Consider the following 68,392-nt stretch of genomic DNA (forward strand, 5'->3'; position numbering starts at 1 on the left):
CGTTGTCATTGCATCTCAGCTATACCATTAAGCGAGTCTCTTTGCTTTGAAATGGAAAAGCTGAACTTGAGCATTGTACCACATGGCACACTGGCCCATCTAGAACTCACTCCTACTCTTCGTGATCTAATCATCACAGCACAAAAGAAAGATAAAGGAATAAAGGAAATTCAGAGGAGATTATTAGAAGGAGATTCGAAAGTAAGTTGCTTTCACCAAGATAGTGAGAATGTATTATGGTTTAAGAACCGATTAGTGGTGCCTAAGGATTTTGCACTCAGAAAGCAAATTCTTGATGAAGTTCATACCTCTCGACTATCAATTCATCCTGGTAGCAACAAAATGCATCAAGACTTGAAACAACAGTTTTGGTGGACTCGGATGAAAAGGGAGATTGCCAAGTATGTGTCAGAATGTGACATCTGTCGTAGGGTCAAAGCTAGTCATCTCAGACCAGCTGGAATGTTGCAACCTTTGAGTATTCCTGAATGGAAATGGGAAGACATCAGCATGGATTTTATTGTCGGTTTACCTCGAACTCAGAAGGGTTATGATTCGATCTGGGTCATTGTAGACCGCCTGACCAAATCCGCACATTTTCTTCCAGTTAGAACAATCTATCGAGCAAAGAAGTATGCCGAGTTGTATATGGATCGCATCCTATGTTTACATGGAGTGCCAAAGACTATCATATCAGATCGAGGGACCCAGTTTGTTGCTCGCTTCTGGGAACAATTGCATACTTGTTTAGGAACTCGATTGATCCACAGCTCAGCTTATCACCCTCAAACAGATGGCCAAACGGAGAGAATTAATCAGATTTTAGAAGATATGCTTCGCGCATGTGTTTTAGCCTACCCGCAGAAATGGGATGAATGCTTGCCATTAGCTGAATTTTCTTATAACAATAGCTATCAAGAAAGCATTAAAATGGCACCATTCGAAGCTTTATACGGTCGTCGGTGCCGTACACCACTGAATTGGTCCGAAGTTGGAGAGAGGACTATTTTTGGACCTGACATGGTTAAAGAAGCCGAAGAACAAGTTCATCTGATTCAAGAAAACTTGAAGATTGCGCAGTCCCGTTACAAGAGTTATGCGGATAAGCGGCGTGACCCACTTATTTTTGAAGTCGGCGACCATGTCTATTTAAAAGTATCACCTTGGAAAGGCGTGCAAAGATTTGGAGTAAAAGGAAAGTTAGCTCCTCGCTATATTGGTCCCTACCCAATTGTGGAAAGGTGTGGTCCAGTAGCTTACCGGTTGAATCTTCCAACAAAGTTTTCGGCAATTCATAATATCTTCCATGTGTCTCAATTAAAGAAATGTCTGAGAGTTCCAACTGAAGCTATTGAAAGTGACACCATTCAGTTAGAATCTGATCTCACTTATCCTGAGCGTCCAATCAAGATACTTGATCGCAAGGATCGAGTTACTCGTCGCACAACCAATAAATTCTACAAAGTTCAATGGAGTAATCACTCTGAAGATGAAGCTACTTGGGAGCAAAAGGAATTTCTTAAAGCCAAGTATCCTGATTTCCTAAGCTCTCAACCAGGTACTTCACCTTCCGACCTACTCTTCTTATACGTTCTATCGTACCTGAATCTCGGGACGAGATTCCTTTAAGGGGGGAAGGCTGTAACACCCCGGTGTTAATTGCTGGCGCTAATCATGGGTTAAATCGCTAATCAGGATTAACCAAGGTCATTAGCGCTAATCAAGTTGTGAAGTGAATTTGTTTTTAGCCGAGTTCGAGCACGTTTTTGTCCTTGATCCGAGCTTCAAATCAACTTTCGCCCAAAACAAAAGTTGTAGCTCTTATCGTTCTCTACAACTTTTATTTTGGCCAAATTTCATGTTCCAATGTAAAATTTGGAGTTTTGGATGGTCAAAGTCAGCGGAAAACCACTCAATCTCGGTCAATGGTGACTCCCCTGTTTTGCTCAGTGCACCGGATCTCAGGGCAGCGCCCTGAAAGCTCTTCGGTTAGGAGCACCGGAAGAACCGACGCCAGGGGCACCGGTGCATCCGACGCTTGTCGGAAGAACCGACGCTACGATGTTTGGTGCAGGAGGAAATCGAAGCCAAGTCAGCCTATAGGCACCGGTTGAACCGACGGTCAAAGAAAGGGCATCGGTGTTTTGGCCGTACTGTGTACCAGAGACGATGTCAAGTACCCAGGAGAAGATCCTTCAGCACCGGTTCAACCGATGGTGCATCGGTGCATACCATCGGTGCAATGACGTCAGCTGTCAGAAGAAGACCCTTCAGCACCGGTTGAACCGATGAGGCATCGGTGCATTGCATCGGTTCAACCGGTGGTCACTGTAGCAGCAGTCAGAAGTTCAACGGCTACTTCGTGGCTTAGAGTGACCGGATGAACCGACGCTACCCCGCCAAGAGGCATCGGTTCTTCCGGTGGTACGCAGATTTTCAGCTGACCGTTGGAGCAACGGCTACAAGACTTGGTGGCCTATATATACGCCTCACCCCGTCCATTTGAAGTGTGCTGGAGTTACTGGACATCCCATACACACCTAAGAACATCTCCAACCACCATAGAGCTTCATTGTACATCATATAGGCTTAAGCACACTTGTGAGAGTGCTTAGTGCTTGTAATAGGGATTAGTTCTTGCGAGAGCTCCCTCGAGAGAAGTCTTGCTGCGGCAAGCAACTTGTGATCCGTCGTGTGACCCTCCATTTTGGTGTGGAGTGGCAACGACACTTTGTGCGGGGGAAGAGGAGGCCCCTTCCTTGGTGGAGAAGCTCCGTAGTGGATTTCGGCCGGGTGACCGAGAGAGACGGTGGCGGTGCACGAGACTCGGTGCCTTGTGGGCACTTGCCTTTGCTTGCCGGTATCGCCATTGGTGGCGTAGTGCAAGACGGTGATCGGAAGAGTCTCGGTGTCCCGTGGACGTAGGCGTTTGTGCCGAACCACGTTACATGACCGTGTCTACTCGGGAGTTTGCATCCCTCTTGCACTTATCTCTTTACTTACCGTATTACGTTTCCGCATTTACTCTATCTTGCATGCCTTTACTTTCCTAGTTAGTTTGATTAGGATTGGCTATAGGTTGCAAGTTTTTAGGGGTAAGTAGAGAGTAGCATAGATAAATCTTAGTCATAACTAGCATGTGTAGGACGTGTTAGGTTTATCTTATGCAATTAGATTGAGCCCTAGGGTAAAAAGCGATTAGCGACCCTATTCACCCCCTCCCCCTCTAGGGTCGGACACCCCGGTGATCCTTACAGAGCTTCCTGAAGGTTACATGCAATCTTCTTCATTAACAAGGGTTCGGACCGTCGGCTTCGGACCTCGCCCTCGAGGGGCTACTGTTGGGGATTGGACCTTCGGGTCAAGCCCTTACCCTCAGAAATGCTCTCTAACCTGTTTGCAGGGTCACAACGAAATAGAGCCAAGCATATCCGAAGGTATCAGATGAACACTAAGAAGCGCAAACTCAAAAATCATGACCTTCGGGCCGAAGGATAACACCTTCTGAAGGCCGAAGGTAACGGATGGCTGCCCAGAAGCGCAAGCGCAAACACCAAGGCCTTCGGTCCGAAGGGTACCGCTTCCACCGCGCCGAAGTTGACAAACGGCCACCCGGAAGCACAAACTCGAAGATCAAGACCTTCGGGAAAAGAGCCCGCGGCCGGGAACGAGGATGACGGCTGGTCGATCGTTGATGGAACCTTCATGGCCCAAACTCTCGGAGGTACCCGAAGGTTATTGTAACCTTCGTCGGCTGAAGACAGGTGAGTAAAACGTGAATATGTAAGAAGGTCGGATTTGTACACCTCCCAAGTACGTGAGAAGGTCGGATTTGTAAACCTCTCACCTTGTAATTTTACCCCGGAACCGGCTGAGGGTAAGCTGTAAGTGAGTTGGGATGGGGCAATTTAGGAAAACATGGCCGGGGCCAGGGGTATAAATAGCCTCATCTCTCCACAGTGTAAAGGGTTGAATTTTCTAATTATTATTGGAGAGTTCGACACCTTCTTTCATTGCAGTCTTTCTTACTGTTCATGCTCCCTGTCTGGGTTTCTACAAAGCAGAGATCCCAACAGTTTCGCGAGTGACAACCCATCGATAAAAAAGATTTATAAACAAATTTATTTAATACTCTAAATGGTAAGATTCTCTTTTAAAAATTTGGATTCATGATTTCCGTCGAATTTCGACCGAAGCCCAGTGAACCTTGGTCGAGTTTTCATTTCCTAGACACAGGTAGAAAGTGCAAAGGAAACATTATCTGCATCCAAGACAAGGATATGAGAAGAAAGTGAAGTGGAGAGGAAAGCGAGCGCGCGCTCGTGCAGTCGTGCTCTGCTCTCCCGCCGCACGGCCCGAGCAAAGGTTGTAGCCAGCCAAAGCCAAGCGCCCAAGCCACACCGAGGAGCGCGCCCGGTGGTGGCCCGCACTCGATCCCGCACGCCCCGAGCCCCGGCGCCGCCTCCAATGGCGACGTGCAGTGTGACTGCGTGTCTCCGTTCCCCTCCCTCCTCTGAATATAAAAACACTCTTCCACGCCCAGCAGCCAGCACCTTTGGGAGCTCCCCTTCCCTTCCCTTGAGCAAAGGACCTCACCTGCAACCTCTCGCTCGCCGGCGCTCCTCCTCCACTTCTCCGTCGCTGCTGCTGCTGGAGCTCGGACTCAGAGCTCCCTGGGAGGAAGACAAGGAGAGGCGCTCTGAGCAGTGACCATGGGGTACGAGAGGATACACAAAGTCCAGGTAACCAACGAGCCAGCCATCCGCAGCTCACCATTGATTGGTTTGGTGTTCCATTCCAAGGTTTCATCATGTTGCCTTGCCTCTGCATGCGCATTGTAGATTTTAATAGTACACAAATTGTATTGTATGTCACTCTGGTGAAACACTGGATAGTCGGTGACACTTGTGCTCCAATCTTAAACATTCTACTTAGCCTTTTCATCGCTTATGTTCTTGCTTCAGTTAGCTTTCTTCATTGGTCTCCCTTGAAGCTTTCTTCATTGGTCTCTGCAATGATCAATTTTTGCTGTGGTTGAGGTTGGATCAAACAGCTTGTCAGTATGGACCTGATATTGACCTATCTGCAGCAGCAAGCAAGTCACAAATTTAGCAGCCATTTACAACGATATTTAGTGTACTACTACTTATATATAGTAGCAATTAAATATAGTACTACATTTACAGCTTTCCATGATTCACTCTGATCAATTGCTTCCAACGTCTCGGAAACTGCTTGTTTGACCGTATAAAGAATTGGCAGTGCTGTTACAGTGGTGGCGTGATTAGTATGGATATTATGAACGTCACCTCCGGAGTATTAAAATCCTTGTTTTTGCGCGATCGATTCTGGATGCAGATGGGGGTCATATCTCCAACCAAGCTCAGGATGAAGCTGCTGGGCTCCCATGGCGGCGGCGGCGACAAGGACGAGGCCACTCGCAAGTCGCCGCGGGCGTCGCCGTCGAGGCTTGACGACGTCGACCACCCCAAGAACAGCCTCCTGGCTCAAGAGCTCGACGAAGGTGAGGTCCTCTCATCCTGTGGCGCGTGTAAAAAATCCATCTTTTGCGAGCAACCGCATTGTGAAATTCACCCTGGTCGCCTGCAGAGTACCCCAAGGACCGGTCGGATTCGTCCCGGTCGCGCTCCGACACCAGCCACGGCAGGGCTGCGCGCGGCGGCGGCGGGAGTAGCAGCGGCTGCGACAGCGGGGCCGAGAGCGGCGGCGCCGGCGGCAACTTCGAGTTCTACAAGGAGGAGAGGACGGCCCTGCAGCCGCCGCCCGCGGCGGTGGTGGCCGTCTCCGGGCCGTTCTTCCGGCAGGTGCCGTCCAAGTGGAACGACGCGGAGAAGTGGATCGCGGGGCGGCACGTCGTGCACTCCAACCCCATCTTCTCCAAGAAACCCGCCGCCGCGTCGCCGCACACTCCCACCGCCGGCGGCCGCGTCGCGCCCGAGTCCGCGGCGTCGAAGGGCGGCGCCGGCGCTTGCTGCGACAGCCAGAGCTCCCGCGCCGGCGGCGTTGCCGCCGTCAGCGCTCTGACCGAGCTGTCGTCCAAGTCCTCGTCGCCGCCGTCGGTGAGCGGGCCGGCGAGCAAGCCGCCTCACAAGAAGCTCCGTTTCTCATCGGCGCCCGCGCCGTCGGTGTCCGTGTCGATGCGGGACGTCGGGACGGAGATGACACCGATCGCGAGCCAGGAGCAGTCGCGGAGCGGCACCCCCGCCGGCGCGGCCACGCCGTCGCTCAGCTCGCTCTGCTCGGTGCCGTCCAGCCCGAGGGGCGGCAGCGCGTCGGCCTCCTCCTCCGCGTCGGAGCGGGAGCTCCGGCTCAGGACGCGGCGGGAGATCGCCGCTCTCGGGCTGCAGCTCGGCAAGATGAGCATCGCGTCCTGGGCCAGCAAGGAGGAGGGCCTCCTCGCCGCCCATGCCGCCGCGTCGCCGGAGCATAGCGCCGGAGCCATCGATGAGGAGATCAAGAGGAAGGAGTTCGAAGCGCGCGCCAAGGTCTGGGAAGAATCCATGAAGTGCAAACTGGCCTCAAGGTATGAAAAAAAAAAAAGAAACAAAGAAGAAGGAATAGGGAATTCTTCAAGAACTGTTCGGCATATACATAATACATTTGACCTCTGAATCTTCTAACGTGCCTGATGTTGCAGATACCAGAGGAAGGAGGTGAAGATACAGGAGTGGGAGAGCTGCCAGAAATCCAAATTTGAAGCCAAATTGAGGCAGGCTGAGGTCAGTACAAACTTTCTGATTCTGAACTTTTTCTATTGTCTGAATGAGCCATATTTTGTGTTGCATATTCAACAGCCAAATGGTTAGAAAAGAAATGGAAACAAAAGAGTTGCACTGTTCATCGATGATGCTGACTGACTGACTGAATTGTGCAAACATTTTCTGAAATGTTTCAGGCGCGGGCTGAGCGGATGAAAGCCCGGGCGAAGCAGGACCTGGCCAAGAGTCTGTCCTCCCTGAGCCAAAAGGTGGAGGGCAAGCAGGCGAGGGTGGAGGCTCGCCGGAGCCGGCAGGCGACACGGCTGGCGCGGGAGGTGGAGCGCATCCGCAAGACCGGCCGTGAGCCATGCCGGCTCCGGCGGTGCTGCACCTGGTTCATGCTGTGATCGGCGCGGGGCTTGCTCTCGTTGCTGCACCTCACTGAAGCCTGGAGGTCTGAAATGCATGCTTCGGGACAGGAAAAACATCATGGCATCAGCTATGTACATGAAACCATCGCGCCCCAAATCTATCTCAGCCTGTGCTTCTGCACAATGAGCTATCAGTTGTGGTGGTGTCGATGCCATTGCCAAACTGGCTTGTGGGTTGTGACATGCTCTCACTGAACTTGGGGCTGCAGCCTGCAGCTAGCTGATCTATCTAGAACTGATGTGTTCAGGTTTCTTCGGGAAAAGAAAAAAAGAACTGATGTGTTAACATAGGATCTTGTTTTTAACCGCTCAGCATTACAGAAGCAAGAGAAACCACTGGGCCCAGTTTGTTGCCAACAAGGATGTTGGCATGCATGAGCCTAATATACGGCCGGATCCTATTTAAGTAATCATGCGTAGATGTAGAATACTGATTTGGTGTAACCCTCCGCAAGTCATGCAAACAGACATGAAACTTGGCAAATTAAAACTGGCCGATGCCAACAGCCCCAAAATTCAGAGTTCAGAGTGCACTGCAGGCTGCAGCTGGCTCTAGAGCTTCAGAGAACAGTCATTAGACGATCGATATCGTGAGCTTTACATGAACTACAAAAGGTTTATCGCAGGATGCTGCTGCAAGTCGTGAGAAATGTGGCGCGTTGTTGCCGTAGATGTTGCCTGCCTTGTGGCCTTAATGTTTTTTTTTAATCCAAGCAATAGCAGAAACATCCAATAAATTAGACTGCTTCATCAATGGCCGTGTAAGATTCTCTCTTCAGCTGTTAAGATGAGCCAATGGCCATGTAAGACCTCTAATGATTTGATTTGATTTGATATGAACTGCAAACTCTTTGAATCATCAGTATCAGGATGGTGTGGGCCAATCAATGAAAATTCTCAAGAATGTGAGCTCAATGACCCAACTTTCTTAAGATGAGTCCAACTTTCTTAATGGCACCACATGGATCTGATAAAGATGCTCAATGACTCACCTAAAAAAGGTAGCTGTCCCCTACACTACACCCTGATAAAGATGCAAATTGGTATGAATCCCGGCAGATTAACAGGTCAAAACCTACAGGTCACCAGCTAGTACTGATTTATAAGGCAAAAAAATTGACTTGGTTGACATGCAGCAAGTTCAAACAACCGCAATTTGAGGGGGAAATTAAGGAAGGAGACACGTTTGAATGGTTTAGGCTCCACATGGAACCATCAATTTTAGATATATGTATATAGCTGCAGGACTAGGTCACCTCTACAGTGAGTGCCTGCATTCATACTTCCATAGAGCAATTCTTGCCTGCCATCTAGAGCTTAGGCTAGGGCTATCACATAGCTACACCAGCTATTGTACAACATGTTCGTTACCATAGTGATACAATGGATCATCTAGCTATATTAACGACTAGGTTATTCCTCATGAATGGGACTAGAGAGAAGATCACAGGAAATGCAATGACTTGTGGATGGCAATCCTGCAGTGCTGAATTTGCTGGTTTGGTTCGGCTTCCGGTCTTCATCTCAGTAGTCTAGGGGCACCACAGGTGCAATGCTGCCGGTGAGGTTCTGCATGCTGTGGCTTGCAGAATAGTCATCGCAGGCATTGCCCTGTAGCATCGTCGCTCCAGGTGTAGACAGAAGGCCGTCCCCGCCACGGACCATCTGCTGAACGTCTTGTGGTGAGAGGATCTTTATGCACCACACGCTATTCACAAACTCCCTGGAAAACGTGCATCCAAAGATCATTGTTACTTGAACGAAAATTCAGACACAATGAATTCATGTTTCCGGACGAGGAGCATAGTTCTGGATGCACATACTGCCACGGGTCGTCGCCGACGAGAAGAATGTCATTTTCCCGGTCGACGAATACAAGCTGCCAGCCTGATCTTACAGGGTCCTCCAATTGGCCTTCAAGACCAAATAATCGCTCCAGCTCGCTACGTAACTCATAGTAGCTGCTGAATCTGGTAATATCGAGCGATCTCCCGAGGGACCCTGATTTGTAAACCTAGGGTGGAAATAAAAAGGAAACAGAAGTTGTCAAAAAGATGAGTGCTAATCCAAGCATCTAATGCTCATTCTCAAGTACAGAACTTTAACATGTAATAATTGACTGCATGGCTACCAGCTATCCACTAAAAATGATCTTCTGACTCCACAAAGTAAAGTCTATTGCAGCTACCTACTTCAGAAGCTCCCTTATCAATTTAAAGGAATATCAAGCAAGTAGGAACCACATACCTTCACAAAGGTTCCACCTTGTGATGGGTTCACGCCACAAACATCATTGAGAGAATTAAAAGTTCCTGATTCACCCAAACAACTGGAAGTTGCTAAGGAGTTTTCAGGTAGCAAATTCACATCACTATATCTCAATGAAGCTATGGTTATTGCATCAGTCCCACTGCCAACACCATCACCCCTGACAGTTGTCATGCCATCATGGATTGCAAATGATGAAGAAAGCAGGTGACTCTGAACATTTGTACTAAGTGCCTGAGCACTAGAACCGTCTCTTGCTGATAGTGGTGCCAAGGTGCCAGAAATGTGAGATACATTACTCTGGTGACTCACTTTCTCAAGCTTGTGCTGTACGGATTGAGCTTCAAGATTAGCAAGGGGTTCCACAGCCATCCTTTTTGAAGGCCATCCCTCTGATGCCATTAATTGGCTGCTTCGAGGCAGATTAAGAAGGTTTGAGGCTTCTTGGCTTGAAAAGTTATGAAAACTGTTATGAAGATGCAGACCTGGACCACTGTTCCCTTCAAATATGTTCTGCTGGTAGAACGAGGACCCAGAAAGCAAAGAAGACTGTGATTCAGAAGCAGAAACAGCCTCGGACATGCTAGAAGCTACATTGGTAATATCATGACAACTAGATGAGAGGTGCTGTTGCATGTCCTGATGAGATTGTTGTTGCAGAACTTGCGGTGTTTGCTGCTGCTGCGGTGGTGGTGGCTCCTGCTGCTTTTGCAGCTGCAGCTGCTGCAGCTGACTTTGAAGGAACCCAGAGTTTCCTGTGTTCTGACCATAGCCTTGCTGCACAGCTTGCAGGGGTGACTGCTGGGATTGGAATTGCATCTGCTGTAGAACAGGATTTCCATACAGAGGATCTAACCCACCATTCAAATTTTGAGTCTGTTGGACTGCCAGGAGAGAAGATGTCTGCTTCAAATGATCCCCACCTCTAATTTCTTCCAGTGCGGCGGCAGCCATCTGCTGGTAAGTATCTGGCTTCAGACCCAGCAATGGATAATCCATTCTTGGCTGAAGCCATGGTGACACTCCAAGTCCCTGGAAGTTCAAAGACTGGGACCCTCTGCTTCCATCTCGAAGCCACATGAGAGAAGAATAACGAGCAAACTCATCACTCCTCCCTCCTGCATATACAAAGAGAAAATGGTTAAAGGAAAAGACTGAAAGGAATTGTTACAATGAATATTAGTCTTCTGGTCAACAATCAGTCTACCATTGAACATGGGTAGTCCTGAAGCCCACGGACGCTTAAGTCTTAATGGAAAGGCAGTTGGGTACATCGGAAAGGTTGTCAATGGCTCAATCTCCCAGAGTGAAACCCTTGGTTGCTTATCACCAGCTGTAGACTCATCCCAACCAACCTAAAGTATCACACCCAAAGGGGAAGGAACCATCATTAAAATGCAAAACTGTTCTCACAAAGGGAAACATAAAGCATGCGACAGAAGATTGGCAGAGAAAGCTGAACAATTAGAAATTGAACTAAACATGATAATGACAATGCTTTCTAATGATAGTTTTCAAAAGAATTCACCTTCACAGAACGCCAGTGTGAGTTTGGCCATCGCTCCGAGTCCAGATCGCTTATTCCTGTGATCGTACCCATGTATCTGAAAAAAAAGGCAACCATAAGATGTGCATTATTTTCAACTTTTCAGGCTATGTACCCAGTTTCAACTCACCGTCTAACACTTGATTCCTCTGTCTCAAAAAGCATTCGAAATCGCATTCCAACAGACACACGGGTGTGGTAAACAGCTTTCACATACTTAGCCAGTGGAATGACAAACTCAGAAGGGCTAGCCCTGACAAAAGATGACCATGTTAATTAACTGCAGAAGCAAAGTGAGCAAGTATAATATGGTGAGATCATAGTATACATACCGAGGATTGTAGAAAATAGTGAAACGACTGTTTGTGGCCGCAGCATGAGCTGCTGCTGCAAGAAGACCAATATGCATGCTATCACTTGATAGCACAGATGAGGGCATAACAGTCTGCGGACGATTTGCACGACGAATTCCCAAAAGAAGTTGGCTATTGTCGTTCCTGGTTAAAAAAACAAAAAGGTTTTACCACATCAGCAAAATGTGCAACCTCTGAGACTTTCAGAAGTAGAAGGATGGAGTACAGTTAAAAATTAAATTTATAAAATACCAGATAAATATGATAGAATCCCCTGCAACTAGTCTTTTTGCACTTACAAATACACTCCAACCTGTCGTCAGGAGATGCCTTTTAGGCTGACCTGCACAACACATGCAAGGGCCACAGCATTGCCCAATTAAGATATAAAAAGAACCAAGGAATCCCAAAATATAAGTTGAAGTACCAACAACTTTACAAGACAGATAAAGGAGGTAATGAGATATTATCAACACAGTGTTTTCCAGATAAACTATACCTAACTACCTAAGCCAAATCGCACTAGTCTTGATTGCAAAAAGATGGACAATTTAGATGTGTAACAGTGGAAGCTACTCATGCGCAGTACACATATTCACACTTTCTTATTGATAACTAAAGTTCCCCAGACCCCGCACAGTGCGGGAAGCCTACGGCACTGGGTACGCCCTTTTAACTAAAGTTCCATTCCATTTGTTCAACAATCAGAATCAAGCATAACCATCTCTGCATCTTCTACCATAGTTTAAGTACATACCACGAAAAATGTGGCGAAATTTCCATTCATTGTCATGCAGATCTCTTGCAATCAGCTCCTGCACTGGAGGCTGCTGTGAAAAATCCTGCAGGTGCTCAAATAAATTAGTCCTTTTTTCAAGAGAACACCACAAAATCATTCTGATATATCTATCAAGCTTAAAGTAACTAAATTTCCAGTTGAAGTCTTCAAGAGACAAACCAATGGGGGGAAGACTTTCTCAGCTGCTCGGCGTGGAACAGAGAATCCACCATGGGTACTCGTATCACTTGCAGTCAATGTCTTGCAGAAGTAATTAGTTGGCTGCTTGCTGCCAGCACCCAATTCAATTGGAAGAAAATGTTCCTTTTGCTCCTCCTGCCCATGGAATCACTTGATGAATTTATAGCCATTGTAATACCTTTTGAAAGAATCTTCCAAGAGAAATCAGATTATGAGTTAAGAGCTAAGTGGACATTGGGTAAAATACCGGGCTCAATGGTTGCAGTGTCATTTGGGCATAAACTTCTTCAGTCTCCACATCAGCCTGCATTAGCAATTTAGCACAAAGAAATTAACTCTAATTCTTTGTAAAACACTACATGATGGTCCAAGTTCGAACTCACATGCATGGTGACATTATGAAGCTGGCAGATTAATTGTGGAGGTAGATTTGGGTAGTTTGGGATCTGAGCATCAACTTCTTTATTGGTTGATGCAGCAACCTGTATGAAAATAAAACAATCGAAAGAACCTCTTAAGCACAAAGGCACAAGCATAAGTGATTCTCTACAAATGATTTCACTAACCTGACAACCTGTGCAAAACTACATTTATTAAAAAAACAACTTTGAAGGGAGACAATCCTAAAAAAAAAAAGTTGATTATTGAAATAATGATATCATCAACCTGCACTGAACTAATTTTACTTGTAAAACAGCTTCAAAAGGAAATTATCTTTTAATTAAAAGTTGATTATTTGAATAATGATAATTTTTATATATAGTTGGGCAAAATAGTTTTTCCTGGAACCTTCATTGGTATTTTGTTTAGTCAATCCATTTGGTACACAATGAGAAGAACTAGAAGGCACCAACACAAGTGATTCATTTTATTCCTTGTTTGCAAAACCTGAAGTCAACAAACTCGGCCATGCCTAGTTTATTCCAAGATACTGCTGCACAAACTAAATGGCTGACCTGCTCACTATGGCCCTGAGGAAAGTAGACAACCCGGCTCCCAACCATAGGCAAGGACACAAGGGGCCCAGCGCATGCATGCCACAGCTCGGAGTTCAGACACCTTTGTTCCCCTGCAAAATGCCAAACAAACATGAGCGGAACAGCAAGCAACCAGAAAGCAGAGTTCATGTGAAGCTACTATTTGTACTTGGCTAGAAACAAGTGGAGGTCCAGTGAATGTCAATAATACTAGAACATGTGAAGCCGAGCAATGCAAGAACCTTTTCGTTTGTGCAAATCAGCAAAGAAGATGAATGGGTGTATAATGCACATACAATTTTGCTAATTTGTTTGGAAACATCAACCCACAATGCACAATAAAAACATTGCATAATCCAATAAACAATGCAGCCAGTGACACAAGATGAGAAGTTCTGAACTGAATCAGCGCTGAAATTGTGATCCGAGACATACCGTCACTCTCCGGCGATGGTTCCGCCATCTTGGATGGGGAGAGGTTCATCTCCACCACCAATACAACCCGGAATAAGAACACCAAGCACCGCCGCACCGGAGGACGACTGAATGTCCTCCTTAGCAGCTCACCATGATCCCAACAGCAATGGCAACCTGCTTCCCTCGCGCCCAGAACATCACTTCCTCTGCTGTTGGCTGCTGCCTCCTCCTCCTCCTCCTCCTCCCACTTGCCGCCCTCCCCTCGGAGCAGCAGCCACCTCCGTCTACAGAAACCACTACCCGAACCCTGGACTATCACGGCAAACACGAGCCCCTGCTGACCTCATCGCTGAGCTCCCTCGCCAACCACACCTCAAAGCTCCAACCTTTCTCCAAAGAACCGACGGAAAGCGCCGAAATGAGCAGGGCCTGATCCAAGAAGCTGGCTTTTGGACAGCCGACGGAGCAAACACGCGGAGAAACCGAGGCACGCCGCCGGCCCCGAGCTCATCAGATCAAGAAGCAGCCGCAGACCGCACCTCCTCCAGCTTAATTCCACGAACTCGCGCCACCTGGAGACCACCGCAGCTCGCCGTCGGGACCGCCTGGAATCCCCAATGCACGCGCGGGGCCCTCCAGACCAAGCCGGCGCGCCCTAAACCCCCGCCTCCAGCAGCGCCACTCCACCGCCGCAAGCCCGCAAGGCCCCCCGCGAGCACGGTAACCCGCCGCCGAGCTCAGGGGACCTCCGGCCTCGCCGGCAGCGCGCGGTCACCCCCGGCTCCGAGCACCGTGCGGGCCCCCATTCGCCACCACCAGGCCGGAGCTGAACGACGCGGCGGGATGCGCCTGGGTGCTGGCTGACGGCGAACCCTAGAGGGGCCTAGGCCGCCATGGCTGGATCGAGGAGCGGGGAGTGGAGTGGTGGGGGTGCGGTGCTTCTTCCTTTCGTTTCCCTTTTTTTCCTTTCAGTTTATGGGGAAGGTAAGAGCATTAACAGTTCCCGATATATCTTTTCTACCTTTATTGTTTTTAGCAAAAAAAGAAAAAACATCCTCCAATGTTTTCTCGTCCCACTTTCCCATCTTCTAACAATTGGCAAATTAGATGGAGGTGTGTTACGCACTCAATCATCCCTCCCGATCGCTCCTCCTTGCGATTTTTTTTCCGCCGGGTCTTCTTTCCCACGCATAGGTCCACGGCCAGAGCCGGCGCACGATGCCCCGCCACGACGGTGCTGCGCACTCGGCGACGACAGCGAGCGCCGGCTCCGGGCCTGCCACCATCCTCGCCACAGCCTTCCGGCACACCGGGTCGGCCCCGCGTACGGCCTCGATGTGGCCGGCGCGGATGTCGGCGCAGATCGCGCGCCCGTGGCCCACGAGGAACTTGACGGCGCGGAGGAAGGTTGAGGCGAAGACGGCGCCGATGCGGAGCACCTCGCCACGGCGGGCGAGGCCGCAGAGCAGCGGTGCGTACATGCTCTGCGCGCTGTCCAGGCACAAAGATCGCGCCATCGAGCTCGTGTACAGCTCATACGGGCTGTCGGGGCGCTCCCAAAAGTGGCAGCTATAGCTCGTCAGCGCCGGCCGCGCCACCAGCCCCGACGGCGTCGTGATCTACGGCTTGACGAAGAGTAGGTACATGCACCGGCCCTAGTTCAGGCTGGGCACGAACCTGTTCATGACGGGGATGAGGAGGTTGTAGAGGAAGGTCGAGCTCCTCCGTCGACAGCAGCAGCTTCGGCTGCCCACCGGAAGTGCCGGAGCTGGTGAGGAGCTCGGTGATGGTCCTGGAGGTGATGAGGGAGGAGGGGGCGCCGTTGACGATGCGATCGATGTCGGCGCCGAGGAAGCGGCGCATGTTGTCCGTGCAGGCTTTCAGGGTGAGGATATATGGTTTTTGGGAGTAAAAATAAGGAATTTTTGGAGAATTTTTTTTACCTTCTCATATCTATTTGGGGAGTTGGCAAATAATAAAATTTGGGGGGGAAATTGGGAATTATTGGAGATGCTCTAAGAATAGGAAGAGAGGAGCTTCTTGGAGACAGTAAAAAAAATATCTCAAAAAGGGTAGTTTTATATCTTGCGCTTTACCCTCTTTAAAAAAATTTGAATTTGTTATGTGGCTTCGAAGGTTTTGACTGGGTTTATACCTTAAAATACCTAGATCTATATGTTAATATTTTAGAGGTTAGAGCCAACCTGCTGCTGCAAGTGGACGTTTATATATGTTTTTCGTATATACTCCTACTATACTATGATTGCATTCTTTCTCATATTTCAGTGGTGAGATTTTTGTTTTATTTTGATTGTGATGACTGTCAAGCTCAAGCAAAATTACCACCAATTCATCAAGAGGAAAACCTAGCTGTAAAACTATATTGGAGCTTTTAAACTAGTATTCGAGAGCGATTGACACTCCAAATTCAGCATTGTTGCAAGCAACCAGCACGAATGATTTACCAGCGAAGTGTGAAAACCAGTTGAAAATTATATCATACCATTACATATACAATTTAGATGAGTTGTATATTTACTGGGATAAGCTTCAGTGAAGAGTGTCGTCATACCTACAAATAATCTTGTATGACCGACTACGTACTTGATTAACTTTACAATAATTATCTTAAAAATTGGTTATCGAACTACGTCTTGATTAACCTTACAAAATGCCGTTTCTTTTAAGCGTACTATCATTATAGTATAATTTATATTGAGTCAAAGTGCATATGGTAGTATAGTCAGAGATACGCAGGGAGGGAGGGGAGCCCGGTGTCTCGGTTCGTGGCGGCAACAGTAGTCAAGCACGGAATTACCGTCCTACCCTCACGTCTCCACCTTATTTACACCACCTGCCTCTCCCGGCCCCCCTGGAGAAAGGGACTGGAACACGTGCTGGGGAGGGCAGCGCCGTCATTTCCCCCCTGCCCGCCGTGGTCCTCGCTCGTCGTACGAGGATTCGTCGCTCCCACGCGGGCGATGGCGCGAGCCACCCGTGTGCCACGCGTGCGGGCTGATCTCGGCCGTCCGACGCGCGATGGACGGGCGACGTCGCCCTCGGCGTGTGGCAGCCGCCCCTCGAGAGAGTCGTGCTCGTGCGGACGCGCAGTACAGCGAGGAGCCAGCCATGCTGTTCAAAGCTTTTGCACTTGCATTGTACGAAGTACTACGAGTACTTCCTAGGAGTAGTAAAAAGTTTTGTACTTTTCCCTCACAATTTTTTTTGTATTTTTCTTTTTTGTTTCGGAAGTACTCCGATATGTAGCAGCTTCTTATAAAACAACAGGTGAAACAACTTTTTATAAAACGGCCGGGAAAGTGATTTCTCTGATGAAACTAAAGCTATTTCGAAAAAATTTAGAGAAACAGTTTATTCCTATTACTATTGAGTGAATAGAAAAGGTGAAGCCGATAAAACTAATGCCATTTAAGAAGTTGCGACAAATTGCTGAGGCAGAGCTGACTAGTGCCATCGGATCGCCAGAACCAATGCCATGTTTGGTTCATAACGTGAAAAAAAATTCACAAAAAGACGAATGCATGTATGGAGTTCTAAACGAAGTTTATTTGTGAAATTTTTTCACGGATGGGTGTAATTTTTCGAGACGAATCTAACGAGTCAAATTCCACCATGATTGGTTACAGTGATGCTACAGTAACCACACCTAATTATTCTCTAATCATGCGGTCAAAGATCTTATTAGCTACATCACATGCTACAGTACCATAATTGTGGAGGTTGTTTTGTAATTAGACTTTATTTAATACCTCTTGTCGGTACCCCAGGACTGGGGTACCCCTTCTTGCTGTATCTAGGCAAGAGCCTTGTAGTTATCCTTGACTACGTCCAAACAGCCGGAGCCCTGTGGTCCGGAGTCCTGATCTCTCAGCGACGATTCCGGACCTGCCTCACGGCTGGGAAAGGTCCGGGAACGACGCGTGTCCCGGAAGAGGCGGGCAGCCCAAACAGCCGGGGCTCCGGACCTCCCGAGGGGTTCGGACCCCCGCGGAAGTCCCGGACCCCTCATAGGGTCCCGGACCCCTTGTATGGTAACCGGACCACTCGTTAAGGGAAGAAGTCGACGTCCTGCCTCGGGGTGGTTCGGAGCGACACGTGTCTACAAGCACGACTTTTCAAGGCCGCTTGGTCTCCATACTAAGCCTCACCCACCACTGCATTTATTGTGGTAGGTGGACACCCGCATTGATGCGGTGGAAGCCAAGGCGATTCTTTGACCAGGAGGCACTATTGATCGCGTGTTACCAAGATAGTGGAGCCGCAGGCGCCGCCCACGCCGCGCCTGCCAAGTCTGCCATAACAGATGGATACGACGGCTCGGCTTCACCCATTATGACGCCTACATAATAGCCTCCACAGGCTACGCCGCAAGCTACGCTCCCCCAACGGACACCTTGGTGACGGGACAAGAGAAGACCACTGTAGCGCTAGCAGAGCGTATCGGAGGAAAGATCCGTAACCACTGTACCCATCTGAATACTCTGCGTAGTATGCTGCGCAGTCGCGTTGGGCCCACCTATCGGGGCCCCAACGTCCTATGTATCCGCCCCCTTGGTCTATAAAAGGGGGCGCCCGCTAGAAGGAAGAAGGAGGCTGGGTGATAGCCAAGGCCCGGCAGAGGATAGGTTCGTACACAACCAAGAACAATACTTCTCCCAGTGGACGTAGGGTATTACGCTCCGGCGGCCCGAACCACTCTAAATCGTGTGTTCTTGTGAGCTTCCTCCAAAAGCTAGATCAGCCCAATCGCCAAAGTACCTCCCCGAGTACTCCCTCACTGGGAATAGGTGGGTGCGCTCCGCCACCCGGCTGTGGGTACCCTAGAAATCCCACGACATTTGGCGCCGTCCGTGGGGAGGAACAGGCGCTGGCTGGATCTTCAGGCTTCTGAGGCCGTGTTCATCCTCTGCAACGACGAACAAGAAGATGAAGGAAGGCAGGGCGTCACCCACGCCGCATGCTGTGGCACTGGGGCGCCAGCGCCCTCGGTGCGACGGTGCACGGCAGCTGCGCCTGCTGTGCGTCGCCACGGCGACGCCTCAGAGCCGGCACGGTGGTGCGCGGGGGCGACGCCTGTCGCGTGCCGCCCCGCGCCATCCCGGTGTCGGCTCAAGGTTTTCTCTCAAGCAACGGCCATCCTTCCCCTCCGGCGGCATGACGTCGGCTCAAGGCTTCCTCTCAACATGGAGCTCGGAGCCGACGGCTATCCCGGAGGACGTTGGCCGTGTCGTCCTGCCGTCGCCAGCACCGGAGATCCGCCTCAGCGTAGCTCGGTGCTGCTGCAGACAAGGCCCCGTCGCCAGGCGCGGGGACCCCTGGTGCTAGCACCAAGGACAAGCCGGCGAACGACCGCACCTCTCCGCGCTCCACGTCCGGTCCATCTGCTGCGCAAGGGCGTCTGGTTTCCATCGGCAGACGACGACGGCGGTAGGGGGGCCTCTCCCACTCAAAGCCAAAGAATTTGTCTCATGCTACCTAAGCATATGACAGCTCTTAGGCAAGGAGTGGCCCCCCGAGCTCCCGAGGTAATACTGGATGATGCAATTCAGGCACATCTAGGGCGCCGTCGCCTCCGACGACTATGAAGAATTTAGGAGTGGCCGTACCACTTCCAACCGAAGAAAAACACGCTGTATAGCATGCAGCCGTAGGTTACTCCTAAGAAAAGATTAAGAGAGTCCTCCTTTGTAATAACGTGGCGCCTATGTGTGTGTCCAGAGCGGTCAAGGTCTGACCTTGTAAACCCGTCCTCTGGCCCTATCACACAAACAGGCAAAAAGCGGTCCGGAGCGGTGGAGGTCCGACCTCGTAATCCCGACCTCTGATGTATACCGTGATAACCACACTAATAAAGGAGAGTTATTTTCTTAGTCTTGTCTCGCCACCACTCTAATTACATTCATTCGTTCTGATTGGCTATTTCTTGGTTAACCGTCTCTTCCCCCCAAACAGAGTCTTTTCTTTTGTTGGCGATCCAAGTTAAGTTGCCGGCTTGAAGTCAGGTGAGGACGCCCCTTCTAGCTGGAAGGCAGTCCGGACCCCTAAGGACCTGCTCTGGAGAAGTGGTACTCGTATCCTGGGGTAGAGGAGCTCCGCGTAGATTAGCCTGGTAATGTACCCTAAGCTTACGTACTTCACTACCTTGTTACAAGTACTCTAGTATCCGAGACTGCTGTCTTTAGAGGTCCCGGGCTCCCTTCTAGTATAAGGCTTGGTTTCTTGCACCTTACTGTGAGGTCCGGTGACATTTTCCTTTGGTTCGTCAGCAATGATCCAAGTCCACTCCGGTGGCCCGCTCCGGCGGAGACCGCTCGCCACGGTCGCCTCAAGTCCACTCCGGTGGCTCGCTCCGGCGGAGACCGCTCGCCACGGTCGCCTCAAGTCCACTCCGGTGGCCCGCTCCGGCGGAGACCGCTCGCCACGGTCGCCTCAAGTCCACTCCGGTGGCCCGCTCCGGCGGAGACCGCTCGCCACGGTCGCCTCAAGTCCACTCCGGTGGCCCGCTCCGGCGGAGACCGCTCGCCACGGTCGCCTCAAGTCCACTCCGGTGGCCTGCTCCGGCGGAGACCGCTCGCCACGGTCGCCTCAAGTCCACTCCGGTGGACCGCTCCGGTTGAGACCGCTCGCCACGGTCGCCAAGAGCCAGGTCCAGGAGGTGGTGTTGCTCCCTGAGCGGTCCGAGGTCTGTGTAGCCGCTTAGCTTGGTTCCGTACCCTAAGCCTACACCTTCATCGCCCTGCGGAGAGCACTCTAGAGCCTGAACCTGGCAACCGGTGTACCGGCCTCAGGGGTCCGGAGCACCCGCTCTTTGTATGAGCACACCAGCGTAATCAGGTTACGTAGAAACACATCACGATAGTGGCCCCACCCGCGGGTTCGTACCTCTCCCGAGGTGGGCCCGGGGGCCACTGTCGGTACCCCAGGACCGGGGTACCCATTCTTGCTGTATCTAGGCAAGAGCCTTGTAGTTATCCTTGACTACGTCCAAACAGCCGGACCCCTGTGGTCCGGAGTCCTGATCTCTCGGCGACGGTTCCGGACTTGCCTCACGGCTGGGAAAGGTCCGGGAACGACGCGTGTCCCGGAAGAGGCGGGCAGCCCAAACAGCCGGGGCTCCGGACCTCCCGAGGGGTTCGGACCCCGCGGAAGTCCCGGACCCCTCATAGGGTCCCGGACCCCTTGTATGGTAACCGGACCACTCGCTAAGGGAAGAAGTCGACGTCCTGCCTCGGGGTGGTCCGGAGCGACACGTGTCTACAAGCACGACTTTTCAAGATCGCTTGGTCTCCATACTAAGCCTCACCCACCACTGCATTTATTGTGGTAGGTGGACACCCGCATTGATGCGGTGGAAGCCAAGGCGATTCTTTGACCAGGAGGAACTATTGATCGCGTGTTACCAAGATAGTGGAGCCGCAGGCGCTGCCCACGCCGCGCCTGCCAAGTCTGCCATAACAGATGGATACGACGGCTCGGCTTCACCCATTATGACGCCTACATAATAGCCTCCACAGGCTACGCCGCAAGCTACGCTCCCCCAATGGACACCTTGGTGACGGGACAAGAGAAGACCACTGTAGCGCTAGCAGAGCGTATCGGAGGAAAGATCCGTAACCACTGTACCCATCTGAATACTCTGCGTAGTATGCTGCGCAGTCGCGTTGGGCCCACCTGTCGGGGCCCCAACGTCCTATGTATCCGCCCCCTTGGTCTATAAAAGGGGGCGCCCGCTAGAAGGAAGAAGGAGGCTGGGTGATAGCCAAGGCCCGGCAGAGGATAGGTTCGTACACAACCAAGAACAATACTTCTCCCAGTGGACGTAGGGTATTACGCTCCGGCGGCCCGAACCACTCTAAATCGTGTGTTCTTGTGAGCTTCCTCCAAAAGCTAGATCAGCCCAATCGCCAAAGTACCTCCCCGAGTACTCCCTCACTGGGAATAGGCGGGTGCGCTCCGCCACCCGGCTGTGGGTACCCTAGAAATCCCACGACACCTCTAATTAGTGGTCAAAGAGGCAAAAAGTTTTCATGAAAACTTTTTCACCCACTAACTAAACACGGCCCAAAGAAATTTTGCAAAATTCGTGTCTTGTTTAGTTAGCCAAATTTTTTGGGGTTTGGGTATTGTAACACTTTCGTTGTTATTTGATAATTAATATCTAATCATGAACTAATTAAACTTATAAGATACGTCTCATTATTTACAGTTAAATTGTGTAATTGGTTATTTTAAATTGTATTTAATGCTCCATGCACATGTTCGAAAATTTAATATGATGTGTACTGTAGAAAAAAAATTAGAACTAAATATAGTCTCAGGTACAATACTTTTCACTAGAGCCGATCCCGATGATTTGATCGGCTGGCTTCGCCCCCTTGACAAATGGGACCTGAGTATAAGTTACTGTACGGCGGGAAGCGCTGCGGTGGAGCTCTTGCCGTCGGTATGTTCCCCGGTCGCCGCGTGCCGTGCCGGCGAGCTCCGGCCTAGTCGCTTCCGTCACGCCGGCGACCGACCAAAGCCGAGGCAGGGCCGCAGCCAGAGGAGTGCACGTCGGGCCGTTGACGGTTTTACTTTTACCCGCACCGGTTGAAACCACGCTGAAACTACGGACCGACTCGCCGGCTGGCTCCAACAAGCCTAGCCTGGTGCTGTCTCCAACAAATATTGTATTTCTATTGTTGTCTCTAGATTTGCCTAGCAAGAGAGAGGGAATCTATTTTTACCTCACATCTCTCCTCATAATGCAAAATGCCTACTCCTTTGTCTCTTCTGTTGGAGACTGATTTTGTGATGCACAGTATAAATGGAGATGAAAAAATAAGGTCTTGTTTGGTTGTGCTACAATTGTAGCGTGCTAGAAATAGTAACAATTTTGACCACAAATTACGGTGTCAAATAAAGTCAGTTTACAAAACCAACTTCAGAATCCCCGCGCTAGTGACCTTGAAAAATTTAATAAGGTCTTTGACCGCGCGATTATAAAATTATACTGTAGTATTACTGTAGCTAATTATCGATTAATTACTGCCATTAGATTCGTCGCGAAAAGTTACACCTATTCCTAATTTTTTTTTATAAATTGACTTCATTTAATATATTATATATGTGAGATTCTTTTCTTAAGAAATGTGTACGTTACGATTCTTGCAAAACCAATCTAAGTTTGCCTCTCATTGTTGGTGTCAGTAAAAGCTCCGTCCATCCAGTCAGTCATGGATGCAGCGCGCACGCACGCCGTTCCCCATTTTTTTTACCGGGCAACTTCCGTTCGGACCCACCTGTCGGCCTCGCCTGCCGCTGCCGCTGCCGCCGCGGCGCCGACTCCGGCAGTCCGGCGCCTCGCCCTCCGCGTCCTTACCCAGTCACTGACTCCTCGGCCGCACCCGGTCAACCAGCGCGTGAGCCGCGTCGGGCTTGCGATGGGCGGCGGGCGTGGAAAGCCGCGGCGGGCGACGGGACCTGACGCTGCTGCGCTCTGGTGCGGCGGCAGGGGCCCGGCCAGGCCGCGACGGGATGGGTCGTGTGGCCGGCGCAGCTCCGTCGGCCGCCGTGCGGCGGTGGGCAGCGAGATGCCCGGCGAGCACGCACGCGTGCCGGCCGCCGGTGGGGCCGGCGAGCTCAGCTGGCAGCTGCGGCTGCGAGAAGCTGACGGGCACAGAGGCGTTGTTTGGTTTGTGCTTCAATTGTAGCGCTACAAACTTTGACCATTAATTATGGTGTCAAATAAAGTCAGTTTATAAAATCAACTTCAAAACCACTAATTATCGATTAATTGCCGTCATTAGATTCGTCGTGAAAAGTTACACCCATCTCTAAAAAGGTTTTGTAAATTGACTTCATTTAGTGCTTCATACATGCGAGATTCTTTTTTCGGGAAGTGTGCGTGCTAGAATTCTAGCACACCCAAACAAGGCCAGAAGTCAGGAGTGCGCGGTGACGTGTCGGGTGGAGCGAGTGGGCAGGTGGGCCCGGGCCATCGTTCGGTGGACTGCCTTGCCTACTGGGCTGCTGCGAGGAGCCCCAGGTTGGGCCGGCCCAGGTACGGCTAGACTGATTCTGGGAGGGAAGAAAAATAGGAAAATGAATGGCAGGTGCGCGCGTGTTGCTGATGACCGGGCACACGTGGCCGGTAGCAGCAGCAGTCACAGTGGGCCCCGCTGGCTCTGCAGTTTATGCTCTCGTTTAACTAGCGGAGACCTCGTCCCTTGTGCTGTTACGCTGAACACTGGTTTGTTCTAGAGATTTTGCAACGAAATTTGATCATTAATTACGGTGTTAAATAAAATCAGTTTATAAAATCAACTTCAGAACCATTGCGCTAGGAATTCTGAAGAATCTAATAAGATCTGTGACCGTGTGATTAAAGGATAGTTATTGTAGCACTACTATAGCCAATCATGGATTAATTACCATCATTAGATTCGTCGCGAAAAATTATACTCATGTTTAGAAAGATTTTGCAAATAGACTTCATTTAGCACTCTATACATGCGAGTTTTTTTAGAAACGTGTGTTCTAGGAATTCTAGAATAGGGGTGGTAACCAAACAAGGCCACTCGCAAGCAAGCAAACACTTTTTTCAAACACTATCGTTTACTAAGCTAATTTTCAAACACAATTTTTTCTCTACCAATATAAGTTTGGCAGAAATAAAATCAAACACAAGTGACAGCGATCTACCCAAACGAAGATTTAGGGTTTGCTTGATCGGAAGCTAAAATATTGGTATGTTAAAATATGAGTATATGATTTTTTTCTACTAAAATTCAGATAAGTTTAGAATAGTGGGATGCCTTTTTAGCTATTAACCAAACAAGTGCTAAAATTTAGAGATTTTTCTATATTTTAGCTTGATAGTATTTTGGAAGCGATTGGTATTTTGGAAGCGAATGAATCAGACCTTTTTTTTTTGCGGGTAAAAGAGAGTTTTATTAATTAGTTAGGAGGGGTACAATCATTCTTGACAAAATCATCAACGCACGCAGGCACACGTCTTAACCACACCGCAGAATGCATGTTCCTCCTAGCTAACTGAGCTAATTCATTCGCAACTAAATTACACTCTCTTTTTACCTTGGCCATTCGCCACTCAGATAACATCCGCGCTTGATCCTTGACCTCCAGCAGGATGAATCTAAGAGCGGATCGGTCTTCCTTTGCTTGCATAGCTTGGACTATTCTTATGCAATCAGACTCAACGATGACCGGCTCATGGATCCATTGTGCAGCCAGCCAGAAACCTTCTAGGCATGCCCAAGCTTCTGCTTCTGCAGCATCCTGGCATTCCAAAATGGCACGCCAAGCTGAGAGGAGAACATGGCCCATGCTGTCGCGAGCAATTACTCCAACTCCAGCTGCCCCAGACTGCTGGACAAATGAGCCATCTACAGGAGGGGGCTCCCACTTGGTCTTCCTGTCCTGCTCCTTGCTTGCCGAACTGAGCCGCTTGTTCTTGCCGGACCATGAACATGGTGCTTTCCCTTTACCTTTGACCCCTTCGCCGCCTAATAGAATTTCAGCTAAAGTAGCTTGCATGGAGAGCAGAGCATGTTCAGCTTCTGATATACTTGTTGGTCCTGCCTGATGCGTGATATTATTGTGAACTGACCAAGCCTTCCACAACAGCAGCTTGGTAAGGTCACGTTCAACATCTGAACATTGATCCAGGAGGAGCAGAAGCCAATCTGGACCGGTGTATCTGAATAACCGTCGGATGAATTTCGCCCATCTGGTCGGTAGGATATCCTTTGCCAGCTTCCAAATGAACACATTGACTTTTGGTGGAACATGACCGGCCCACACACGCTGCCACAATTTCCTCTCGCCAGTTGGAGCTGAACTGGAGCCCTGCACTCCCTGTCCAAGCTTGATTCTAAGCGCCAGGTTATAAGCACTTCGGACAGAGAACATTCCATTTCTTTCCGCGTGCCACGCTATAAAGTCTTCCGACGCCCGTACAGGAATCTTTATCTTGGCAATTTCCTCTGCATCGGCCAGATTAAAGATTTGGGGGAGCTTTTGAAGATCCCAGCCTCTTCCCTCAATATCCAACAGTTGGGACACCCATCGCAAGCGACACCTTCTCTGAGAAAAGACCCTGAGTGATATTTCCCGCGGTATCCATGGGTCTCTCCAGATACGAATTTGTGTGCCATTGCCCACTCGCCAAATGATTCCTTGCTTGAGAAGCTCCAACCTGTCTGTACCCTGCAACTAGGGTATCCACTCCTACTGTGCCAAGACTCGCGTAGTTATCCGTAACTACGCCCTAAAGAGCTGAGCAGCCGGACCCCTAGGGTCCGACTCCATCTCACCGGACCAACGGTCCCGGTCCCGGACCCGCTTACCGCTCGGGGACGGGTCCGGTGTCACCACGTGTCCCAGAGGTGGAAATGCTCAGCACCTGTGGCCGTGGACCCGGACCCCCGCAGGTGGGTCCGGGACCTCCATGTGCCATCCGGACTCCCGCAGATGGGTCCGTGACCTCCATGTGCCTATCCGGACCTCCGTGAGCTCTCGGCTCAGCTAGCTGCTCGGGAGGGGTCCAGAGCCGCCACGTGTCGCATTAAGTGCGAGTGGTTGAGGCGGGCTCTGCTGCCTCTGGGCACGGGACAACTTTTGTCAGTCCACACTGTGGATCGCCAGTTACCGAGGCAGCTCGTCAGTTACCAAGGCAAGCATTAAAGACTCAACGCCGCGCGCATGGGCGACGAAGACTCAACGCCGCGCGCATGGGCGACGAGTCATGATGACCAGCTACTGACTGGAGCAACAGTGCACGCTGCTACAGTGAACTGAGTTAGTAGTTCGGCGCTTCATCACGACCTCGACGCGCGGCTGCAGAGGCTAGACTCTACTCTGACAGTACAGCTCAAGACCACCCCTGGTCAGAAGCTACGCACGGAAGCCGGCGACAAGATCTCCGGATCTGAGGCATTGAAGGCCAAAGTGTAGTTTATAATACATCGCCGGGTCCACATGTCGGGGCCCCGCTCAGTGTACGTGCTCCCCTTGGACATATAAAAGGGAGAGCACGCCCGCTAGGACTCGGCGAACGCCAGAGGCTCTAAGGCTCTCCAGAGCACACTCAGACACACGCCAGCTCTGGCGGACTCTCTCGAGGCAAGGCAATACAACACACAGTGGACGTAGGGTATTACGCTCCGGCGGCCCGAACCACTCTAATCCTGCTGTGTTCATCGTGTTCTTGAGCGAGATCGAACTAGGACTAGCTAACCCCCGAGCACACACCCTCTGGGCTTAGGCGGGTGCTTTCCGCCACCCGGCTGTGGTTTGCAGCACCACGACACAACCCATGCATAATTGCTTGCCAAGTTGTAGAAGCTTTTGAACAGAAGGCAGTATCAACTAAGCTCCCCCTCGGAAAGTACTTGGCTTTTAGCATGCGTGCACACAAACTGTCCGGGAACTGGATTAGGCGCCAGGCCTGCCTAGCTAGCATGGCTTGGTTGAACAGACGTAGATCTTTGAATCCCAGGCCGCCACAACATTTTTTCTGGATCATCGCTTCCCAAGCAGTCCAAGCTGTTTTTTGTCGGCCATGTTTTGTGCCCCACCAGAAGTTCCTAATGATGCTCGTCAGATCATCGCATCGGCCAAGAGGGAGCTTAAAGACACCCATGATGTACGTTGGCAGAGCCTGGGCCACCGATTTGATGAGAATCTCTTTTGCTGCACTGGACATGTTCTTCTCCGAGAAGTTCTTGAGATGTTTGCTTATGCGCTCCTTCAGATACTGGAACCGATCCCCCTTCATTCTTCCTTTCAGCGTCGGGAGCCCCAAGTACCGTGCATCTAACACATCATTCTCCACCTGCAGTATAGCTTTGACCTGGTCCTTCAGGGTCAGCTGCATTTTTCCATTGAACATGATGGAGCATTTTGCTGGGTTAATCTGCTGCCCCGTGCACTGCCCATAAGTCACCAATCACTGTGTTCGGCAGCCAGCTCTAGCTCCAGCCCAACAGTATTTTCCTCTCACACCACTCCAGCCACCAGCTCCAGCTCCAGCCAGCCCAACAGTATTTTTCTCTCACACCATTCAAGTTCCAGCCTCTAGCTCCAGCCTGCCGAACACAGTGAATATCCACCTCCGCTTGATCTGCTGAGGCTTTGAAGAACAGCAGCGTGTCGTCTGCAAAAAGGAGATGAGAAACACCAGGAGCATTGCGACAGACTTTAAGCTCTTTAAGTGCTCCCGTGGTTACTTTCCTGTTAATCAAAGTAGACAATCCATCAGCAACAAAAAGGAATAGGTATGGCGAAAGAGGATCACCCTGCCGTAGACCGCGAGTTGGTGTAAAAGGTGCCGACATGACACCATTGAAACGGATAGTGTAGCGAACCGAGGTGACACAAGTCATGACCTGATCCACCCATGTACTCTGAAAGCCTAGTTTCAGTAACGCGTTGCGAAGAAAAGACCACTCAACTCTGTCATACGCCTTGGAGAGATCCAACTTGTACGCGCAAAACTTATTCCTTTCATCTGCACTAGCATTGATAGCATGTAGACACTCAAAGACAATGAGAGCATTATCAGTTATCATATGTCCGGGGATGAAAGCACTCTGATTTGGTGCAATAAGATCCTGCAGAAGAGGCCTAAGCCGGTTAACAATGCACTTAGAGACCACCTTATATATGACATTGCATAAGCTGATAGGTCGAAAGTCCTTCAGATGCTCAGGATGCGGTATTTTGGGGATCCAAACAATACAAGTGTCATTAACACCAGGCGGCATGATACCTGTCCGGAAAAACTCCTTTACTGTACAGACAACATCTTGTTTCAGCATGCCCCAGTTGCGTTGAAAGAACCGGCCAGGGAGACCATCAGGGCCGGGAGCTTTGAGAGGACTGATCTGAAACAGCGCGTCGCCGATTTCCTCGTCGCTGTATTCTTTACATAAATCAGCATTGGTCTGGGCCGTGACACTGGGTACAAGTAGGTCTATAATTTCCTGCGGGTTGACAAGATCATTTGCAGTGAAAAGGTGCTCGAAGTAATTAATAGCCATATCTTGCAACTCTTCTTTATTGGAACACCAGCTGCCATCTTCTTTTTTGAGGCGCCTAATGTAATTTTTCCTGGCCCTCCACTGCGCTTGGTGATGGAAATATTTCGTGTTCCGGTCCCCCTCCTTCAACCAGGTGATTTGCGACCTCTGCAGCCACATCATTTCCTCCCTATAAAGCAATTCATCGAGGTCACATTTGGTTTTCAAAATAGTTTCTCTATTAGCAATAGGATCATCACATTCCAAAGCCTCTAGATCTTTTCGTAGCTGCTCTAGCTGGTTGGTAACATGGCCAAACTTATCTTTACTCCAGATCTTGAGCTCCTTTGTTACACACTGCAAAGAAGCCGACAAAGCACCTAGATCGCTTCCGGGGTTTCGTTTTTGCCACGCTTGCTGAATTATAGTCCCTAGTTCCTCCTCCCTTTCCCACATTATTTCATACCGGAAGACATGTGACTGTGGGCTCTGAACTTCTGGCTGCAGAGATAGTAGAAGTGCTTTGTGGTCAGAGCGGGATGAAGTAAGATGCAGAATGCATGCCCCTGGATACAGCGCCATCCAATCAGTATTGGCCACACCCCTATCGAGCCGGACCCTGACGTTCCTATTACCAGCCTGATTGTTGTTATAGGTCCATGGTAATCCTGAAAACCCCAAATCATGAAGATCGCAGTGGCTCAATACTTCCCGGAAATCCATCATTTGACGTTCAGTTCGCGGAGTCTCCGAGAAGTGCTCATACTGCGACATGGCTTCATTAAAATCGCCAATCACCATCCATGGGCCGGTCTGTACACCACATAAGGAGCGCAAGCGCTCCCACATATCCCTTCTGTTGTCCACACGAGGCTCCCCATACAGAAAGGTCGCTCTCCATGGAACTCCATCCGGATTTTCCACCACGAGCACATCAATATAACGCTTTCCCTGGGAGAGCAGGGAAACACTAATATATTCATCCCAAAAAAGTACCAGGCCTCCACTTAACCCATCACTGTCTATTGCTAAACAGTTTTTCAGTCCAAGCTTCCAACGTAAATTCTGACTTCGGTTAGCGCTCATCCTGGTTTCTGAGAGAAAAACGATCTTTGGGTGATGCAACTTGACAAAGTTGCATAGTTCCTGTACTGTCCGGGAGTTCCCCAACCCCCGGCAGTTCCATGCCAACACATTCATAGTTCCAGGTGCAGGTCAGCCAAAACGTCGAACACCTTGACTGCAGCTGAGGGCACTTGATGTTCATCAGGACCAAATGAGCCCGCAACCAAAATCAGCACGGATGGCAATGAGTCAATGACCATGGATGATGCGGACACCGGCGTCGAGGAGCTGCTGGGGCCAGGGGGTCGAGGGACCGGACCTCCCTGGCGCCGTGGCGGAGCAGCTGGAGGCAGAGGAAACGGGTCAGACACGGAAGCGGGCGGGGTCGCGTTCACGGGGGAGCGCAGGGAGACGGGCGACAAGGAGCTGCTGGGACCAAGGGGTGGCCCTGAATCAGGGTCGAACAAACGGAGCAGAGCAAGGGGAACGACGTGAGAGAGGGAGGAAGAAAGGGAAAGGACAGAGGAGGCGGAAGCGGAGGGGAGAAATTGGAGAAGGGCTACAGGCAGCAGCGGCGCAAGTCGATTGCCACGGCAGTAAGACCGTCCACAGTGGAGGGAGCGGAGTAAATATAGTGTTTGACACTGTAAATATATTGTTTGACACTGTAGATAGAAAGAGCGTGGGAAACGAGGAGGGAGCAAATTTGCTCTTGCTCCCTCCGCTGTGGTCAGTTTTGCTCTTGCTCCCTCCACAGTGGAAGGAGCAAATGAAAGATCAAATGCACTGTTTGACACTGTAGATGCACTGTTTGGCACTGTAGACAGAGAGGACGTGGGAAACAAAGAGGGAGCAAATTTGCTCTTGCTCCCTCCGCTGTGGTCAGCCTAACGACAGCTGAGGTAACTCTAGCAGCAGTGATGAAACTGCGACTGAACACCTGCGAGGCAGGTGCACGGTCTTAAGTAACCGCCAGGTCAGCATCAATGCCGTAGCTGGCAATGGTTATCGCATAACCACCTGTCTCCACCGCCACTCACCGGATCCCCACTCCCAGACCCGGCAAGCGCCACCGCCGTTTCGGATCCGGGCCCGCTAGCGGGTCCGGAAACCCCCACCCGCTCCTCGCCGGCGAACCGCCGCCGCCGCCGCCCCCACCGGAGCTATGAAGCGCGCGCGCAGCTCCGAAGTGTTCCTTGGCGCCGGCCGGCTGCGCGCGCGCCGCCGCCTGGCGCCGCTCCTCGCCGCCGCGGCGTTCGCGTACCTCCTCTTCGTGTCCGTCAAGCTCGCCGGCTTCGGTAGTGCGGGCCCCGCGGCGGCCGTCGGCCGCCTGGCGGCCGCCGGCGCGGGCGAGCCGCTGCGGCGGCGGGTGGAGCAGCCGGCTCCCCGCGCGCGAGCCGCCGCGGTGTCCGGGTACGGCCGCATCACCGGGGAGATCCTTCGTCGGCGGGAGGCGGGCGAGGGGCGGCGGAGGCGGTGGGGGCAGCTGGGGAACTTCACGGAGCTCGAGCGCGCGGCCGCGGAGGCGTGGGCGCTCGGGGCCAGGGCGTGGGAGGCGGCGTCCGCGTTCACGGGCGACGTCGACTCCATCGCCTCGCTCGACGCGGGGGAGGGGCCGGCCGAGTGCCCCGGCTCGCTGGCCCTCGGCGGCGGGGAGACGACGGTGGCGTTCCTGCCTTGCGGGCTGGCGGCCGGGTCGGCGGTGACGGTGGTGGGCACGGCGCGGGCGGCGCGGCCGGAGTACGTCGAGGCGCTGGAGCGGAGCGGCGCGGGGAACGGCACCGTGATGGTGGCGCAGTTTGCGGTGGAGCTGCGCGGGGTGCGCGCCGCCGACGGCGAGGAGCCGCCCAGGATACTGCACCTCAACCCGCGGCTGCGCGGGGACTGGAGCGGCCGACCCGTTCTCGAGATGAACACCTGCTTCAGGATGCAGTGGGGCAGGGCGCAGCGCTGTGATGGCACTCCCTCGAGAGACGATGACCAGGGTAAGAGACGCGCTCCAACATGCTTTGTTTCGAAATTCGAATCAACGACAACAATGCAAGTAGCAACCATGGGCAACACAAGCACCCTGATATTGGGAAATGGCAAGAAACGTGTAGCCTGTATAAGGAATAATATGCCGTCAAGGCGTCAAGACACATACTTCGATCTTTCGTATAATTTGAGGCAGAAGCTTGTTGATTTTTCACCTATCTAGATACTTGTCTTGTGCGTCTATTCTTGTTTATGGTGGAGGTTTAGGCCAAAAAAAAAGAAACTTTGATGCAAGGCTGCGAAAGTGCTAAATCAATATACATATTGGCCAGTGGCTATGCATCCCAATATTTTCATTTCCGCGAATCATGTTACATTGCTTGCATAATATCTCAGTGCCTAACCAATCTGCCCCCAATTTCTGTCTGCTATGTTATGGCTACCTGTTTTTGTACTTATTCTTGCAGTCTGTTGACTTTGCAGTTGATGGATTCAGAAAATGTGAGAAATGGCAGCGTCAGGACATAGTTGAATCAAAAGAAACAAGGACAAGCTCATGGTTCAACAGGTTTATCGGCCGAGCAAAGAAACCAGAAATGACATGGCCATTCCCATTTTCAGAGGGCAATATGTTTGTTCTAACAATCCAAGCTGGTGTGGAAGGATATCATATTAACATGGGAGGCCGCCATGTTGCCTCATTTCCTCATAGGATGGTAAATTCAGTTCCCTTGCCAAAGAATCTATTTCATTACACAGATATCATGAGGTTCTTGCAAAAATATCAATGGGCGCTTCCTTTTTATTGTCAATGTTTACCAGGGATTTGCTCTTGAAGATGCGACAGGTTTAGCCGTGACAGGGGGCATAGACGTTCACTCTGTGTATGCAACAGCTCTCCCAAGGTCTCATCCTAGTTTTTCTCTGCAACAAGTATTGGAAATGTCTGAAAGATGGAAGGCTCGCCCTGTACCAGAGGAACCAATTCAGCTTTTCATTGGCATCCTCTCTGCTACAAACCATTTTGCTGAGCGCATGGCTATTAGGAAAACCTGGATGCAGTTTCCAGCCATCCAATTGGGAAGTGTAGTTGCTCGGTTCTTTGTCGCGCTGGTAAGATAGGTTCTCATGATTTCACAGTTGTTCAATCCCTTATGCTACCATAGCGTGGGCTATGCTTTAGCTCGGAACTTAATAGAGCAGTAATATAATGAGTCTTTGACCATCTTGCTTCTGTAGAGCCATAGAAAGGAGATAAATGCAGCCCTAAAGAAGGAAGCAGAATATTTTGGAGATATAGTCATTCTGCCGTTTATCGACCGATATGAGCTGGTGGTTCTGAAAACAGTTGCGATATGTCAATATGGAGTTAGTCATGCTTCATTTGTGTTAAATATCTAGTGCCAATGTATCCTCCAGCATTTTCAAATGCTCACTGCCATCATATGTATGCAGGTGCAAAATGTTACTGCAGATTATATCATGAAGTGTGATGATGACACCTTTGTGCGGCTGGATATCGTATTGCAACAAATCACTACCTACAACAGAACCTTACCTCTTTATCTTGGCAACTTGAATCTATTGCACAGGCCTCTAAGAAGTGGCAAGTGGGCTGTGACCTATGAGGTACCTTTAGCGCTAGCTCGTCCAGAGTTAACATAATAGATTTGCAACCTTTTCTGCACATATTTTCTCATAACATGTGTGTCTACAGGAATGGCCTGAAGCTGTGTATCCCCCGTACGCCAATGGACCTGGTTATGTCCTCTCAATCGACATTGCGAGAGACATAGCATCCCGGCATGCAAATCACTCCCTGAGGGTGAGGTTTACTCTCAATTGCAATGCATCTTTTCCCCCACGCCTAAAACTAACACCTCCCAATGGTGATCTCTTGCTGGCAGCTGTTCAAGATGGAGGACGTGAGCATGGGCATGTGGGTGGAGGACTACAACGCCACTGCGCCCGTGCAGTACGTCCACAGCTGGAGGTTCTGCCAGTTCGGCTGTGTGGATTACTACTTCACAGCACATTACCAGTCCCCCAGGCAGATGCTATGCCTCTGGGATAAACTCTCAGCCGGCCAAGCACGCTGCTGTAACTACAGATAACAAGGCGCTTCAGGGGTGCTGGTGGAATTAGATGGCTTTCCAGCCAGTATCCTTCGTCACACAATCATGTACAAGAGGGAGAAATTCAAGACCTCCATTGCATCCTCTGCTTTAGTTCCAGCGGATCCACTAACGGATTAACCCTAGAAACCATCTTGACGTCACATATTCTTTGATCTTTACACTGAGATTTATGGGTGTGTGCGTGGGGACAACTGCTTCACCTTCATTGAGGTGGATGCATAGATGAGGCAGGAATGAGTGGAATCCACGTTGGCTGCTTGTACAGGGGCAGGTTCATTTGTAACGATGCAAATCTGTATCCACTATTTGTGGACACTGGCCACTGTGTCTATGTCAGAAACTCATGAATGGAATGAGAAACTGTTTCCCTATCTGTGTATCTTGTGTGTTTATGCTCTGTACATCTGCTATGCATTGCATTTCCATTTTGATGGATTCCATAGTGGCTTGTGTGTTCGCTTGGCTTGTCAGCCAACCAGCACTTTTCTCTCATACCAAATTAACATCAGTCACCAGCCAGCCAACAGTACTGTTCTCTCATAACAAATTAGCACCAACCACCAGCCATAGCCAAGCGAACAGAGTGACATGTTATGCTTACAATGTTGTCGTCCTCTTGTGCGTTGACAGGGGAAAGTAAATTTTGCCCTTAAGATAGCATTGCATACCTTTGGATCTGCATTCGTATCCGTGCAATTGAGTAGTACAGAAATCTTGATGCAATTCTAAAGATTATGTGTCCACGAGCACATATCCCCTTTTTTATATAAAAAAATCATCATAATAGATCAGCTGCTTAACTACGGTTAGAATTTCATGCACTGCATGTTTGGTGCTTGCCAAAATGAAAAACAAATACTGGAAACGAATGTCAAAAGAAATGGAAACAAGGACTATCTCCTTCATTTTTGAATTTACTATCGATTGGTATATTTGCAACTCTACTACAGCATCTAATCTAAAAGAAGCTAACCGCGGTGCTTATAAGTGACTTTGAAATTCTGAGAATCAATGTCATGTGTTTTTTATTGACTTTTATACACTGTATGACATATTTTTCAAAAACAACCGCGCCACCATTCTGAGTAATAAAATATTTAAAATACAATTAATAGATTCAACCACTTGAGTTGGTGGAACCAAAGATCCTTTACTTAAACCATAAAATGCAATAACTTTTATCATCATAGACCCCTTGCATAATAGAACATCTTGTATACCACGTCTAGATACATAATTATAAAATACTAAAAAAATAAGATCACACATGGGTATGTAGGGTATGTGTGTAATCAATACAGAAGAATGTATACAGAAAGTTTTTTTAAAGGAAAATGTATACAGAAAATACAAATGTAGAATCAGGAGGTCCTCGCGGAAGTCACGGCTGAAATTCTGACTGCTGAACCGGTCGGCTTTACCGAGAAAACCCGTTTGGTGGTTTTGCTTGTCACGCGAGAGACCCTGCCCTAGCACCCGGATTACAAACCCACCGGCGAGCGGCGAAATCGGAGGCGACTCGCCGAGGGTTCCCGGCCCTCCGCCCTCTCGCCCGCTCCCCTACCGCGGCCGCAACTCGCCGCCGGCGGCCGGCGGGACACCGCGGTCCAGCGCCCCCCTCCCCCGCGGAAGCCTCTTCGGTCTTCTTCGCTAATCAGGAGGCGTCGGCCCCGCCCCGGCTCCCGGACCCGCCGCGACCGCCGCCGAACTCTACTGGCACTGGGCTGGCGCGGATTGGAGCGGAGATCGGTTCCGTGCCATCTCGGTAAGCACCCCGTAGCTTGCTCAGGTCATTTCGTGAGCCTACTGCTTGCTGCGGCAGTGAGGGATTGAAAACCTAGACCTAGTCTCGGCTCAGTTAGGCGCGGATTCGCGTGCTCCGTGGTGCCGCGCTAGTGCATTCCATCTGTATGTAGTTCGATCGGGCTCCTTTTGTTTGGCGCGCAGGGTCAATTTATAGCTGCTGCTTGTTTTCCAGAATTTGGTGCCTCGACTGAATCTCCAAACCCTAGGTTTGCCCTGGGTTGCCGGGTCTGGTTTCAAGGGCTGTTTCTGGAGTAATTGAGTTAATCATTCAGGGTTTGTAGTGATGGTTGATGTTCTGCTATCAATATGTTGCCATGCTGGATTCTGCTGGTAATAATTTACACTTGTACTGTTTGGAGCGCCGATGCCTTACCCATAATGTTTATTTCGGCATGCTTGCCTGGTACTACTTATCTTGTCAGAGTCATCATATGTATGGAATTAGCATAGTGGCATGCTGGTCCTTTGTGTAGTGCTATATTTTGTCAATTGTGGTCTGTGGGCCAATTTTTGCCGTTTAGCACTGCTCATGGCACATGAGATTGATTGTCTGATTGGCACTCTTCTACCCAGTGCTTGCCCTATTTTTGTGAGATACCTCTAGCAGACAAGCATAATGTGGATGGTGATATAATAGTGAGGAATACAGAACCCTCAATTTAATTGTGTTTCTGAACGCCTTTCTCAAGTCCAAATGCTATACTATAGCATGCTTCATGTAACCCCCCAAATCCCCAGAGGGAGGAAAACAGAGCAGAAATTGCTGCCCCTGTTTTCGTAATTGAGCAAGAATCAAGCTGATATTCTGTCATGACATGGATCATTCTGAACTTCAGCTTATATTGCTGGACTTTGGAGCCAATTTAAGTCAAACTTTAGCACTGCTTACTTCACAGCTTGGGTCAGCTAGGCATTATATCACACTAGAATTCTGTATCCCAACATATAGATTTACACAGCCATTCTACGTTTCTCATTTAATCTGATTTTGCTATAACAATCTTGGCTCTGTTACTTCATGAACATACAAAACATGGAAAGAAATACTAGGAAGAATTCTTCACTTGGTGTGCTCCATATAGACATATGGTGCCCTTACTTTCGTACGGCATGGAAACAATTAAAGAGTTTCTCAACATAAGATGTTGTTTGCAAAAAAAAAGTACTTTACACATGATGCAACTTCAACATCACAAACAAAGAAGGAAAACCAGAGCAATTTTTTACAGTGATATCATAGGTAGTCACACGTTGTCTGCTGATGCTTGCATTATCATGGGATTGAACATGTTTGTGTGATTGAATATGTAGATATATTGTAGTGTCTGTTTCTGGGAACTGGGATAAATTGAATATCAATTTCGTTCTTTGCAGAACCATTTTAGTTTACTTTTATACATTTGTGGTTATGTTTCTGCTTATCTGAATTTCAGGTGAAGATGCAATTCGTGTAGATCAAGCTCCAATCTGATGGATTCTGATGAAAAGAAGTTTGGAAAAGGTAGGTTTCTTGTTAAGACTCCACAAAATTAAATAATTGTGGACCAAAAAATTCAGAAGAAGCTAGTTATTGTGGGCTGGTGCCTTTTGTTGAGTTCCTGACTCCTCATCTCCAAATGCATAAGCAATATGATAAGCCCTAACCATATATTACAAAAATGGAAAATACCCAGGCTCAGTTGGCACAGGCTGCCTACCACTTACCCTTACCACGTTTATACCAACCCAGTGAACCACCTGAAAATTCTAATTGTGTGGCTTGTATTACAATTGACTGTTACTGCTGGAAAGCAACATCAATAGCAGCTATTCATGTGCCTGAACCCTGATAAGTGGTTCCTGTTGGTTTTCAACTCTAGCCTACATCAACTTGCTTCGGACTGAAAGGCTTTGACGTTGTTGATGTATTTGTTCAGTAATGATCTGACATCGTAATCTATATGAGGGACAAAATAACAGACTAATACAAATATAACTGCTGAATCTGGAATCCTAATAATCATATGCTTAGAATTTAAATACAAACCTTTTGGGTCTGATGTCCATTTTGCCACTCTAGGTTGGTACATCTGGTAGCTAGCTGGTTACTGGTATTTTTTATTATCCCAAATCATTACAGTATGCATATTTTACTCGTGCTGGTTTATTCTTGATTTACTATATATGTTGTTTTGGAAAATAAGCATTTTGTGATGTGACACACTGGAAACTGCTCTGTGATAATGCAATTAGTATTCTTTGTAATCTATAACGAATTTTCCTTGATGATTTTATGTGTACATCTATCTTTTTCGAATCCTGTTTGTCTGCTACATACACATTCAAATAGTATGATTTCTGCATTTCAGGGCCTAGGGAGCTCACTGGTGCTGTTGATTTAATCAGCCACTACAAACTGCTCCCGCACCATGATTTCTTTTGCAAGAAACCTTTGCCACTGGCAATCTCAGATACACATTATCTTCATAATGTCGTGGGAGACACTGAAATTCGCAAAGGCGAAGGAATGGAGCTGGATCAACTCGTTCAGAATGCATATATGAGGAATAAGCCTGCTTTTATTCAGCCTTTTGATATGGAAATACTGGGGCAAGCATTCCAGCTTCGAGAAACAGCTCCAGTAGATTTGCCCTCTGTAAGATTTTCTATCATCCATTTCCCATATGATGTTATTGAGTTTGTTTATTGTGCTGCTTTCAACATTTATTGTACCAACAGGCTGAAAAGGGTATACCTACTATTTCTGGTAAACCAAAAAGTGAGTCCAAGGACAAAGAGAAGAAACATAAAAAACACAAAGACAAAGACAGGGATAAAGATAAGGAGCATAAGAAGCATAAACATCGGCATAAAGACCGGAGTAAGGATAAAGATAAAGACAAGGACAAAGATAAGAAAAAGGATAAAAGTGGGCATCATGATTCTGGTGGCGATCATTCAAAGAAGCATCATGATAAGGTTGGTCCATTTTCTGTTTGTTGAAAACTCCAATAACTCCAAAGTCGTATTCATCGTGTCAAACTATATACCTTATGGAGTGCAATGTCAATGGTCTGTATCAGAAGAGGAAGCATGAAGGAATGGAGGACTCGACAGATGTGCATAAGCACAAGAAGAGTAAGGTACTGCTTGTCATTTGTCTCCTTACTGGTGAGCATATTTTATTTTTTGTTAACATGGCACATCATGGCAGCACAAGAGTTCCAAAACCGATGAAATGGGGAATGGACTTAGTTAACTACACTTCCTAGTTCTAGTCGTCAATCCTTGTAACTTGCTGTTAAAAGGAAACTCCGATGGTTTCTGTCATCAAAACTCTGCAGAATAGTGGTATGTGCTTCTTTACTTAAATATGGATTCAATTTATTTTTCGTGTAACCTCACTTGGATATTGTATGTTCAGGGATATTTGGCTTGCATAGCTTGTCTTACTTTGGTTGCTCTATTGTCCACCGCTGAAAACACGAACATGCAAATGTTTCAGTTAGAGGTCCATTGTTAGGTTGTGCTTTTAAGCCAATCAGGTTATATTTATATTCATTTAAGCTTAACTGATGAATAGACCAACACTTGGTGACTTTATTTGTCCATGAGGTTGATAAGACTTCCTTTTGTTTGATATACCTAATACCCTAACATTAGTCTCATTTGATCTTTACCTGCACCTCAGGAACATCCAAATATGCAGTGGCAGAGATAGTTACTCAGATTCTATACGGGCACTTAATTTTAACTGTTGTTTCCCCCCTTTGTGCTCACTTGCTAAGATGAGAGTTAAATCTTATATGTTCCTTCAGAGACCAAAAGAGAGACGAATTGATATGGAACATAATAATCTATTAATAAAAATACTTGCTTGCAGACTTACAGTGCACTTGTTTTGCATAAAAAAGGCATGTCAATCTCAAGTCTTCCATAATTGGCACTTTTTACAAAAATATGGTAAATCATTATAGTTTGAAGAATCTGGCTAACTTCTATGCGTGTTTGCATGGTGCAGGTATCATTATCATGAACTGAACCTGTTTGACAAGAACACCATAATTGAGGTCGTCTTGCAGCATCCATTCTTATGAAAGTTGTATTTGTTAATAGGGGACTAATCCATTGTACCATTGCGACTTTCTGTTCCTCCCTGAAGAACAACTGGTTGTAGGAACACTTGACAGGACGTATAACAAGATTGTTTCGATTATTAGGGCTAGTGCACCCTTCAAAAATAGGCTTTTAATTGAACCCGTGATGTAGCATGATTCCCCTTGTGGAGTGAAGTGGAATGCTAAAGATACAAAAGTGAACCGTAGGATCTTGTCTTACCCCATTGACAAAACTTAGTACATTTAGTAGTAGCGGACAGATATAGAATGCGCAGCCTAGAGATGTAGTTGAGAGCAGGGAATCAAAGCATATTTTGTGTTTGTCGCGCCAATATTGATTCAAAGAGTGGGATGATTTGTTGTTTAATCAGTAGCTAAATGCTGGTCGTCAGTCTCACGTTTTTCTTTTGTGGCAAGTGTGTTTCTTTGTCAAACTGTGGTTGATCCATATGAGGAAGGAATGTGGTCAAATGAGCCCGGTGCTCCTTATTTAACCATGAATAAGGTTTCATTGGTAATGAATGTACTGCAAAGTTTACCAGCTCGTGTCTAAAACTCTAAATGCGGCCTTTTCTGCATGTACTGCTACCAAGATCTCATATGGGACAAATGGGGACCAAAGGGTTAAGCCTTGCTTTATTTCCACAGCTCCTTCAGGGTACATTGCTTCAAGATTGTAATCATATATGCATGTAAATTGTACAACCTTTACTCCTTTAGTGTGACCTGCAGCATAGTAAAGAGGAAACCAAGAATTGCTCTAGAACCAAGCAAAGGACGATATGCATCCTAAAAATGACCAAAGATCAAAGAAGAACATCATGACAAGCACATGACCATGCACTATACCAGCTTGGACCATATTATAGCAAACACGTGGAGGAAAGCCAAAAATCTTGTATTTGAAGCTGTTGAACTATTATATGTTAAGCCAATGGTTAGAATCCTAGAAAAAATGAATTATAGAAAGGGAATACCAATAAAGGATTGTTCGGTTACACATGGATTTATTCTGAGCCAGAAATAATAGAAACAATAAGAGGCTTATGATAGGTTCTATGAGAGACCGAGATTTATTCCGGATTAAAAACTAATTGTAATAAAATAAACTATGATAGGTGCATCAAGAGACGGGGATTGATTCCACATCTCTTAACTCATAGATTGATTCCCGGTCTCTTGTTGCAATTAGTTCTCAACCCGAAATAAATCCCGGTTTCTTGGTGTATCAATCATGAATCTCTTATTCTACATAGCATTCCCGAACAAGACCTTAATCATCGTGAGCATGGCTGGCTCGAATTGAACTAGAAAGGCTCCCCGCATGCTGCACGGTGGTCGACGATATATTATTGAGCCTCAAGTACGGATTATACATGAGTGTATTGCATACACAATTATAATCTACCATATCTGGAGATTTCCCAATATATCGTAACACATTACACATAGTGGTGGGATAAGTGGAGACCATTCATTGTACACCTGCAACATTAGTTGAAAATATGTACTTAGAAAACATAGATATTCCTGCAAAGAAAACGTAGAAAACGCATGCTGGATGGACAACATGGTATATAACGTGTGCCACTTGCAAAGATTCATGCAGAAGTATGATAATAATATGCATGCTGTATACGGGCATATTTGCTAGTGTATATGAATTGTTAGATTCTAGCATCGAGGGAACATGTCCCGGAGCATGTTTTAAGATCTATCATCTGGCAGCATTTACCGCCTAGTTTTAAGATCAACCGGCGGTGTCAGTTCACTATATGTTAGTAATACACAGCAGTGGCGGAGCTACATGTCGGCAAAAGAGGGCTATGGCCTCCCTTGTCCAAATGAAATTACATAGGTATATACAAAATTGAAACATTGAAGGTCCATCTTGTGTGCATCAAATTATCTAGGCTGGCAGCCACGCAAGAAGTTGCAGACAGCACGCAGCATCGGAGTGACGACCGCATCGTCGCTTACGCCTCATCGCCTCATCAGCCCCCTACCGCCCCTCCACCTAGTCTGCGGTCTCCATCATCTGCTGCTCGCCCACCTCCGCAACGCGGCCGTGAGATGAATCGGACTTCGGTTGTCGCAATCCACCAATTCCAATCAATTTGTGGTTCGTCCAATCACTAGCGCCGGCAGGCTTCTTCCTCCTCGGTTCTTAGTCAGGGAAAAATAACCCCCCTACCGTTCATTTCTAGCTCCGCCACTGATACACAGTCATTACATTTAAAAGCTGATACTCCCATATAAATAAGAAGAATCGTCCATGGCATGCTGGCAAATTAAGGGCACACAAGCACACATGGGTTTGAGCAAAAAAAAGAGGCAAGCAAGCAAACATAGTACATGTATCTCCGATGACTCATGGGAGAGAGCTGCCTACCACACTCAACTGGAGCAGCTTATTGAAAGCATCACAACATGAGAAACACACACGCAACCTCGAAATATTGTAGGAAAAGAAACCGGGCGCCTAGCGAGGGCAGGATCAGCAGCAGCAGCAGCAAAACAGACGAATTAATGCAGAATAAGCAACTAACCATCAAAGCAATCAAACATATATAATAATCAACCCGAAGCAGCAGCAGCAGCAGCAGCAGCAGGGGTGTGTTCTTCATCAGGTTGGGGCTCAGGACGGCCTGGAATCCCGAAACTGTGAATCTTGTCGGGTAAGGTCTCCATCCCCATGCACGACCAAAGGAGCCAGACATTGGTGAGGAACTCCCCACCATGAGCTAGGCTCTTGGCATGCTCGTAGCCCCGGCATCTGCTGGCAGAGTAACAGAGCATCTCCACCCACACGCCTTGGATCACCTCCCACATCTTCCCTTCGTCGTTGAGGCCGATGAGCGCTTCAGCGAGTTTGCACGCATTGGAGATCATCGGAGCTTTCTCCATAAGATCATCATCACCTCGTTCGTCGCCATAGATCCGCTGGGCGATGCTTCCTTCGTCGAGCGACGGCAGCAGTTCGTCCTTGATCATGTGCTCGATCTGATCACAAGCAATCATGAACAGATCCTGCCTTGTCCCGACCATTAGCATCTCAGGGCAAACAAAAAGCAGGTAGATCATGTGGTTGGATATTATCTCACTGTTGCGGCGACTTGGGATGATGTCGGATGTGTTGGTGGTGCAGCGAGAGCAGAGGTCCGCGGCAATGTGCCAGATAAGGACACACTCATCAAATGGCAGGCCCAAGCTCCCCCCTAGTTGTCTCATAAGGTCGTGCTTCCACAGAGTCTGCTCGCCCCTGAGATTGTTGAATCTTCTGTACGTGGCTGGGCCACGTATGTACGCCTTCCACCCATCTTCTGCGAGCTGACGAACCAGCACCGAGATCTGCTGGGCTGCGGGTTCATGCCAGATGCACCGGTGCTTGTTGATGCGGTCGCTGATGTAGCTGAAGCCAGGAAGCTTCATCAGAGAGCTGGGCACCTCCTTCCGATCAAAGAATACCATGATGTTGTGCTGCGAAACCATGTCTTGCCAGGTATAAACCATGTCCCCCATACTAATTTCATCAGATATACATCGAGACACAAATAGGCCTAATAGATGGGGGAGCCAGAAGGGTGAGAACTCAATCACAGCCGTGGTAGCAAACAGGATGTGCGTCACCGTGATGTCGCTCTTATTGTAACCATCCTTGCTGCTCTTGCTAAAGAGGACCACAGAGGCTAAGGCCAGACTCGGGAGCAAAGACAACAGACAGAAGCCAACGAAAGTGTTTGCTGATCTTAGTTTGGTGTATAGGGTCGAAAATTGCATCTGGATCCATTCCCGCAGCATCCTGTGCCCATACACTTCGTCAAACTTGAGGAAAGACTGCAGGCAGTGAAGCCGAGCGGAGTATGGAGCAGATAGATCGAGGAACGTCCCGTAGAGGAAATTTACGTCCCGCCCCATCCATTCCTGGAACTCTTTCAATTGATCACTGTCACTTGCCTTTGCCCCTTCTTTTACGTACACCTGTGCTTTCTCGACTTATTCTTTCATCGAGTAGCTGGCTTCTAATTGGTACTTGATTTCTTCCACAAATCCTTCTAGCTCCTGGCGATTGGTGCAGCAGATAAGCCAGGCAACACCTCTTGTGGTCGTTTCTTGGCTTCTTGCCAGGGACAACTTGCTGGAGGCCACGGCGCGGAAGCTTGCCCTCCGGATCGGAGGGCCCAAGGCTTCTCACTGAATCTGATGATGCCAACGATGAAGAGCAGCACCGCTGCCTGCAAGAGCCTCTTCTCGCCGGACCACCACTTGCAGAAGATGTACAGGGCGACCGTGACCTGGGACACCAGGGTGATGGCATGCCGCTTCCACAGCTCGTTGTCCTCGAGGCTGTAGGCAGTGATAGACCAGCCGCCGCCGAGGTGGATGAGGAGGACAGGCGCCCATATCACCTCCACAGCGCTGCCTCCTCCATCCACCGTCGTCTGCTGCTTCTGGTGGTTGAAGAGAGTGGCCAGCGCGTAGATCGCCAGGTCATGTGTTGACGACCAAAATTGGCATTAGACAATACAGACCGGTCTGATCGGTACGCCCTAGCGGTCTGACCGGTACGCCCTAGCGGTCTGACCGGTCAGACGCTGTAGTCGGTTCGGCAGCAGCCGACCGGTCTGATCGGTAGGGTCGACCGGTCTGACCGGTACAAGTGGAATCCGAGTATAACTAGAGATTTTAATAGATTTAGATCTTGTAATAGTTTTTTTTTTCAGGATTCGATCTTAGCTTTTACCTTTTACTGGAGCAACTCCTGTCTCTTAGTTGTTCAAGTCGACCTCGGGGTAGTGATGTGCACGTACAAATTTCAATAGCTTCAAGCACAATAATTTTTCATGCATGATGAAGCTTCAAGTCCAGTGCATGCTGGTCTTTAACCCAATACCAACGAGAGCAAAAGGCCTCCAGAGGCTCAGTAGATCGAAATACCATGTCAGACATAAGCTTCTTGAGTATATACTGTATATATGAGCATCCTTGCACCAGTTGACCTATCAGTTGTCTGCATTTCAATTCGACGTTGCACTACTATGGAAATGGCCAAATATAATTTGAACATATTATAGGATATATTCATATATAACTGCAGCAGTAGAACAGTAATCTGCAACGTTGATTTTGATATATTTAATTCAATTTTGGTGCACGTATTCACATTAGTTTGACCTAGGATTAGTCTTAAACATTTTCAAACTTAATTTAACCATAACATTGTTTACTAACATACAAACATGTAAAGATCAAGAACATCAAACCAAACAGTAAATAAGTTCTTTTCTTAAACTATCAAGATTTCGAGTGTGGCAGGCGATGTCACAACCAGAAAAAAGGAAAAGAAAATAAAAAAATCCCGCTGGGCCCCACCTGTCAGTCTCCCCTCTCCCTCTCCTCTCTGTTTTGCGCCGCGGCACGCACGCGTCGTCGCCGGCGGCCATCCTCGGGCCACGTGCCGTCAATCCTCGTGCGCCGTGCCCAACCGTCCCTCCTCTCTCGCCTCAAGACCCCGCCCCGACCCCCGTTCCCCTCAAACCCTAACCCTAGCCCTTTCCCTCCACCACCGGCGCCGTCCCGAGCTCCCGTCGCCGCCCGCTGCCGCGATTCGCCGTCGCCGGTGAGCGTCGCCTAGATTCCTTGCGCGGGGAGCTTCATCTCCCTCCCCGTGACCGAGTTCGCCCCTCACCCGGCCTCATTCGCCTCCCTGCAGGGCCACCGCCGCTCGTCTCCGCCCGCCGCCGCCCCTGCTCGTCGCGCCGCCCCTCCACCGCCGCTACTCGCCTGCATCTCCGCCGGTGAGGCTCGCTGCCTCCTTCTCTTTCCCGTGCGCGCTTCCCCCTGGCCGCTGCGGCCCCGCCTCGCGCCGCCACCGTCCGCCGGCGCCGCTGCGTCACGCCGCGCGCGCGGGCTGCGCGGTGGCCGCGCCCACGACGCGCCCTGGCTGTGCCCCGCCGCGGGTCAAGGCCACTGGTTGGCCTTGACTCGGGCCGGTGGGCCGCTGGCCAGCGGGCCCCACCCGTCAGCGCCTGCGGGTGTGGAATCCGGGTGTATCTAGTGATTTTGGTTAGAATTTCTTTAGGTTTTATCTATCAGCAAACTTGCAAAATGTGTAGAAATTCATGTATCGCTTCAACAATTATGAAACTTGTTTTGTTGGATTCCACTAGATGAGATCTACTCAAGAAAAATATTGTTTTGCATGTTACTTTGTTGTAGATTTATCTATAGATTTATCTTGCAAAAGTGAGTTTATTGCTTGGTTATTTGTGTACTGCTAGATAAATGCCAAACCAAATTTTGTTAGACTCCTTGTGAGGTGTAGTTTTCAGTGGTGCAGCTTGTTCACATGATTCCTTGCTGTTGGTTAGGGTTTCATTTCGTTTTCGTGCTTGCTGTCCAAAATGTGGTTTAATATAGAACTTCTTGTTGGAAAGTGATAAAATGGCAAAACCAGTTTTGTGAGCCTTGTGTTCCTTCCTAGTTTGCTTAATAATTTTCTTGGATTTGTTTAGTTTAGTTTGCATTCCTTTCCTGTTTTATCTTGTTTTGATTAGCTGAAAATTGTTCTATTTATGATTAATTCTAGGAAAATGCTTTTGCTGCAAAACCAATTTTCCTGAGTCCCTTGTATCATCCTCTGCATGTTTATTTTTTTTCATGATTAATGCTTGTTGTTAAGTTCGTTTCTTAATTCGTGCATCGCATTCATGCATTTTAGTGACCGAACCGTCGGAGAACGAACTCGTGGAACCCGCCGAGTCCGTGGAGGCTGAACCCGGAATCCCGTTCGTGGTCGAGTCTGAAGCTAACCAAGGCAAGCAGCTAAGCATGAATCCTTGCTCCTTTTAATCTGACTTAACTAGATATCTCACCGGGTAATGTGGGGTTATATATAGTATGTATGTATTGCATTCTTATACCTAATTTCCTGCATTATCTTCCTTGAATTGTTAACCATGTCCTTGTCACTTGTTAGTCAGTAATAACTTAATCTGACTAGATGCTTAGCCCGGCTTAGAGTACTTCTTTTGCTCGCTAGACAGGAATAGTCTGGAGGATCACACTTACTGGTTACCCTTGATCGCACTGGTTTGGTTTAGTGGTATGAGTTTGGTAGTATCGAGATTCGAGCGGAATAGTAGGGCCTAGAGAATGAAGTCACATGGGCATAGTCCGCTTGGATCGATTAAGGACCGAGTTGATGCCATCGGCCTTGAGCACCTTTCCGTGCTACCACATATCCAATATAATGGAACGGATGAGCCAAATACCTTCTTTGACTTGATCATTGGGGCCCGGCCCCAGATGCGTGGCCATCGGGCTATGCAGGGAGGCTTAGCAGGTCCCCGAGTGGAACTATGTGTAGGAAAATTTAGAGATGTCCTCGGTGGAACTAAGTCTCCACGCGCAAGCTGGGCGTACCCTCAACGGTTGAGCCTTGTTGGGAACGGTTGACGTGAGTACCCCCCTTGCCCGGCGTGACCGGTTGGGTGAGTCGCATGGTCCTCGCGTCGTGTGGGTAAAGTAGTACACCCTTGCAAGGTTATAACCAATTCGAATTGCCGCGCTCTCGGATATGAGCAAGCTCTTGGTTCGTCGAATTCTTCATAGAGAGTTTCGGTATTGTTGGCTTTGGTTTCATGTCATGTTGAGGATCTGTTATGTATATTGTGTTACTCTCTTAATCAACTAAAATTCTGGGGGTTGGGCAAGATTAATTAAGTTTGCTAGGTGATAGTCTAGGCAGCTTATGCTTATGCAATAAGTACTTAAACTTAAAGCTTTTCCTTGAGCCTTTGCATGATCCTTGTTTATTTAATCGCGTAAGTCTTGCGGAGTACCTTTTGTACTCAGGGTGCTTTCTAAACCTAGTTGCAGGTGAGCCAGAAGTGGTGTTCGGCCATTTCTACCCCGCTGATCCTAATGCGGGGGAAGAGTAGGCTGTTGCTGCTGTGGTGATGTCCTTGAGCAAGGCATCATCATCTTAAGTAAGTTTTATCGTAGCTGAGCTTCGGGAGAGCATGTATTTTCAATAAGCTCTAAATCTCTGTTTGATATGACTCGCGTGAGCCCAAGGCTTGTAAAGTGAAGCTTGAAACCCACCTATATTAAACTTGTAATATTAAGTCTCGAACTCTGGTTTTATATAACTGCTCTTTGTGGATTGTTGGCTATGTATTCGATTGTATACGGTATGTGCATATGCTGATTCTGGGCGTATGTTGGAGCACATACCGGGACTACCGGATTTGGTATTATTTTGAATGAATGACGTGTCGGTTATTCGTGTCTCTAGATGTGGGACAACACGTGGCACGCTCTACGGCAAGCACGTGTTAACTCTCATCTGGGTGATAATGACCGGCGGTTCGTTTAAAATAGTATCAAATTGGGCGGTTCTCACAACGGGTATCAGAGCTAAGGTTTCCATGAAGTGAACCTAAAATTGGCTTAGTGGGTTGAGAGTCAAATAAAATTTGACTACTTGCACTAATGTTTACTTTTGCTAAAACTTTGAACTTAAGGCTGGTTGCTACCTTTCTTCCTTGGTCTTAGAGCTATTTCTTCCTTATTGCTTCACTTGTTTAATTAAGATATGCTTAACCTCTCTTGTCTGCATGAGTAGCGGTAGCGTAGGAAAACCCTTTCACCCTCTGGAAACCTTTTAAGCCTCTTACCGGGGTTGAGAGGGTGAGAATCACCCATTCTCCTAAGTGCTAGTAGGAGGGTTGTAGCGCTGCTGAACAATGCGGTTGTTTCGGGTCGTAAGTGAGTGCTAGAACGTTAAGGCGTGCTCACGATGTGAGGAGACGTCATGTTGCATTCATACTTCGCATGCATGCATATTTTTCTTTTGGTTTTCAAATCTGCATCTAATTAATCTAGTGTGCCGTGGTTTATCTTTCGCTGAACTCGTTCTTGCTAACCTTAGTGGGCCAAATCTATCCTTTCTCTTAGATATGTTGTTCCGGTGTTGATCGTGTGTTAGATTTTTATCTACACATTATCTTTCCACCCTGCCTTTGAGTATCATTCTCTATCTTTCATTCCTGACCGCTAACCGTTTTGTTTATTAACAGGATGGTGTTGCGTTCGGGAAATGAAAGGGATGGTGCCAGTGGTTCGGGTGGCAATAACCACCGCAACAACGAGGATTCCCTTCCTAATCCTCCAGTTCACCCAAATCTCGCGGACGTCCTGGCCCGACAAACTAAACTCATGGCGCACCTAGTCAATCAGTTGGGCAATGCCGGCAATAATGGTCCAAGGGCTGAGCCTCAAGTGAACAGGTTCGGGGATTTCTTCCGTACCAATCCTCCCATCTTCCGTGGCTCCAAGGATCCTCTGGATGCGGATTTCTGGCTCAATGTCATTGAAGAGAAGCTGGGTCTTATTGAGTGTGAGCCCCATGAGAAGGTTCTTTTTGCTGCTCATCAACTGCATGATGCCCCTGGGGCTTGGTGGCGGAATTTCAAGGCATCTCACCCTGCCAACTACCGCTTCACATGGGAGGAGTTCTGCACAGCTTTTCGCTCCTTCCATATTCCCAAGGGTATCATGGACATCAAGAAGAAGGAGTTTCTGAATCTCACTCAAGGAGGTCGTGATGTGATGGCCTATATCAATGCCTTCAACACTCTCTCCCAATATGCACCTGAAGAAGTAGCCACCGATGCCAAGAAGCAAGAACGCCTGTATGATGGGCTCTCCGCGGAGTTGCAAGACAAGCTCTCCACTACCAAGTTTGAAGACTTCAATGACTTGGTGAATATCGCCATCAGAGCTGAGCACAAGATGAAGAATCTTGAGGCAAAGAACAAGCGCCCCGCTCCTACCTCAGCAGGCGGTAGCTCCTCACGTCCACGTCTGGGGCCTTCTCCTTTTCCACCTCGGGCGCCGGGTGCTCAAGCTCCACGTCCTATGTGGATTGTGCGTCACCCTCAACCTCCTCAAGGACAAGCTCCTAGGCCGGTCAGTGCCTATTGGAACAACCCAGGTGTGACCGCAAAGGGTCCGTGCTTCAATTGTGGTGGCTTAGGCCACATCTCTAGGGATTGCCCCTCTCCGAGGCGTGGTGGTGCCTTCAATGCACCTAGGCCCAATACTCCTCTGCCTCAAGCACAGCGTCAAGAAGCTAAGCCACAACAAGCTCCTAAACGTGGCCGTCTCAACTACACCACCGCCGAAGAAATTCCGGAGAACGCTGAAGTCCTCATGGGTACGCTCCTAATCAAATCTCACCCTGCTATGGTTCTTTTTGATTCTGGAGTAACTTTTTCTTTCATCAGCAAGAAATTTGTGCTGCATAGTAAGCTTGAAATGCAAAATCTACCAGTGCCATACCAGATAGAATCACCGGGTGGAGAGATCATTTCTAGAAACTTTGTGGATAGGGTTCCAATTCTCATCGAGGGAGCTATTTTCCAAGCTAATCTTCTTGTCCTAGATCAGATGGGTTTAGATGTGATTCTTGGGATGAATTGGTTGGGTAAGCATGACGGAGTTATCAAATGTGGGCCCCGCACCATTGATCTTTTGCACCCTTCTGGGAGTAGAGTTCTACTGTCTCTTGCCAAGGTGGAATCTTGTTTATATGCCTTGGCGAGTACCAAAGCCACGGTGTTGGAAGATATTCCCGTGGTTTGTGAGTATCCGGATGTCTTTCCGGAAGAATTACCGGGTATGCCTCCTGATCGTGACGTTGAATTTGTCATAGAGCTCAAGCCCGGAACAGCTCCCATCTCTAGACAACCTTACCGAATGCCTCCCAATGAGTTAAAGGAATTGAAGAAACAACTCAAGATTCTGTTGGATAAGGGTTTTATTTGTCCGAGCTCCTCTCCTTTGGGATGCCCGGCTCTTTTTGTGAAGAAGAAAGATGATAGTTTACGGTTGTGTGTTGATTACCGTCCGTTAAACGAAGTCACTATCAAGAACAAATATCCTCTTCCACGGATTGATATCTTGTTTGATCAACTCTTCGGAGCTCGTTATTTCTCTAAGATTGATTTAAGGTTGGGTTATCATCAAATCAAGATTCGAATTGAAGACATTCCGAAAACGGCTTTCTCTACTAGATATGGTCTCTATGAATTCACTGTCATGTCTTTCGGCCTCACCAATGCACCGGCTTATTTCATGTATCTGATGAATAGCATCTTCATGGAGGAACTGGATGTCTTTGTGATCATCTTCATTGATGATATCCTCATTTATTCCAAGACCAAAGAAGATCATGCTCGTCATATTCATATCGTTCTCCAAAAGCTTAGAGAGCATCATCTTTATGCCAAGTTTAGCAAATGTGAGTTTTGGCTTGAAGAAGTATCTTTTCTTGGTCATGTCCTCTCCAAGGATGGTATTGCTGTGGATCCTAGTAAGGTGCAAGATGTTCACGATTGGAAGCAACCTCAGAATGTCCATGAGGTTCGGAGTTTTCTGGGACTTGCGGGATATTACCGCCGGTTCATAGAGAACTTTTCTAAAATTGCGAAGCCTATGACCGAGTTATTGAAAAATGGGGTCAAGTTTGAGTGGTCCCCAGCCTGTGAAGAAGCCTTTCAAACCTTTAAGGATCGTCTCACTACTGCTCCAGTTCTTGCTCAGCCGGATATTTCCAAGAGCTTTGATGTCTATTGCGATGCTTCTCGCATTGGTCTTGGCTGTGTTCTTATGCAAGAAGGCCGAGTGGTGGCCTATGCTTCTCGTCAACTCAAGCGAGATGAAGAAAATTATCCTACCCATGATTTAGAGCTTGCGGCTGTTGTCCATGCTCTAAAGATATGGCGTCATTATCTGCTTGGTAATCACTGCAACATCTATACTGATCACAAAAGTCTCAAGTACATTTTCACTCAATCTGATCTAAACATGAGGCAACGTCGATGGCTTGAACTGATCAAGGATTATGACATTGAGGTGCACTATCATCCTGGTAAGGCGAATGTCGTCGCCGATGCACTAAGTCGAAAGGTTCAATGCAACTGCTTGACCATAGCTCCTCCTGTGCATATTCTCTGTGATGATCTTCGGAAACTTGGAATTTCTATGGTCAAAGAAGGCTATCTTGCTACTCTTACAGTCAGATCTGATCTTTATGATCAAATTAAGGAAGTCCAAAAGAAGAATAAGGGTATGGCTCGAATTCGGGAGTTAATGAATGAGGGCAAAGCTCGGTGTTTCTCTACGGATGGTCAAGGGGTTCTATTCTTTGGGAAGCGAATTGTGGTGCCAAAGGATCATAAGCTCAGGCGAATTATCCTTGATGAATCCCACAGTTCTCAATTTTCCATTCACCCAGGTAGTACAAAAATGTATCAAGATCTCAAGCAAAGATTTTGGTGGACTCGCATGAAGCAAGAAATTGCTCGGTACGTCTCTGAGTGCGATGTTTGCCAAAGGGTTAAAGCCGAGCATCTTAAACCAGCTGGTACTCTTCAGCCCTTGCCTATCCCATCATGGAAGTGGGAAGAAATTGGAATGGATTTCATCACTGGGTTACCCAGGTCTTCTCAAGGATATGATTCTATATGGGTAATTGTGGATCGATTGACAAAGTCGGCTCATTTCCTTCCAGTGAAGACTACTTATCATGCCAAGCAGTATGCGGAGTTGTATCTCACTCGCATTGTCTGTCTTCATGGTGTTCCTAAGAAAATTGTCTCGGATCGCGGCCCTCAATTTGTTGCTCACTTTTGGAGAAGTCTGCATGAAGCCATGGGAACCGATCTCACCTACAGTACTGCTTATCATCCTCAAACCGACGGTCAAGCCGAGAGAGTCAATCAAGTCTTAGAAGACATGCTGCGAGCCTGTGCTCTTATATATGAGAAGAAATGGGTTACATGCTTGCCATTCGCAGAGTTTTCTTACAACAATAGTTATCAAGCAAGTATCAAGATGTCTCCTTTTGAAGCTCTCTATGGAAGACGGTGCAGAACTCCGATCAATTGGTCCGAATCTGGAGAAAGGCCTTTCTATGGTCCAGATTTGGTGAAAGATGCTGAGGATCAAGTCAGGATTATTCGTGAGAATCTTCGCATTGCTCAATCTCGTCAAAAGACTTATGCTGATCGTCGTCGCCGGGAACTACATCTCAAAATCGGGGATTATGTCTATCTTAAGGTTTCTCCATTTAAGGGCACTCGCCGTTTCCAAGTCAGAGGAAAATTAGCGCCACGCTATGTCGGACCTTTTCGAATCATCAAGAAAGTTGGAGCAGTGGCCTATCAATTGGAACTTCCTCAATCACTCTCCGCAGTGCACAATGTCTTTCATATCTCTCAGTTGAAGCAGTGCCATCGTGTTCCAGCTGACGCCGTCGACCTTGAGTCACTTGATCTTCAACCGGGCCTTACCTACGAAGAACACCCAATAGCCATTCTTGATCGAGATGAAAGAAAGGTGAAGCGTAGCATGGTGAAGTTTGTGAAGGTTCAATGGAGCAATCACTCCGAAGATGAAGCCACTTGGGAGCGTGAGGATCGGTTACGTCAAGAATATCCGGAATTCTTTTCCGATGAGTAAGTTCTCTATCTACCACACCCCGCTTTCTTGATGAAGTTTAGTTTCCTAGATACTGTTATATGTGTACACAGTCACCATCAAGAAAACCCTAGGAATGTCTCACACCACATCATCCCTGTCTTTGTGCATCATCTCTTAGATGTTTATCTTGTCTAGGTGAATATGACCTCAACCTAGTCCGAATTTTATCCTTCCCCTCTTGTCTACCTAAATCTCGGGACGAGATTTTCTTAAGGGGGGAGATTGTCACAACCAGAAAAAAAGGAAAAGAAAATAAAAAAAATCCCGCTGGGCCCCACCTGTCAGTCTCCTCTCTCCCTCTCCTCTCTGTTTTGCGCCGCGGCACGCACGCGTCGTCGCCGGCGGCCATCCTCGGGCCACGTGCCGTCAATCCTCGTGCGCCGTGCCCAACCGTCCCTCCTCTCTCGCCTCAAGACCCCGCCCCGACCCCCGTTCCCCTCAAACCCTAACCCTAGCCCTTTCCCTCCACCACCGGCGCCGTCCCGAGCTCCCGTCGCCGCCCGCCGCCACGATTCACCGTCGCCGGTGAGCGTCGCCTCGATTCCTTGCGCGGGGAGCTTCATCTCCCTCCCCGTGACCGAGTTCGCCCCTCACCCGGCCTCATTCGCCTCCCTGCAGGGCCACCGCCGCTCGTCTCCGCCCGCCGCCGCCCCTGCTCGTCGCGCCGCCCCTCCACCGCCGCTACTCGCCTGCATCTCCGCCGGTGAGGCTCGCCACCTCCTTCTCTTTCCCGTGCGCGCTTCCCCCTGGCCGCTCCGGCCCCGCCTCTCGCCGCCGCCGTCCGCCGGCGCCGCTGCGTCACGCCGCGCGCGCGGGCTGCGCGGTGGCCGCGCCCACGACGCGCCCTGGCTGCGCCCCGCCGCGGGTCAAGGCCACTGGTTGGCCTTGACTCGGGCCGGTGGGCCGCTGGCCAGCGGGCCCCACCCGTCAGCGCCTGCGGGTGTGGAATCCGGGTGTATCTAGCGATTTTGGTTAGAATTTCTTTAGGTTTTATCTATCAGCAAACTTGCAAAATGTGTAGAAATTCATGTATAGCTCCAAAATTATGAAACTTGTTTTGTTGGATTCCTCTAGATGAGATATACTCAAGAAAAATATTGTTTTGCATGTTACTTTGTTGTAGATTTATCTATAGATTTATCTTGCAAAAGTGAGTTTATTGCTTGGTTATTTGTGTACTGCTAGATAAATGCCAAACCAAATTTTGTTAGACTCCTTGTGAGGTGTAGTTTTCAGTGGTGCAGCTTGTTCACATGATTCCTTGCTGTTGGTTAGGGTTTCATTTCGTTTTCGTGCTTGCTGTCCAAAATGTGGTTTAATATAGAACTTCTTGCTGGAAAGTGATAAAATGGCAAAACCAGTTTTTTGAGCCTTGTGTTCCTTCCTAGTTTCGTTAATAATTTTCTTGGATTTTTTTAGTTTAGTTTGCATTCCTTTCCTGTTTTATCTTGTTTTGATTAGCTGAAAATTGTTCTATTTATGATTAATTCTAGGAAAATGCTTTTGCTGCAAAACCAATTTTCATGAGTCCCTTGTATCATCCTCTGCATGTTTATTTTTTTTCATGATTAATGCTTCTTGTTAAGTTCGTTTCTTAATTCGTGCATCGCATTCATGCATTTTAGTGACTGAACCGTCGGAGAACGAACCCGTGGAACCCGCCGAGTCCGTGGAGGCTGAACCCAGAATCCCGTTCGTGGTCGAGTCTGAAGCTAACCAAGGCAAGCAGCTAAGCATGAATCCTTGCTCCTTTTAATCTGACTTAACTAGATATCTCACCGGGTAATGTGGGGTTATATATAGTATGTATGTATTGCATTCTTATACCTAATTTCCTGCATTATCTTCCTTGAATTGTTAACCATGTCCTTGTCACTTGTTAGTCAGTAATAACTTAATCTGACTAGATGCGCCCGGCTTAGAGTACTTCTTTTGCTCGCTAGACAGGAATAGTCTGGAGGATCACACTTACTGGTTACCCTTGATCGCACTGGTTTGGTTTAGTGGTATGAGTTTGGTAGTATCGAGATTCGAGCGGAATAGTAGGGCCTAGAGAATGAAGTCACATGGGCATAGTCCGCTTGGATCGATTAAGGACCGAGTTGATGCCATCGGCCTTGAGCACCTTTCCGTGCTACCACATATCCAATATAATGGAACGGATGAGCCAAATACCTTCTTTGACTTGATCATTGGGGCCCGGTCCCAGATGCGTGGCCATCGGGCTATGCAGGGAGGCTTAGCAGGTCCCCGAGTGGAACTATGTGTAGGAAAATTTAGAGATGTCCTCGGTGGAACTAAGTCTCCACGCGCAAGCTGGGCGTACCCTCAACGGTTGAGCCTTGTTGGGAACGGTTGACGTGAGTACCCCCTTGCCCGGCGTGATCGGTTGGGTGAGTCGCATGGTCCTCGCGTCGTGTGGGTAAAGTAGTACACCCTTGCAAGGTTATAACCAATTCGAATTGCCGCGCTCTCGGATATGAGCAAGCTCTTGGTTCGTCGAATTCTTCATAGAGAGTTTCGGTATTGTTGGCTTTGGTTTCATGTCATGTTGAGGATCTGTTATGTATATTGTGTTACTCTCTTAATCAACTAAAATTCTGGGGGTTGGGCAAGATTAATTAAGTTTGCTAGGTGATAGTCTAGGCAGCTTATGCTTATGCAATAAGTACTTAAACTTAAAGCTTTTCCTTGAGCCTTTGCATGATCCTTGTTTATTTAATCGTGTAAGTCTTGCGGAGTACCTTTTGTACTCAGGGTGCTTTCTAAACCTAGTTGCAGGTGAGCCAGAAGTGGTGTTCGGCCATTTCTACCCCGCTGATCCTAATGCGGGGGAAGAGTAGGCTGTTGCTGCTGTGGTGATGTCCTTGAGCAAGGCATCATCATCTTAAGTAAGTTTTATCGTAGCTGAGCTTCGGGAGAGCATGTATTTTCAATAAGCTCTAAATCTCTGTTTGATATGACTCGCGTGAGCCCAAGGCTTGTAAAGTGAAGCTTGAAACCCACCTATATTGAACTTGTAATATTAAGTCTCGAACTCTGGTTTTATATAACTGCTCTTTGTGGATTGTTGGCTATGTATTCGATTGTATACGGTATGTGCATATGCTGATTCTGGGCGTATGTTGGAGCACATACCGGGACTACCGGATTTGGTATTATTTTGAATGAATGACGTGTCGGTTATTCGTGTCTCTAGATGTGGGATAACACGTGGCACGCTCTACGGCAAGCACGTGTTAACTCTCATCTGGGTGATAATGACCGACGGTTCGTTTAAAATAGTATCAAATTGGGCGGTTCTCACATGCGACAAACTGGGATAAAAGGTTTTAGTCTTACTTAGTCTTTAACCCTTGTGAAGTGTGATTCAAGATTGAGATATATATGCAGACAACCTTTAATGTGACCTGCAAAGTAGCAAAGTAGCAAAGAGAAAGCCGAGAGCTGCTTTGATTCTGAGCAAGGGATTGGCATCCTAACAAAGACCAAAGACCAAGCAAGAAACAAGAATTGCTCTAATAAAAGAAAAAAGGGTCAGAATCCTAAAAAATAAAGCAAAGAAGGGCAACATAGATAAATCATCATGAGCACGAGTAGCAGGAATAACACATGTTACCATGAACACTTGAAGCATGAAAGCATCACATTCAAGCTCAAATGTAACATTGAATGCAATTTGTGGTTTTCATGCCATTGATCATTTGTATTGTCTCCACCGTTGGATTAGCAATATGGCATACAATGATTCAACTATTCAAGGTTGATAGAAGGTTAAATTATATACTAGTCTAAACCATACGTCTGCACAGACTGCAAATGCGGAAAATATGTGGAAGCGGTTTGTAAAAACTTGGCTTGCACAATATAATATATGTATTTATAAATATGAAAAATAGCATAGGGCAACAAGTAGAGAGCATAAGTATTCTATTGACTAGTACTTTGTATGGAAATATTCAAATATCAGAATAATACAGAGTCAATTTATGAGCTAGGGTACGTATATATATATATATGATTTGGCCTGTGCAAGGCCTGTATGATTTTCTCCTATTAGAATGTAAGTTCTCACATTATTTTTAATATTTTGTACTAGCATAGGACGTGCCTCTTAGGATTAGCAAGGAGCTTATAAACACACGACCTCGTAAATTACTATGTAAAAATAAAAAGACAAAATACTAATGTGAACCAACACACATAGAGCATATGTGCACTGTAGAAAAACCACTTTTGTGTTGGGGTTTTACTGCTGAGCCTGCATGTCCTCTCAATACCCTCTACAATCGCAGGTTAGACACTCAGTTTATTTTTTGCCCTCGTTAGGATGCCACTCTTTAGTGAGAAAATTGGAGATTTGCCCTCTTCAAGAGTGGGCTTCGCCCATTTGCTCTTAAATAAAAAGGCTTCGCCCATTTGCCCTCCTCAAACGTGATGGCTTCGTCTATTTGCACTTGGAAGTATTTGAACTCAGATTCAACGAGATTTTGAACCAAATATTTCATGACTTCCCATTTTGCCCCTGCCCTCATCTCATAATCTTATCCATCCTCTCGGTCTGGTCTATCTCGTTCGTTTCTGACCAACCGAGACCGGCGTGGCGGCGGCCGGCTCGGGCTCGCCGGAGCACGCCGCCCCCAGCCCCCCAGCCGCGCCCTGTTCGCCGGCGCACCAGGCCCCCGACACGCCGCCCTCCTGCTCCCGGCCGGCGGACCACGCCCTCGAGGCGCCGCCCCCTGGTACCGGCGAGACCGGCCGGCACACGACGCCCCCGACGCGCCGTCCTGCTCCAGGTCTGCCGCGGCGCCCTTGCTCGGGTCCCCGGCCTGCCCGGCGGCGCCCGTGCTCGGGCCCCCGGCCTGCCCGGCGGCGCCTCTGGGCCCGCGAGCCTGGGCGGCGCGTCGACGGCCGGCGAGCCGCCGCGGGGTGCTGCCGGCGCCGAGCGAGGAGAAAGGGAGCGAGAGATGACAGCAGCAGGAGACCACATGTAGATAAGATTATGAGATGAGGGCAGGGGCAAAATGGGAAGTCATGAAATGTTTGGTTCAAAATTCAGTTGAATTTGTGTTCAAATCCTTCAAAGGGCGAAGCCACAATATTTGAGGAGGACAAATGGGCGAAGTCTTTTTAAGGCCAAATGGGCGAAGTCCACTCCTAAGGAGGACAAATCTCCAATTTTCTCATCTTTAGGAGAGGACAGGAGTGCATTATAATTAGCATGTACGGTCGCCGAGGACGAAAATAAGGTTAAGGTATGGCGAAAGCTAACGATAAAGTAAGATGCAAGATTAAAGCAGCCCTTGTACACATGTAGATTTTTAGTACAGATTAGCAATGTAGAAAAATCGCAAATCGCAGTAGGTACCTCACAGTTGGTGTTGATCTTCTTGCCCTTCCCCAATCCCCCTTCTGAGGCTGGCTGCGGCTGTGCTGCACTCTCCGGCCGCTCTGCGCGCGCCGCCTCTGCCCTCCGTCGTGGCTCCGCCCATGGCCTCGCCGGTCGCCGGCCCGCCCCTGCCGACGTCGTCGGATGCGGCGCCCGCGCAAGCTAGAGTCTAGGTTAGCGAGCATGGATAGGGCCATGGGCTCAGAGGTGGCTCTTGGCCCAGCAGCAACAACAAACGAGCGGCCCAACAGATATAGCCCGATAACAGTTCAGAGGCTGTTAGCGAGATCATTCCATGGCAGCCGGCGACATCTCATTCACCGTGGTGCAGCGAGGACCGAGGAAGGGGAATACGTTTACTCGAGCAGGTGGGGTAAGAGCAACTCCAATATATTTTTTATTTTTCTTCCCCATCCTTATTTTTTTGAAAAAAAATCATCTCCAATAATTCTTTATTCTAATTCTCTATTTCATAACAATAGGCTTATTCTCCATTTTTGTGCTAAAAAATAGGCATCACATTGTGACTCCCAATTCCTTCCAATTCCTTTTCCAACTAAAATATAGGAAACTTTTGGAGATGATCTATTTTTTTTTTCTCTCCCTATACTATTTTGGGAATTGGTAAAAATCATAATTTAAAGGGCGTACCCAGTGCCGTAGGCTTCCCGCACTGTGCGGGATCTGGGGAAGGGTTGTTTTTAAGCCCCAAGCCTTACCCACACAAATGTGCAGAGGCTGGGGCTCGATCCCGAGACTTTCAGGTTACAGACGGTAGGCTCTACCGCTGCACCAGGCCCGCCCTTCGGTAAAAACCATAATTTGAGGAATAAAAAATAGATAACTCTTGGAGATGTTTAACTGTTTTTTTGTTAGGAGGAACCAATCAGCTTCTTAGTTGAGAAAATCTTCTGAACCCCGAAGACGCTAGTGACGGGTTTTTTAAACCATAGATAGAAATTTATCACACACGGGATTCGAACCTTGGACTTGTGGTGGGCTGCCGGAGTGCTTCAACCAGCTGATCTACTATTCTTTGGCTGGAAGGGGAATACGTGTACAACTTTGCAAGACGGTATGGTGTCTGTCACGTACTCTACAAAGTTGTGCCATGTTCCAGTGTGTAATAAAACAAGCTCGAGCACAACAAAATCCATTCCCACGTGTCAGACTACTGTCAGTCAAGCTCTGACAGCGGCAGCAGTGTTTTCCTTACCGATCGGTAACCGCCGATTTTTACCGATACCGCTACTAGGCGGCAACCCATACCGGCGGTAAATTTCGAAAAATTTCGCCCGAATTTAAAATTTTCAAAAATATTTGAAATAAAAAAGGAAAAAATATGGTAAGAAAGTAGAGATGACATGCATCATTCTAATATAGAACATGTTCAAATATTTGACTGTTTGGGCACTCAAAAAAATAAAAAAACTTTCGGACCGGTAATCCCGAGCGGTATCCTCTAATCCCGAGCGGTATTCGGCGTTTTCCGAGCGGAAATCGGCCCGTTTGGACCGGAAACCACTGCATTGTGAGTATTTCTTGATTTTACATTGATTTTTAGATGTTTGTTGTGTAGCTATATTCAAAAACATGTGTTCATATTAGCTATATGGATCCATTTGTTCATAGTAGTTGGATGTTAATTTGTTCATTTTAGCTATATGTATATATGTGTGTTCATATTTCAAATATGTACATATATTTTCATTTGTTCATTTGTTCATTTGGACCGGAAACCACTACTATGTATTATATATATTGACGATGATGGTTTGTGAGGACTATGGTTGTGATGATTTGCATGGACTATTGTTGTGATGATCTATATGGACTATGGATGTGAATTTCTATTTTTATGGATATGAACTTCTATTCTATGTATGTGTAAATGTTATATAATTGTTTGATATATACCATCAGTAATGATATTTACAAAATTACGGTGAAATGCTGCCAAAATTTTTAATTTTTCAAAGTCATACGGTATTTACCGGTTAAAAACGACGGTTACCGGTCGGTAAACATCGATTACCGGTCGGTAAACAATGGTTACCGGTTTTTTGAATTTGAATTGTCATTTCGAGCGGTTTCTAGCGGTTTCCGGCGATTTACCGCCGGTTTACCGATACCGCTAGTTGGCGAAAATCGTTTTACCGTCGGTAAGGTGAACCCTGAGTGGCAGCCGGTCGTCCGGCACCGGCAGGTCGTCGTGCTCCCGCTCCGCCACCACCCACCGCCCGAGCGCGTCGCGCACGAGCCCCTTGTTCGCCGGCAGGTACCACCACGCCGGCACGCGCGCCTCGTCGCGCAGCATGCCGGACGTCTTGTTCACCAGCGCAGGATCCCGGCGCGCGCCGGCCCGGAACGCGCCGGCGGCGCCCTCGCGGCCGTCGACCAGGTGCAGGCACGTCTCCAGGTTGTGGAGCCCCACCACGTCGTACTTCGCGTGCTTCAGGAACGGCGACTTCCTCACGTCCAGCTCGAGCTCGTCGCCGGCGTGCACGTACGTCCACGGCGGCGGCCGGCCCATCCGCGCCCACAGCTTGGCCAGGGCCTTGGAGACCGGGGCGTCGACCACCGCCCGGGGCACGCTCGGGACCAGGGGCACCACGTCGTGCCGGACGACGACGCGCAGCACCCGGACGCCGCGCGACGCGAGCCCGTCGCAGAAGGCACGGTTGCCGACGCGCGGCGCGGAGAAGGTGACGGCGGCGACGGGCACGTCCGGGTGCGCCGCGGCCGCGTCGCGCGCGGCGAGCCGGGCCAGCGCGCCGCCGAGGCTGTGCCCCGTGACGGTGACGCGCACCTCCTCGCCGCGGCCGCGGAAGTGGCCCACCAGCCGCGCGAGCTCGCCGGCGACCTGATCCCGCGCGCTGCGCTCGCCGTACTTGCTCCCGGCGTTACTGGACGTGTATATGGTGTGGAACCCCTCGGCCACCCTGGCGCCCTTGTCCTTCCCGGCGTCGAGCTCGAACGTCACCATCCTGGTCCGCATGTCCAGGGCCCACTCGTCCGGCGCGATGGTGCCCCGCCACGCGACGACGATGTCCCGGTACCCGGCGCGGCCCGCCTCGGCGGCGCCGGCCGCCGCGACGTACCCGATCCAGTTGGCGTGGCCGTCCCACGCGTCGGCGTGGAGCTGGCGCCGGAGCCAGCGCGGGACCCGGCCCTCGCAGGTGGCGTAGACGAACGCGGTGGCGGCGTACCCGTGGCCGCCGAGGCCGAGCGCCGGGAGCAGGCGGCGGAGGCCGTGCAGGCAGGTGCCGCAGTGCGGGGACCAGTGGCGCCAGTCGAAGCCGTCGTAGGTGGCCTGCGCGAGGTCGCCGTACTTGAGGAGCTCGCCGCGGAGGCCGGCGTCGAGCGGGTCGAGGAGCGCGGACCAGTCGACGCCCGGGCCGTACAGCTCGGCGCGCCGGGAAGGGATGTCGTCAGCCGGCCGCGTGGGCGACAACGCCGCGCCGTCGTCGGCTGGCGGCAGCGGCGGGGGCTTCGCGGCGTCGCCGTTGAGGCAGAGGAAGCGAGCCAGCCCGGCCATGTCGAGAGGGAGAGCTCGCCGACGCCGGGTGGTGTGCATGAGCTGACGGCGAGAGTGCGAGACGGTTGGTGGTATACATAGCTCGCGAGTCAACGAGAGTCAGGCCATCGGGTGGTGTGGTTAACGCCAATTCAGATGGCATGGAGGAACCTTCCAAGTCAACGCGAGTTCAAGACCAACCCTAATTGGACATTCACATTCACACTTAAAGTAGCTTTTTTTGAGACTGGTGATCAACTAGGGTGTTACTCTTACGGTTTACCACGAGCAGTGGCAAATATAGTCTCAATATTTAGAGGGGGCTCATATCTACTATCTTCTTCTTTCCCCCTTCTCTTTTTCTTTCTCCCCTCTTCTTCTTCATTGTTTCATGCCAAAATTAAAGGAGGGGCTTAGAGGGTATATATGGATCTTAGGGAGGTAGGGGGGCTTAATCCCCCCTAGCCCCCCTTAGATCCGCCCTGACCACGAGTGCCAGCATGAGCTCACACTATCATTATGATCACTCTTTCCGTCCACAAAAGAACGCAATTCTCGCATTTCAAGAAGTTAAACAATTTAAAGTTTGATTAAATTTATAGAAAAATAAGTACCATTGGATTAGTTATAAATTATATTTTCTTAATAATTTATTTGGAGATATGAGCACTAATATTATTTAATATAAATTTGGTCAAACTTGAACTAGTTTGATCGGCACGGATCCCATAGTTGCATTTTTATGGACAGAGAATGCAATAGAACCTGTCTATTAGTCTAACTACCGGCGGATAAGATGCCGTTGAAGTATAAGTGAATTGACCATATTTCTTCTTCAGCGTGTGAGGTTTTCAGATTAATAGGTTGATGCATAAATATGTACGGTAGATGGTATTAGAGCCAGCCATGGTTCAGTAGGTGCTTGGACGATGGTTGTGAATAATACAGCTCAATCGATATGTACAACGCTCTCTGAATATTTGGGGTCCTTCTATATTCACTTAAATTCTAGAGTGCACTTGCAACCTGGAGTTTGCCAAAAGAGTGGTTATTAGTGACTTGGATGCTCATATAGTCCAAATAAATTGTTATTAGTGCTTTGGATGCTCATACAGTCCAAATAAATGGTTTTTTTATGGTAACACCGGGGCGCGGGGGGGGGGGGGGGGGGGACGATGAGTCCCCACCTGAATGAGCTTTCATTGATGCCGGGGTGATCCGGTGATGAAAGGGGTTGTGCGTGGCACACTTACAGGCAGGCAGAGCTGCAGATGTGTACAAAGAGAGAGCAAGAGCAAGGTGGTGTATATTACATAGTAAACAAGGTACTCCAGTAGTCGGCGTCTCGCTGTTGTGATGCCGGCAGGCGACAACGCCAGGTTTTTGCCGCAGATCGGCACTCTAGTAGTAGATGTTGCAGGCTCAGAGGTTTGGCGCGGAAGACGACTCCATGCCGGTGAAGCCAGAGCTGCCAGCAGCAGAGAAGGAACATTGTGGGCAGCGATTCGGCGGGAGCTCCAGCTTGTGAGCGTACAGTCCATAGTCGAGTGACCGGCGGTATGAGAGCTGGGTCCCAGCCGACATGAGCCCAGAAGCTTTTGGAGTAGGAGCATCCGGCGGTCAGGTGGTCAGCAGACTCTGGAGAATTGTGGCAAACTTCACAGGTGTCCGAGTCCAGGACGTGCTTCTGCCACAGGTTCGTTTTGCACTGAATTCGGTCTTGGAGGAGGAGCCAAGCGAAGAACTTGACCTTTGGTGGAGCGTGGTTCTGCCAGACAAAGCCGTAGTAGTCGCAGGAGGAGCCGGTGGCAATGGCGTGGCGGTAGATCATGGCGGTGATGAGCTTGCGGTCCACCGTTTGTAGGCGACACTCCCGTTCATCGGAGCCAGGGAGAGGAGACCAAGAGCCCAGAATGTCGCGGACCGACCTGAGTTCAGCCTGCGCCTACCTTGTAAGCCGAGGGACAAGGAAGTTATCCCGGCCCCTGCATGTTGTGTCTTGGACACTGGCGCCATGGTGCGCAACATGACTGTACAAAGCAGGGAATGCAGAGCAAAGAGGTTGATCCCCGATCCATCGATCTTCCCAGAAGGATGTGGATGCGCCGTCCTTCACAGAGACGCTGGTCAGCTGGCGGTAAGCAGGCAGGAGGGAGCGCAGCGCGTCCCAGTGAGCGCCTTCGACATCCCCGCGCAGAGTGTGCACATCAACGTGCTGGCGTGCCCACGTCGACCAGGAGGATCCAGCGGGGTGATGAAGGCGGTGTAGGAGCTTCAGCAGAAGGCAGGCGTTCTGGACGGAGATTTGCCGCACGCCCAGCCCACCGTCTTGCTTGGAGAGGCAGGCCTTGTCCCAGGCAACTAAGCATTGAGCACCATTGACAGTGTCCTGGCCAGACCACAGGAAGGCACGTCTTCTCTTGTCGAGGACATCCACCGTCCCAGCAGGGAGGAAAACGGCCGACATCAAGTGAGCAGCCATCCCATCCAGAACCGAGTTGAGGAGCACTAGGCGGCCGGCATGGTTGAGCAGAAGGGCCTTCCAGCCAGAGAGTTGCCGATCCACCTTGGCGATCAGGGGGGTGAAGGCTGCCAAATTGAGTTTGGTGTTCGACAGAGGGAGCCCCAAGTAGACCGGGGGGAACTCGGCCCGTTGGCATTGCAGAACTTTCAGAAGCCGACGTACCTTGGCCTCCGGCACATGCATCGGGACAGCGGTGCTTTTGTTGTAGTTGATCTTGAGGCCAGTAGCAGCAGAGAAGGAGTCCAAGATTGAACGGAGCTGAATGATGTCCTCAGTTGACGCCCTGGCAATGATCAAAGTGTCGTCGGCATATTGGAGCACGGGGCACGGGCCGTCGACTAGGGGGTGGCGAACAGTCCCTCTATCTTTGATCAAGCACTAGAGAACGTCGGCTACCAGCAGAAACAGGTAGGGCGAGAGAGCGTCCCCTTGGCGGAGGCCACATCTGCAGGTGATCCAAGGGCCCGGGCAGCCGTTCACCAACACCGCCGAACGCGAGGTAGCTAGGATGTGCAGCATCCAATTTTGCTAGATGGGCGGGAAGCCCCTCGCGCGGAGCACGCGCAGCAGGCTGTCCCTGGAGACCGAGTCGAACGCCTTCGCGAAGTCGAGTTTGAGGACGATGGTTGGCATGCGTCGGCGATGGCAGCACTGGACAAGCTCCGTGGCGTATATGAAGTTTTCGGATATTGACTGCCCACGGATGAATCCAGTTTGGTCGATGTCGATCAGATTCTGGATTTGCTGCTGCAGCCTAGAGGTCATGATCTTGGAGAGGATTTTGACGGGGCAGTTCTGAAGTGAAATCGGCCGGAAGCTGTTTGGCGACGTAGCACCGGCATGCTTGGGGATGAGCACAATGTGAGCACGATTGATGCACTCCAGGTTGATGTTTCCAGAGTGGAAGTTGCAGAGGAACTCCATCACATCCCCCTTGACTGTTTGCCATGCAGCCTTGTAGAAGCCGGGGCCAAGACCGTCTGGTCCAGGGGCGCTGTTGGCGTTCATCGCGTTGACAGTGTGCATAGCTTCAGCTTCAGTGAAAGGGGCAATCAGAGGGCCCTCTTGAGCTTTTGGTCTTGATGCATACAGGCGATCAACATCGAAATCCCATGAGGTGAGGTCGGCAGTTCCCAGGAGATTGGTGTAGTGCAATGTCAGCACGGCGGTCTTGGCGGCATGGGAAGTGTACCGCGTTCCGTCGAGCTCGATGACGGGGATCTTGTTCCTCCGTAGCCGCAGCGACGCACGGGCATGGAAGAACTTAGTGTTGGAGTCGCCTTCGGCAATTGCTCTGAATTTGCCACGTTGTTTCCAACGCGCCACACGTTGCTGAACGAAGAGCGTCAGGCGGCCTTGGCAGAGAGATCGCAAGCAGCATTCACCTGCACACAAAACACGTTGCTCTTCCAGGAGGTCAAGTAGTAGGATTAGGAAGCGGCAATTGTGGTAGATGGAGGGGGGTTGCGTTGGTTTTTACTCCAAACCTTCGCCACGTGCCGGAAAGCTTTGGCTCGGGCAACCATGCTGCTCGCAGCATCGTCGCGGTGCGGAGTTGCCGACCAGGAGGGGAGAGTGGTGTCTAGGAACAAGGGGTGCTTTAGCCAGGCGTTTTCGAACCGGAAAATGGATGGCTTGGGGATATCGGTGGAGGCTGTGATCAGGAGGGGAATGTGGTCGGAAGTGGATCGGGTACGTGAGGTTAGAGTGCTGTTGGGGAACATGGAGCTGAAGTCATTGTTGAGGAGAGCACGGTCCAGCCGAGCAAGGGTGGGAGATTCGCGCATGTTGCTCCAGGTGAATTGGCGATCGAGAAGGGGGAGTTCAAGCAAGGACAGGGAGTCGATGCAGGAGTTGAAGGAGTCAGCCAGGGAGCGGTTGAAGGCTGCGGTGTTCTTGTCAGAGGAGGAGCGTAGTAAGTTGAAGTCGCCGACCAGGAGCCAGTCTGGGATGTGGGTGGGCAGTTCGCGGAGCTCATGGAGAAAGGAGTCTGTGAGGGAATGATCAGCCGGGGCGTAGATGTTGGTTAGGGAGAAGCAGTGGTCGGTGACCTTGGATGCAAGCGTGACAGTGAGGGAGTAGCGGCGTGTGACGTAGTTCTGTTGGGTGAACATGGAGGAGTTCCACGCCGTGATGATCCCACTGCGCGAGCCATCGGCAGGAATGGCCAGGTGGGAGTCCAAGGAGGGTGGAAGGAAGGAGGGGTGGCGGCGGGGGTCGAGCTCACGCAGCTTAGTTTCCTGGAGACAGACAACGTGCGGGTTGGCGGAGGTCAGAGCGTCACGCACATCATCACATTTGGGGGAAGTGCCAAGACCGCGGACGTTCCAACAGACAATGAGATAATCGAGGCGTTTAGCGTTCATGATGATTAAGGATACAACAATAGAGGGAGAGGTTACAGGGGGAGAGGTTACAGCCACAGTGGCAAGGATTAAAGCGAAACACGTGGAGCGGGGCAACAGACATGAAACGCCTCAAGCTAGGGGTACGGTAGCAGGTAAGGAGCACCACCAGGGTACGGCGCTCGGGGTGGAAGGTAGAGGCGGCGATCATGGGGCCGTCGTGGTGACTCCGGCGACGGCCACGACGTCTTGGTCGGCGCAGCTCAGACCAGCCGCCTTGGCAAGGCGACGGAGGTCAAGGACGCCGATGGGGTGCTTGCGCTTGAAGATCCTACGCGAGGTGATGTCCTTCTTCAGATCATCGGAGTGGTTGGCCAAGCTTTCACGCAGGACCTTGCGTTGCACGGCCTTGCTGGTGATGTCGACGAACAGGCCCCCAGATCGCGCAGCAAGGCGGGCGCTGTTGCGCTGGGTGTTCGTGGGGCATGCCACATATGAGGTCCGGGGCCGACGACCGCGGCCACGGGGAGCAGGGTGTGAGGCGCGCGCGGCGGGTGAAGTAGGCAAGGGCGGTGGAGCCAAGGGAGCCTCAGCGGTTGGGTCAACTGTGGGGTGCCAGGGGAGCGCGAGGAGCAGCGGTGTGGAGGGCAAGATCGGAGAGGAGCCGCCTAGAGCGGAAGCGGTGGCGGGAGCAGAGGGCAGGATGAGCGGCAGTGGGCGTGGGGGCGGGAAAATGAGAAGACGAAAGGCGGCGCGAAGGAGACCGTCAACCTCATCCAGGCCGTTTCGGCGGCTCGGCCCGTCCCAGAAGCCGCCGAAGGGGGGGAGGGAGGCGGGTTACCAAGGCGGGGCCCCGGAAAGGGCCCAGGGAGGTGGGCGCCAGGTGGGCCGAGCAGGCCATGGCCATCGCGCGGAGGAGGTCGACGGAAGAAGGGCCGAAGGCGGCCCATATCATCGGTCTGCTCGGCGCGAGGCCAAACCCGCAGGGTTTTGACATGGAAGGTGGTGCCCAGGTGATCCGGGTTGCCGAGGAAGACGTCGTCCGGCAGGCGGCCGGAGCGGTGGCGCTCCAGCACAACGCGGACGGAGGAGCAGTCCGCCGGCTCACAGTCAGGGTCGTCGGGGTTGTCTGCGAGGCAGTCAGGGTCGATCTCGATGACGTTGCCGAGCTTGCAGAAGGCCGCCCGAATCCCTTCCGGGTTCTAGTGCTCGTCGGGGAACTCAGTTGCCACCACCGCCGCCAGCCATG

General features: G+C 49.5%; 7 protein-coding genes across 9 annotated transcripts; 3 read left to right on the forward strand and 4 right to left on the reverse strand.

Moving 5' to 3' along the window:
- The first annotated feature begins 4,535 nt into the window (after positions 1-4,535).
- On the forward strand, positions 4,536-7,659 carry LOC120666929. The gene is made up of 5 exons (XM_039946920.1): positions 4,536-4,742; positions 5,359-5,524; positions 5,611-6,544; positions 6,659-6,740; positions 6,917-7,659. The coding sequence occupies exons 1-5, from the start codon at positions 4,713-4,715 to the stop codon at positions 7,124-7,126; spliced, it is 1,422 nt and encodes a 473-aa protein (XP_039802854.1). The 5' UTR covers positions 4,536-4,712; the 3' UTR covers positions 7,127-7,659.
- A 646-nt stretch (positions 7,660-8,305) lies between these two features.
- On the reverse strand, positions 8,306-14,652 carry LOC120666928 (auxin response factor 25-like). The gene is made up of 14 exons (XM_039946919.1): positions 13,709-14,652; positions 13,253-13,365; positions 12,680-12,778; positions 12,544-12,600; positions 12,276-12,431; positions 12,075-12,159; positions 11,570-11,660; positions 11,297-11,461; positions 11,095-11,217; positions 10,947-11,022; positions 10,626-10,773; positions 9,398-10,536; positions 8,974-9,164; positions 8,306-8,873 (listed from the first exon to the last, which is right to left on the reverse strand). Exons 1-14 carry the CDS (start codon positions 13,755-13,757, stop codon positions 8,675-8,677), a joined length of 2,691 nt encoding a protein of 896 aa, XP_039802853.1. The 5' UTR covers positions 13,758-14,652; the 3' UTR covers positions 8,306-8,674.
- Positions 14,653-14,820: 168 nt separating this feature from the next.
- LOC120668045 (probable indole-3-acetic acid-amido synthetase GH3.13) lies at positions 14,821-15,553 on the reverse strand. The gene is made up of 2 exons (XM_039948002.1): positions 15,368-15,553; positions 14,821-15,309 (listed from the first exon to the last, which is right to left on the reverse strand). Exons 1-2 carry the CDS (start codon positions 15,551-15,553, stop codon positions 14,821-14,823), a joined length of 675 nt encoding a protein of 224 aa, XP_039803936.1.
- A 7,523-nt stretch (positions 15,554-23,076) lies between these two features.
- LOC120668046 lies at positions 23,077-27,659 on the reverse strand. The gene is made up of 3 exons (XM_039948003.1): positions 27,028-27,659; positions 24,667-25,910; positions 23,077-23,405 (listed from the first exon to the last, which is right to left on the reverse strand). The coding sequence occupies exons 1-3, from the start codon at positions 27,603-27,605 to the stop codon at positions 23,077-23,079; spliced, it is 2,151 nt and encodes a 716-aa protein (XP_039803937.1). The 5' UTR covers positions 27,606-27,659.
- Positions 27,660-30,821: 3,162 nt separating this feature from the next.
- LOC120666930 (hydroxyproline O-galactosyltransferase GALT2-like) lies at positions 30,822-34,293 on the forward strand. The gene is made up of 7 exons (XM_039946921.1): positions 30,822-31,784; positions 32,260-32,492; positions 32,599-32,889; positions 33,016-33,144; positions 33,232-33,405; positions 33,494-33,601; positions 33,684-34,293. The coding sequence occupies exons 1-7, from the start codon at positions 30,965-30,967 to the stop codon at positions 33,888-33,890; spliced, it is 1,962 nt and encodes a 653-aa protein (XP_039802855.1). The 5' UTR covers positions 30,822-30,964; the 3' UTR covers positions 33,891-34,293.
- A 1,045-nt stretch (positions 34,294-35,338) lies between these two features.
- LOC120666931 (mediator of RNA polymerase II transcription subunit 19a-like) lies at positions 35,339-40,311 on the forward strand. Of its 3 annotated transcripts, none has more exons than XM_039946922.1 (7): positions 35,339-35,679; positions 37,154-37,221; positions 38,069-38,355; positions 38,439-38,678; positions 38,783-38,842; positions 38,914-39,050; positions 39,721-40,311. In XM_039946922.1, the coding sequence occupies exons 2-6, from the start codon at positions 37,191-37,193 to the stop codon at positions 38,956-38,958; spliced, it is 663 nt and encodes a 220-aa protein (XP_039802856.1). In that variant the 5' UTR covers positions 35,339-35,679; positions 37,154-37,190; the 3' UTR covers positions 38,959-39,050; positions 39,721-40,311. The 3 variants fall into 3 exon arrangements, with proteins under 3 accessions (XP_039802856.1, XP_039802858.1, XP_039802857.1); XM_039946924.1 differs by having other exon boundaries at positions 35,359-35,679; positions 38,783-38,837; XM_039946923.1 differs by lacking the exon at positions 35,339-35,679 and adding an exon at positions 35,745-36,050.
- Positions 40,312-60,891: 20,580 nt separating this feature from the next.
- On the reverse strand, positions 60,892-62,295 carry LOC120668047 (phospholipase A1-Igamma1, chloroplastic-like). The gene has a single exon (XM_039948004.1). It carries the CDS (start codon positions 62,293-62,295, stop codon positions 60,892-60,894), a length of 1,404 nt encoding a protein of 467 aa, XP_039803938.1.
- Between the last annotated feature and the right edge of the window lie 6,097 nt (positions 62,296-68,392).

The sequence above is a fragment of the Panicum virgatum genome, chromosome 3N, assembly GCF_016808335.1.
Source record: "Panicum virgatum strain AP13 chromosome 3N, P.virgatum_v5, whole genome shotgun sequence".
Taxonomy (NCBI): Eukaryota; Viridiplantae; Streptophyta; class Magnoliopsida; order Poales; family Poaceae; genus Panicum; species Panicum virgatum.

What these genes read in the sequence shown, in the direction of transcription:
- LOC120666931 (XM_039946922.1), top strand. Translation starts at nt 37,191, where the DNA reads ATGGATTCTGATGAAAAGAAGTTTGGAAAAG. An exon ending in TGAAAAGAAGTTTGGAAAAG is followed by an intron (nt 37,222 to 38,068) that starts GTAGGTTTCTTG and finishes TCTGCATTTCAG; the next exon opens with GGCCTAGGGAGCTCACTGGT. An exon ending in CAAAGAAGCATCATGATAAG is followed by an intron (nt 38,679 to 38,782) that starts GTTGGTCCATTT and finishes GGTCTGTATCAG; the next exon opens with AAGAGGAAGCATGAAGGAAT.
- LOC120668047 (XM_039948004.1), bottom strand. Translation starts at nt 62,295, where the DNA reads ATGGCCGGGCTGGCTCGCTTCCTCTGCCTCAACGGCGACGCCGCGAAG.
- LOC120666929 (XM_039946920.1), top strand. Translation starts at nt 4,713, where the DNA reads ATGGGGTACGAGAGGATACACAAAGTCCAG. An exon ending in GGCTCAAGAGCTCGACGAAG is followed by an intron (nt 5,525 to 5,610) that starts GTGAGGTCCTCT and finishes GGTCGCCTGCAG; the next exon opens with AGTACCCCAAGGACCGGTCG. An exon ending in CCAAATTGAGGCAGGCTGAG is followed by an intron (nt 6,741 to 6,916) that starts GTCAGTACAAAC and finishes GAAATGTTTCAG; the next exon opens with GCGCGGGCTGAGCGGATGAA.
- LOC120666928 (XM_039946919.1), bottom strand. Translation starts at nt 13,757, where the DNA reads ATGAACCTCTCCCCATCCAAGATGGCGGAACCATCGCCGGAGAGTGAC. An exon ending in ACCATCGCCGGAGAGTGACG is followed by an intron (nt 13,366 to 13,708) that starts GTATGTCTCGGA and finishes GGCATTTTGCAG; the next exon opens with GGGAACAAAGGTGTCTGAAC. An exon ending in TTCATAATGTCACCATGCAT is followed by an intron (nt 12,601 to 12,679) that starts GTGAGTTCGAAC and finishes TTGCTAATGCAG; the next exon opens with GCTGATGTGGAGACTGAAGA.
- LOC120666930 (XM_039946921.1), top strand. Translation starts at nt 30,965, where the DNA reads ATGAAGCGCGCGCGCAGCTCCGAAGTGTTCCTTGGCGCCGGCCGGCTG. An exon ending in CTCGAGAGACGATGACCAGG is followed by an intron (nt 31,785 to 32,259) that starts GTAAGAGACGCG and finishes TTGACTTTGCAG; the next exon opens with TTGATGGATTCAGAAAATGT. An exon ending in CCTCATTTCCTCATAGGATG is followed by an intron (nt 32,493 to 32,598) that starts GTAAATTCAGTT and finishes AATGTTTACCAG; the next exon opens with GGATTTGCTCTTGAAGATGC.
- LOC120668045 (XM_039948002.1), bottom strand. Translation starts at nt 15,553, where the DNA reads ATGCGCCGCTTCCTCGGCGCCGACATCGATCGCATCGTCAACGGCGCC. An exon ending in CTCATCCCCGTCATGAACAG is followed by an intron (nt 15,310 to 15,367) that starts GTTCGTGCCCAG and finishes GTCAAGCCGTAG; the next exon opens with ATCACGACGCCGTCGGGGCT.
- LOC120668046 (XM_039948003.1), bottom strand. Translation starts at nt 27,605, where the DNA reads ATGTTCAATGGAAAAATGCAGCTGACCCTGAAGGACCAGGTCAAAGCT. An exon ending in TGGCAAGCAATTATGCATGG is followed by an intron (nt 25,911 to 27,027) that starts GTTGTGTCGTGG and finishes GGGTACAGACAG; the next exon opens with GTTGGAGCTTCTCAAGCAAG. An exon ending in TGATTTTGTCAAGAATGATT is followed by an intron (nt 23,406 to 24,666) that starts GTACCCCTCCTA and finishes CAAAGTTTGTAG; the next exon opens with CGCTACAATTGAAGCACAAA.